Source organism: Grus americana, unplaced genomic scaffold, assembly GCF_028858705.1.
Source record: "Grus americana isolate bGruAme1 unplaced genomic scaffold, bGruAme1.mat scaffold_44, whole genome shotgun sequence".
In the NCBI taxonomy this organism is placed as follows: Eukaryota; Metazoa; Chordata; class Aves; order Gruiformes; family Gruidae; genus Grus; species Grus americana.
The window spans coordinates 139,947-211,778 of record NW_026561703.1 but is presented as its reverse complement, the minus strand read 5'-3'; the positions used below and the strand labels follow the sequence as shown (position 1 = coordinate 211,778).

The 71,832-nt window shown below is 49.7% G+C and overlaps 1 long non-coding RNA gene across 3 annotated transcripts; it reads right to left on the bottom strand.

Annotated features, from left to right (window-relative positions):
- Window positions 1-14,419: 14,419 nt before the first annotated feature.
- Window positions 14,420-48,965, bottom strand: LOC129200741 (uncharacterized). Of its 3 annotated transcripts, none has more exons than XR_008575078.1 (4): window positions 48,828-48,965; window positions 43,500-43,738; window positions 30,826-31,009; window positions 14,420-14,624 (listed from the first exon to the last, which is right to left on the bottom strand). It is a non-coding gene; the product is annotated as an uncharacterized LOC129200741 (long non-coding RNA). The 3 variants fall into 3 exon arrangements; XR_008575076.1 differs by having other exon boundaries at window positions 43,500-43,734; XR_008575077.1 differs by lacking the exon at window positions 30,826-31,009 and having other exon boundaries at window positions 43,500-43,734.
- Between the last annotated feature and the right edge of the window lie 22,867 nt (window positions 48,966-71,832).

Genomic DNA, 71,832 nt, shown 5'->3' with positions numbered 1-71,832 from the left:
AGCTTTTAGAATGGAGGTGTGTTTTGCTATTAGAATTAGATTATAATGAACAAAGTTCAATCAAAGGACATGATTTTGACAGAAAATAAAATATTACTTGCACCCACTGCCAACTACAAGCTTTACTCCATCGTTCACTTCAGGTTGGGGCTATACAATGGACATAATCAGCAGCCACAAATTGGTTAGCAACCTGTGTTGGGTTTGCATGGCAAGGTTTTGGTAGCCTGGGGGGGCGTGGGGGGCTACAGGGGTGGCTTCTGTGAGAAGGATGAGGGGGTGTAGAGATTCCACCTGCAGCCCATGGAGGACCCCACACCAGAGCAGGGGGAGGCACCTGAAGGAGGCTGTGGCCCCGTGGGAAGCCCACACTGGAGCAAGCTCCTGGCAGGAGCTGTGGACCCGTGGAGAGAGGAGCCCACACCAGAGCAGGTTTGCTGGCAGGACTTGTGACCCCGTGGGGGACCCACGCTGGAGCAGTCTGCTCCTGAAGGTCCGCACCCCGTGGGAGAGACTCACGTTGGAGAAGTTGGTGAAGGACTGTCTCCCGTGAGAGGGACTCCTCCATGCTGGAGCAGGGGAACGACGAGAGGAGTCCTCCCCCTGAGGAGGAAGAAGCGGCAGAAACAACGTGTGATGAACTGACCCTAACCCCCATTCCCCGTCCCCCTGTGCTGCTGAGGGGGGGCAGAGGTTGAAGCCAGGAGTGAAGTTGAGCCTGGGAAGATGGGAGGGGTGGGGGCAGGTGTTTTCAGATTTGATTTTATTTCTCATTCCTCTACTCTGTTTCGCTTAGTAACAAATGAGGTGAATTTCCTCTCTAAGTTCAGTCTGTTTTGCTCGTGACGATAACTAGCGAGTGATCTCTCCCTGTCCTTATCTCGACCCAGAAGCTTTTTGTTAGACTTTTTCTCTCTCCCCTGTCTGGTGAACAAGGGACATGATAGAGCAGCTCTGGTGGGCACCTGGCCCCCAGCCAGGGTCAACCCACCACAACCCTCCAAAACAGATGGGGATTCCCCAGCATTTCACAAGGCCCTGCACACAGGGAGGACCCTCCCTCAATCCCAGGAGTTATGCAAAGTCCATTCCCCTTACAAATGTCCTTCCATTCCCTCAGCTTGCCTCTTAGTTGCCTCAATTTCTTGCCTCACAGCCATGCTGCAGAGCTGGGCCCTGGCTCCCACACAGTCTCACTACCTCCCTCTTGGGTTTCCTGTACGTGCATTTTACCAAAGCCTCGCGCTTCCCAGCTTGAATGGTTTAAAATGCATTACAAGAAAGCTATGGAGTATTTGGAGACAAACTCCCTACTTCATTTATTCTCCAAAATCTCCAACATGAGGTTCCTTGCTCGGGGAAAACCTTCTCCCAGGCTGGGAAACAACCCAGTGCGAGGTGTAAGTGCCCATCAGCCGTGCCCGGGGGCTGCAAGCCAGGTCTGTCACACCAAACCCTGGGCAAAAAAACCCCCAAAACACCACCGCCAGCTGTTCCTGGTACGGTCCAGCCCCCATGAGATGAAGGGACAAGGTGCCACCGAGTGGGTGAGCCACCTCCGGGCGTGGGCAAGCTGCTGCCGGGTGCGATCACACCCACGATGCCGGGCCCCGGGTGTCCCGGAGTGGGGGAGACCGGAAGCAGGACCCGAGCATCCCCGGTGCCAGGGGTGGGGGGAGCCAGCCTTCCCCAGGCCCGGAGCCACTAGAGAGCAATAGCTGAATGTCCCACACCCACAGCAGCTGAAGGCCAGCCAGGGAGCAGCTGAGGGACCCCCAGGGATGCACAGGGACTGCTCAGGTGTCCATAGGGACACACCAGGGCATCTTTCCTGAAGATTAAAAAACAAAAAAAACCCAAGTCTTTTTGAACTTTTCTGCTCAGTGGGTAAGGGAGACACACCTTCAGCATCCAGGACATCCCAGATGCTCCCAGGCTATTGCAGCTCAGAGCCACCCCTCCAACACAAAGCAGAGAGAGACACAGCCCCAGGTGAGCTGCTTTTGATGCCCTGCTAATTAGGCTAATTTAGGGAAAACCTGTTCCTGCCCAAGATAGGCAGGTGTCAGCAGTTACTTTCCACCTGGCAAGAAATATTAGAGCCACTCTGGTGTGCCTCTGAGTTTTGTGGGGATGTGTTTCCTTGCTCCCACAATGCTCCCATCACCTCTCCATTGGGCATTCCCTTTGCCCCGGGCCTGGAAGCTGGTTGCTCCCCAGTATGACCCTTTGCTCTCTGTTACCCTGTGGGGAAGGGCCTGCTCTGCTGCTTCCCCTCCACCACACTGAAAGCGGCAAAATAGTTCACTCTCTAAGGCTTATTTGGAAGTTTTAGAAAGCAGGCATTCTTTATTGCAGCGCTGGGTGCACGGGGGATAACTCCACCTAAGGTGCACACCCAAAAGACAAAACTAGCAAGTATTTCTACTATGTTCATAGACATATTCAGTATCTTTCCCAGTAGTGCTTCTCACAGGCAGGGATCTTCCTTGGGAACTCGTTAGCATATGCTAAGGTCTTTCCCCCATGTTTGTTGACACCTCGGGGTGGCTGTCCTCAGAGGTCTTCAGAATCACTCCGGGTATCACATATACCTTATCCCTCAAGGCCGGTTTTGGGATCACCTTGTAACTCTCTTTTTTTGCACATCTGTTCTTCCAAGGCCCAGCTCTTTAAAATGAGATTGTTCCAGAGCTCCTTATCTTACAACTAATTGTTTCCTAAGTGACAATGGTTTCCCTTTTGTTTGGTTACATGGATTGAGCAATGGCTCTAATTGCTTGAATTGATCTTAAGATTTCCATAGTCACAGGTATCAACATCCTCATTGACAGGGAGGGGCTCACGGGAGAAGCACCCCAGCCCTGCCACCTTTGTGTTTGGCCAGTCCCCAGCTCCAGCCCCTGCTCTGGGCGCTTCCCCCGGCTGCCACCAGCCCCTCGTTTATCAGGCCGGGGTGGTGGGAGATAGGGAGGGAGGCCGATAAGCCCTCCAGTGGCAGCGTGCTGGAAACAGTCCCACTGGTGCTGTTAGATCAGAGCGCTGGGAAAATGCCTCCAGCTCCCCGGCCCACCAGCGCAGCGGGCTGGGGCTGGGGGGCTGCAGGGCTGTTGAAAAGCACAGAAGGAGGAGCCGTGTTGGAGCTGAAGTGTTTCGCTAGCAGGCTGCAGGGCTGGCTGCTGCCTCCCAGGGTACCGGGGCTTGTCAGGGCTCTGACCAGCAGCCCTAGGAAGGCTGCTTTGGCATCTGACCCTGCAGTCCGTCTCCATCCATAGGCTTCACTGCCTTTTTTCCCCAGCTGGTAAGAAAACTCACTTCTCCCTCCCTCCCTCGCTCCCCCAGGCCACCGGTGGCCAGAGGTCTCAGCTGGCTGGAAACATGCTGGTTGGGTGTTTGAGCTCCTTCGCAGGAGCTCTGGTATCCACACAGACCTCTCTAATAGGTATCTGCATGTTTTAGTTAAGATTTAGTTTTAACTCCCACCATATACTTTTCTTCAAAATGCTCTGTTTCCACAGACTGTTGCTTTTCTCAGTGTTTGCCCTCAAAAAGGGAAAAAAAAAAGAGAGACAAACTGCCAAGAACCATGAAAGGAAGCTTAGGAGCCCTGCTTATTTCTCCACTCCCAGAACCTCTCACCTCACTCATGCCGGTCCCCCTTGTTACCGCTCAAAGGGCAATAACAACTTTCCAAACAGAAATGCAGTTTAGAAAGCCAACATTGGTTTATTCAGCGCTGGGTGCATGGGGGATCTCTCCTCCTAACATGCACACCTAGCCTTTAAGCCCTTATACGTTTATACACTTAGGTTACAAAACCATTACAAAATTACATTTGCATCACATGGTTACCTTATTGTGATGGGTAGAAAGTTTTCTCGCTTCGATTTAAACCTATATGCTTAGAGAAATTCAAGGAGCATGCCCAGTGAGGGGTGCTCATACCTCAAAGGTGGGTAGCTTTTAGAATGGAGGTGTGTTTTGCTATTAGAATTAGATTATAATGAACAAAGTTCAATCAAAGGACATGATTTTGACAGAAAATAAAATATTACTTGCACCCACTGCCAACTACAAGCTTTACTCCATCGTTCACTTCAGGTTGGGGCTATACAATGGACATAATCAGCAGCCACAAATTGGTTAGCAACCTGTGTTGGGTTTGCATGGCAAGGTTTTGGTAGCCTGGGGGGGCGTGGGGGGCTACAGGGGTGGCTTCTGTGAGAAGGATGAGGGGGTGTAGAGATTCCACCTGCAGCCCATGGAGGACCCCACACCAGAGCAGGGGGAGGCACCTGAAGGAGGCTGTGGCCCCGTGGGAAGCCCACACTGGAGCAAGCTCCTGGCAGGAGCTGTGGACCCGTGGAGAGAGGAGCCCACGCCAGAGCAGGTTTGCTGGCAGGACTTGTGACCCCGTGGGGGACCCACGCTGGAGCAGTCTGCTCCTGAAGGTCTGCACCCCGTGGGAGAGACTCACGTTGGAGAAGTTGGTGAAGGACTGTCTCCCTTGAGAGGGACTCCTCCATGCTGGAGCAGGGGAACGACGAGAGGAGTCCTCCCCCTGAGGAGGAAGAAGCGGCAGAAACAACGTGTGATCAACTGACCCTAACCCCCATTCCCCGTCCCCCTGTGCCGCTGAGGGGGGGCAGAGGTTGAAGCCAGGAGTGAAGTTGAGCCTGGGAAGATGGGAGGGGTGGGGGCAGGTGTTTTCAGATTTGATTTTATTTCTCATTCCTCTACTCTGTTTCGCTTAGTAACAAATGAGGTGAATTTCCTCTCTAAGTTCAGTCTGTTTTGCTCGTGACGATAACTAGCGAGTGATCTCTCCCTGTCCTTATCTCGACCCAGAAGCTTTTTGCTATACTTTTTCTCTCTCCCCTGTCTGGTGAACAAGGGACATGATAGAGCAGCTCTGGTGGGCACCTGGCCCCCAGCCAGGGTCAACCCACCACAACCCTCCAAAACAGATGGGGATTCCCCTGCATTTCACAAGGCCCTGCACACAGGGAGGACCCTCCCTCAATCCCAGGAGTTATGCAAAGTCCATTCCCCTTACAAATGTCCTTCCATTCCCTCAGCTTGCCTCTTAGTTGCCTCAATTTCTTGCCTCACAGCCATGCTGCAGAGCTGGGCCCTGGCTCCCACACAGTCTCACTACCTCCCTCTTGGGTTTCCTGTACGTGCATTTTACCAAAGCCTCGCGCTTCCCAGCTTGAATGGTTTAAAATGCATTACAAGAAAGCTATGGAGTATTTGGAGACAAACTCCCTACTTCATTTATTCTCCAAAATCTCCAACATGAGGCTCCTTGCTCGGGGAAAACCTTCTCCCAGGCTGGGAAACAACCCAGTGCGAGGTGTAAGTGCCCATCAGCCGTGCCCGGGGGCTGCAAGCCAGGTCTGTCACACCAAACCCTGGGCAAAAAAACCCCCAAAACACCACCGCCAGCTGTTCCTGGTACGGTCCAGCCCCCATGAGATGAAGGGACAAGGTGCCACCGAGTGGGTGAGCCACCTCCGGGCGTGGGCAAGCTGCTGCCGGGTGCGATCACACCCACGATGCCGGGCCCGGGTGTCCCGGAGTGGGGGAGACCGGAAGCAGGACCCGAGCATCCCCGGTGCCAGGGGTGGGGGGAGCCAGCCTTCCCCAGGCCAGGAGCCACTAGAGAGCAATAGCTCTATGTCCCACACCCACAGCAGCTGAAGGCCAGCCAGGGAGCAGCTGAGGAACCCCCAGGGATGCACAGGGACTGCTCAGGTGTCCATAGGGACACACCAGGGCATCTTTCCTGAAGATTAAAAAACAAAAAAACAAGTCTTTTTGAACTTTTCTGCTCAGTGGGTAAGGGAGACACACCTTCAGCATCCAGGACATCCCAGATGCTCCCAGGCTATTGCAGCTCAGAGCCACCCCTCCAACACAAAGCAGAGAGGGACACAGCCCCAGGTGAGCTGCTTTTTATGCCCTGCTAATTAGGCTAATTTAGGGAAAACCTGTTCCTGCCCAAGATAGGCAGGTGTCAGCAGTTACTTTCCACCTGGCAAGAAATATTAGAGCCACTCTGGTGTGCCTCTGAGTTTTGTGGGGATGTGTTTCCTTGCTCCCACAATGCTCCCATCACCTCTCCATTGGGCATTCCCTTTGCCCCGGGCCTGGAAGCTGGTTGCTCCCCAGTATGACCCTTTGCTCTCTGTTACCCTGTGGGGAAGGGCCTGCTCTGCTGCTTCCCCTCCACCACACTGTTACTGGAAAGCGGCAAAATAGTTCACTCTCTAAGGCTTATTTGGAAGTTTTAGAAAGCAGGCATTCTTTATTGCAGCGCTGGGTGCACGGGGGATAACTCCACCTAAGGTGCACACCCAAAAGACAAAACTAGCAAGTATTTCTACTATGTTCATAGACATATTCAGTATCTTTCCCAGTAGTGCTTATCACAGGCAGGGATCTTCCTTGGGAACTCGTTAGCATATGCTAAGGTCTTTCCCCCATGTTTGTTGACACCTCGGGGTGGCTGTCCTCAGAGGTCTTCAGACTCACTCCTGGTATCACATATACCTTATCCCTCAAGGCCGGTTTTGGGATCACCTTGTAACTCTCTTATCTTTTTTTGCACATCTGTTCTTCCAAGGCCCAGCTCTTTAAAATGAGATTGTTCCAGAGCTCCTTAGCTTACAACTAATTGTTTCCTAAGTGACAATGGTTTCCCTTTTGTTTGGTTACATGGATTGAGCAATGGCTCTAATTGCTTGAATTGATCTTAAGATTTCCATAGTCACAGGTATCAACATCCTCATTGACAGGGAGGGGCTCACGGGAGAAGCACCCCAGCCCTGCCACCTTTGTGTTTGGCCAGTCCCCAGCTCCAGCCCCTGCTCTGGGCGCTTCCCCCGGCTGCCACCAGCCCCTCGTTTATCAGGCCGGGGTGGTGGGAGATAGGGAGGGAGGCCGATAAGCCCTCCAGTGGCAGCGTGCTGGAAACAGTCCCACTGGTGCTGTTAGATCAGAGCGCTGGGAAAATGCCTCCAGCTCCCCGGCCCACCAGCGCAGCGGGCTGGGGCTGGGGGGCTGCAGGGCTGTTGAAAAGCACAGAAGGAGGAGCCGTGTTGGAGCTGAAGTGTTTCGCTAGCAGGCTGCAGGGCTGGCTGCTGCCTCCCAGGGTACCGGGGCTTGTCAGGGGTCTGACCAGCAGCCCTAGGAAGGCTGCTTTGGCATCTGACCCTGCAGTCCGTCTCCATCCATAGGCTTCACTGCCTTTTTTCCCCAGCTGGTAAGAAAACTCACTTCTCCCACCCACCCACCCACGCTCCCCCAGGCCACCGGTGGCCAGAGGTCTCAGCTGGCTGGAAACATGCTGGTTGGGTATTTGAGCTCCTTCGCAGGAGCTCTGGTATCCACACAGACCTCTCTAATAGGTATCTGCATGTTTTAGTTAAGATTTAGTTTTAACTCCCACCATATACTTTTCTTCAAAATGCTCTGTTTCCACAGACTGTTGCTTTTCTCAGTGTTTGCCCTCAAAAAGGGAAAAAAAAAAGAGCTGTGGACAAGGGGAGAAAAAAAAAAAATAAGGCAACATTAATAAAGCAGGAGTTTTCTATTAAGTCTGAGGGACTGGACACTCTGGCTTTCTTGGATGCTGAAATCCTCTAGTGCGAGCTAAATCTCATACACTTCATTTTCCCAATCTCTCCTTCAATATATTTTAAGAGAACATTGCTAATAGCAGAGTAAATAGTGTCCTAACTGCAAACGTGGGGTCTGCAGGGTGGTGTGGGGTCAGCCTATGGGCTGTGGCATTCTCCACTGTGCTCTGCTTGTGGTCTCAGCCCTCACTCCGTAATCAGGGGGTTGAGCTTGAAGAGCTTTTAATTAGCACCATTTGGACGAGAGGCACAAATCCACTGGCAGTTCTGAGTAGCCAAAAAAGGACTATTTTGGACTATCTGCCCAGTTCACAGGCCACCTAGTTTGCAAACACATCCCAGCCCTCTCTACAAGATCAAGGTACGTAAGGCACGATACAAATGTAAATCTCGCTTTCAAAGCCACAGTGAGCGGCCCTGCTTTGTGACGTGCTGCCTTTGTCCTACGTAACACTCAGAAACCAAGGTGTAATCACGTTGTTTTGGATGCAAAGCTTAGAAAGACCGTCTTCTCCAGCTGAAGTTTCCTCTAGTGGAAAGATGCATGCAGGAACAGCGCTGGGATGGGCAGTTGTAGCTCTTGGATGGAGATGATGCATTCTAGGGCTGGAGCAGCGTGGATCCGATCTGTTCCTAGCAGTGCCAAAATCGCTCTGGGTTCTTGCTGTTCCCTGTCTGGCCAGGGCTGGGAGAGGCTGAGAACTGCGTCTGTAAGCAGTGCTCTGCACAAAGCACTGCGGGTTTGGGATGGATTGATAGCTGCTGTGATTTTAGATGTCATGTGGCTTCACACATAGTCGGTAAAGCTCCTCTTCATTTTCCCAGTAACCAGACGTGAATCACATCACAACAGGGCTCCATTGCCATCCACCCTGAGAAAGCAGCAATGGATTCTTCTACTAGGTTGGTAGAAGGATGGTAACAGCATCTTCATAGCACTCATCCTCCTTGCCATCTGCCCGACTTGATCCATCACAGGTCAAAGTCAGCGCTGCCACGATGAAACACGTGGCCTGCTCCTGTTGGGGAGAAGGGTCCAAGGATGATGCTGTGAACAATTCACATCCTTGGTAGATGAGGCGTGAAATGGGTCCCTGAACAGATAATGTAGCTTTAGCACTGGGAAAGCATCACAACACATCCGTGCAATGGCTCGCTCAGGTGGGGCCAAGAGCATGGAAGGAGGTTTCCTCTCTGCAGGCTGCGCTGCGGGAAGCCCTGCGAGGAGCCGGGTACAGGATCGCTCTGGCTCCATCCCCCCGCAGTGGTTTTACAGGCCCCGGCAGGACTCGTATTGAGTGGAAGCACGTGAATTGAGGGGAGGGGGCAGAGAGAGAGTAACTCCCTGCAAGTGGCCAAATGTCATAAACACACTCACTAACCACTTTTCAGAATACACACGTAATCATAGGTAGTATTTATATTTTTACCACCCCAGTGGGACTTTGGCAACTAAATCGGATTTTCCCACCCTGACCCAAATAAACGTTCAGGAGTGGAAAGAACAGATTGCCTTTGCCAGAAACAACCATGTGCTCATTCCAGGGGGATGGCAGCTGAGCGATTCTCATTTCTCTGGACCACTTAGACCTTGCAAAGCTCCCCCCTCTTCCCCCTGAGCTCTGGAGAACCCACTCACATTGGGCCTGATCCAAGCTCCACCAAAGTTGGTGGAAAGTCTCCATCTGGCTCACACAGATTTTTACCAATCCCTCGACCATTAAAATGGAGCCAGAAAGGTTGGGTGGGTAGAGTCCAAACATTTCCATCCCTCCTCAGAAAAATCTTTACCCACATTTCAGACCTGATCCCTGAAATGTCCCTCCATTAGGAATGGACACAGGGGAGCAATCCCCAGGAAAGGGCCGCCTTCCCCTACCCCCAGTAGGGTACCTTTAAGGCCACAGGCTCCCCAACTGCCAGGATAGCCCTTGATGGCTATTTGCATAGCCATCACAGTGGCCTCCTGATGTCACAAGCTACCTCACCACATTCTGTTCCGGACCCTATAAATACTGGCCCCCCAGCACTTGTCCCACATTCGCTGAGCTTTCGAGTCCTCAGACTCTCCACTAGTTGGAAGAATGAAGGCTCAACGATGCGAAGCGAGCGGGCGCTCACCTCTGTGTGGGCGCCCACAGGAGGAGCTGCAGGAGGCGCGGAGGAAGAGGCTGCGTCAGAGGGGAGGCACCATCAGCTACGCGGTCCTCTTCCACGTAGCTGATGGTGCAGAGCCAATGGAGGTGGATCCACCTGAAGACGAGGAGGAGCCGATGGAGGTGGATCCACCTCCAGGATGGCTCCCCTGGCACCACAACATCGTGCCAGGGCTCCCCTCCACGCCACCATCGACGCGGTGCCGTAGGGTCATCCGGCCAGTGCCCTACCGCCGGCCCTGCCTCCGCGCTCGGCGCTAGCCGGGAGGCTGACCCTCCGCGCCTGGCCGGCCTGCAGGCTTCCTTCCCGTCCCCCGTCCTCTGCCCTACCCCTCACCCCTTCTGAAGGGGTGTCATCTCTTCTGCACTGAGCCCCGAGAAAAGGGGACAAGACAACATGGCGTCACAGCTTCAGCCGCTGCGCCAGGAGAAGTCCCTCAGCGGGCCACCGAGGTCCCTGGGGCCTGGAGACGGGGTCTCTTCGGCCTGGAGACGAGAAGGCTGCCCGACGGGAGGCTGCAGAGGAAGCCAGACGCTCCACGGCGGCACACGAAGAACAGCAGTGTGTCAAGCAAAGACGTAAGAGACAGCCGCTCCTCTGGAGAGGCAGACCACCACAGGCCTGCCAGGAAGGAGTGCTGGCCTTCAGCATTAAGGCCCCTTCTAGCTGTCTCGTTCATTCTTTTCAAGGCTGGACAAGTAAAAAATAAATAACTAAATAAGTAACAGTGAAAATGCTTTCCCTCTCTCTTCTTTGGTACTTTGGTAACTGTGTCCGGGCTCCACTCGGCCCATGGAAGGGGACGTGCGAGTGCCCCCTGCATTGCAAAATCAGCCAGGGGTTCCTGACAGCCGTTTAACTCGGCTTTAAGGGATGCTCCTGTACCCTGTTCTGCTCTGAAGGGGCAGCACCTTCCAGGGGAGGAATGGAAACCCCATCCAGGACCCTGCAACATCTGAAGCTCTGATGGCTCTTTCTCTGCAGCCTGGAGGGCTCAGCGCAGTGGACACAGGGTCCTCTGTGCTGGCAGGGCTTCAGCAGATCTGTTGGCTAGTGGGCCAGTGACTTTGGGTCATCATGGCCACTGGGGTCTGTCCTGGGCCATAAAACTCTTCTAGGGGTCACACAGTGACTTAATGAAATCCTGTAGTCACCTGGGGACAGGTTCAGGTAATGGAGAAAGAAAAAAACAGGCGAGAACAATAATCCTTTGCAATGGCTTCTCTTCCTCTTGCTTTCTCTTAGTCTGTTGGGTTTTTTGTTGCTTTGGGGTTTTTTTCCCTGTTATTGTACTGGTTCCTGGTTTTTTCCTTCTGGTCTCCTGACTTTTCTGTAGCACTTTCTTTTCCCAGTATCTCTTTTTCTCCCCCCCTCCCCCTTTTCTGCACTTGTGGTTTTTTCTGTGCAAACCAGGGCCCACATTTCATTTACATCTTGCCTGGCACGCCTGCTGATGTTTGTGCACAGTGCCCTAGGCCGTGGTTTGCATGTGTTGATGTGCTCCCATTTAGTCTCTCCTTTTTTTTCTTTGGAGAAAAAAAAAGATATAGCTTTCCTTAGTGGTGCCTTCATATCAAAAAAAATCCCCCACACTTTAAGGTCTTCTCTAATGCCCTTTCTCTCCCCTTGATCAGGCACTGGGCACTGCAAAGGGACACACAGGGACCACAGTCCCAGTGCCTGGCAGTGCGGCACTGCTGCCCGTTCCTGTCCCAAGTAGACCAGCGCTGGAGGAAGAGCCCAAGATCTCAAACACCTCCAGACAGGTCTGGAGGTCTGGCCTGACAACACATTCCATCCTCTCCTGCAGCACCTTCTCCCCCTGCCCAGCACCAAGGAGGTCTCGGGCTGCCGGCAGACTCACGAAGCCTTCAGTTATGCTTCCATCATGGCTCCAGCCCTGGAAGAAATGTATTTATTTATCAATAAAAAATGAGACTGTGATCTCATGTCTGGGATGAAGCAGGTCCTGACAAATCATGCCAAACAGTTCCTGTTACTGCAGGGACCAGAATAGCAACATCCACGCCAGGGCTCTGCTAGCGGATGGATTATCTTCAGGAAGACACTTTGGGAACGTACCCTGGGAAGAGCAGGATAATTTTGGTTTCCAAAAGCTCCTTCTGCATTAAGATCCAGGGGGAGAGTGAAGAGGAAGGTGGGCAAAGTGTGCCAGGCACAGTTCTTCCAGCACCCTTGTGTTGGATTTGCATGGGAAGGTTTTGGTAGCTGGGGGGGGGGGGCGGGGGGGCGGTCTACAGGGGTGGCTTCTGTGAGAAGCTGCTAGAAGCTTCCCCTGTGTCTGACAGAGCCAATGCCAACCGGCTCCAAGATGGACCCACCACTGGCCAAGGCCAAGCCCATCAGCACCTCCGTGATAACATATTTAAAAAGGAAAAAAACAGTTAGAGAGGGAGCTTTTGCAGCCGGAAAGAGGAGTGAGAAGATGTAGAAACTCTGCAGACACCATGGTGAAGCAGGCTGTCCCCCTGCAGCCCATGGAGGAAGGATGAGGGGGTGTAGAGAGTCCACCTGCAGCCCATGGAGGACCCCACACCAGAGCAGGGGGAGGCACCTGAAGGAGGCTGTGGCCCCGTGGGAAGCCCACACTGGAGCAAGCTCCTGGCAGGAGCTGTGGACCCGTGGAGAGAGGAGCCCACGCCAGAGCAGGTTTGCTGGCAGGACTTGTGACCCCGTGGGGGACCCACGCTGGAGCAGTCTGCTCCTGAAGGTCTGCACCCCGTGGGAGAGACTCACGTTGGAGAAGTTGGTGAAGGACTGTCTCCCATGAGAGGGACTCCTCCATGCTGGAGCAGGGGAACGATGAGAGGAGTCCTCCCCCTGTGGAGGAAGAAGCGGCAGAAACAACGTGTGATGAACTGACCGTAACCCCCATTCCCTGTCCCCCTGTGCTGCTGAGGGGGGGCAGAGGTTGAAGCTGGGAGTGAAGTTGAGCCTGGGAAGATGGGAGGGGTGGGGGCAGGTGTTTTCAGATTTGATTTTATTTCTCATTCCTCTACTCTGTTTCGCTTAGTAACAAATGAGGTGAATTTCCTCTCTAAGTTCAGTCTGTTTTGCTCGTGACGATAACTAGCGAGTGATCTCTCCCTGTCCTTATCTCGACCCAGAAGCTTTTTGTTAGACTTTTTCTCCCCTGTTTGGTAAACCAGGGGAGTGATAGAGCAGCTCTGGTGGGCATCTGGCCCCCAGCCAGGGTCAACCCACCACACTGTTGCATAGGAAAAGCGTGAAGTCCAAGAAAATAGTTTTCTAGCACTGAAGTCAGTGGGTTGTCACCAGTTTCCAGGCTGCACTCTGGAAGTTCATGCTGAGCAGAACTGGTTAGAGTTTGTCCATGAAATAGATTCCTCAGAGCAAGCAGATTGACCAAAACCATGAACAGGTTAGAGGAAAGTGAATTTGACAAGTTTTGCCAGGAGAAAAGGGGGAAAAAATGGCAGCAGATGATCAAGAGGTGACAAGGCTTTCTTATTAGCCAGAGGTGAAAGGATGATCTTCTGTTCTGTGGATTACTTGTAGGTTATATTGGAAATCAGAGGAAATCTATTTTTACCTTTAGCTCTGCTCTCCCATCCCCATGAAACCCTCGGACGGTCACTTTCTCTCCTTACCTCTGGAATGGTAAATCAGGGCTGTAGACCCCCCAGCTCCAGTGGCCCTTCAGTTCGTGGTGGCAGATCCAGAGCAGAGAAAGAAGAGGGCGAGCAGCTCACTCGCAGGAAGGGACTCCAGTGGCGGCAGGAAGACAGCCAGGCTCTGTGCGTCGGGCGTTGTGCTTCAGGCTGCTTGCCCATGTGCTGTAGATTGCAAAGGACCTGCGAGAGACAGGGAATAGCCATGAGGCAGAATTTGGGGCAGGACTAGGGGCAGGAGTTACTGCCACTTCCCAGCCTTGCAGCGGTACCCGGCACAAGGCTGCCTGTCCATTCAGTGACACTTGGGGCCAAGGTGGCCCTGGATGCTGAGGCAGGGGTGAGACAAGTGTCATGAGATGCTCCTGGTGGCAAAACCTGACGCAGAACTCAGAGCAGTTGTTCCCAAGCTGTCATGCCTTACAGCTTGCTGCTGCTGCTGCTGCTGCTGCTCTAGACCTGGGAAAGGCCAAATATGCATCCAACAGCTGGTCTGTCTCACCCCTGTCATCAGCCTACCAAAAGTTACCACGTCACCTTCTGCCATGCAAAGGGGTGCTGTGGCCACATAGCACCTTTGAAACACCTGACACCAGCCAGCCCACCATTCCTGCAGACACCTCCCAACCAAAACCGGGCAGGGGCAGCAGTCTTCCCCCCGAGTGAGTTCCTTTGGTGTGTGTCACTAGCAAGCTATTTTGGTGCTCCTTCACAACATACCTTTCTGCAAAGGTTTTTGACGACCAGACTCCAGGCAGGCGCTGTTGTCTAGAAGCACCAAATCTCTCATGGTAATTGTTTCTTCTCCAGGAGGCCACCAGACTTGAGGTCCCCCAAGATTTAGGCCTTCTTTCCCAGCCCAGTGACTGGTTTGAATTAACTTCCTCTATTGTTTTCGTCGGTTTGTTTGGGTTTCTTTAAGGTCCAAGTCTCCCTGCAGCGCTTCCCCCACACTGCCTCCTGCTCTCACTCATTTAGTCGTTCCCACTCTCGTTCCCACTCGCGATCGCCACCGTATCCAAGAAGAGGCGAAGGGAAGAGTCGTAACAATCGTTGCAGGTCAAGGTCAGATGGTTATCACCGTTCAAGGGCAAGGGCAGCCCCATCCAGAAGATACCGTTCACGCTCAAGGTCTCCAGTACTTAGAGAACAGTCTTCCACTAAATGGACTCTACCTCAAGGGGAAGAAGAAAGGCAGCATTTTAGCAGATACAGAGAAATTCCACCTGAATTCATTTATGTTCTTAATTCATCTTCATATCACCTCTATCAAAAATTTCTGAACTTGTCCATGCTCTTTAAGTTGGAAAAAAGCACACAGCATCCATTAGCTTCTCTCAGTCTTTAGCTATAGTCTCTAACATTTTCAGAGCAGAGCTATGCTGTAAAACAGTAAAACAGTCCAATGAAATGGAAGCACCGACTGCAAATGTGACATTCATGTAGCTCAGTTGGGCTAATAGTGGGATGTTCAGATAAGCTTACTGTGCTGACTGGCAGAGCAGATGAGAAACTGCCTTACTGTAACTCAAGTCTTAAAGCGATTAAAAGAAAAAAAACCCCATCTCACATCTACACCCCCTCAACTCCCAAATGTCCCCCATACAATTTGTTCTTCCATTTTCCTGGGATGGGCCTGAAGGAGAGGGAAAATAAAAAGTTAATTCAATCTCAGTAACTGAGATGATTTTCTTTTACTTGAGTGTGCAAAATCATTTGGAAGGCAGTAAAAAAGTCTTCCAAATCTTTCTTCTCATGCCACAGACTTGTTTTGCACAGAACTGCATAAGCAGCGGTGGTTCCCATGGCTATCTCCTCCTGGAGATAACAGGAATGGAAACCAAAGCTCTCACCCTGCCTGAGCAACAGTGATATGCAAAAGAAGAGCTGTAACACGGTCCTCAAACTGCCACGTTCCTGCAGCACTGACTTGGGAGATCCTCTCAGCTTTGCATCACCCGGAAGCTACGCTGACGCTGCTACAGAGGGGCGTCCTTCCCCTTCCACCAAGCAGTTGCCCTTGGGAAAGACATGCTTGCTTCTTCTCTCCCTCTCCAAGCCCCCAAGCTGAATTCCCAGTGCTAGTGTCTTTTGAAAACAAATGGCAACCAAGCAGCCACCTGGAGCAAAACCAGATGGAAGAGGCTTGCTTTGAAGCCGACATCAGGAGCTTCCCTATCTCGCAGCTCAGTCCACGGGCCACGTGCTCAGTAGGGACGTACCCTCCAGATGACTGGGTTCTCTGTGGGTCACTTTTGGATTTCTCAAATCAACAAGGAATTCTTTCCTTGCCAATTACCAATCTCTCTTACACCAAGGTATGTGTGAGCAGAACAGCAGGGACGGAACGCTTTGTCCTAAGTTTCTGAAATTCTTGCTGCACAGGGTAGAAACTCCTGATGTGGCTCAGGCCAAGCTGGGTTGAGCACTGGAAACCCCCGAGCTTGGGCAGCACCGTGTCTACTAGGAAGCAGGTGAAGTTATGCAGAGGAGAACCCCACAACTATGCTGAGGTGGCTTCTTGGTACCAAGGCACTCGTGTGACTTTTTTACTCCCCGGCAATGGAAACACAGCCTCTGATTTTCAAAAAGGAATGAATTAGGGAAACTAATTAGCCTAGACCAATTTTAAAACACAACGTATAACTTGGCAACACTTGAGTCAGGCCCCACAAACTCAGGCTTCGCCTCTCTCATGCTCCAGTACGAAAGAAAACAATTAGTAAAAGAGTTGGAATGTAGAAACGGGATAAGAGAAGCCATAAATAGGGGAACAGTCCTTGGGTATGAACTAGAAAAAAGACACAAAGTTTGAGGAAACCTGATAAAGGGGGCCCAATATTGTGAGTAATTAGCTTAGATTAATAGTAGCATTGCCGTGTAAGTTTGGATGTCCTTTATTGCCGTGTTAAAAGACTAACTAAAAATCTGAATGGTGCAGCCCCTGAAGTAGAATTGTTGGTAAATGTGGGAACCAGAATATTGCCTTTTACAACCTGAAAAATAGTGTAAACCAATAATTATTTTTGAAAGTTTATGGTTTAAACAGAGATTGTGAATGCAATCTGGGACAGCCGTAGAGTGTGCTAAGTAAGTGTAAAGTGTGGACCCCTTGGGAAAAGAAGGAGCGTGCTACCGAAATAGTAAAGATTGTTCGTGGTTGGCAAGATAGACATTTAAACGAGTAAAATGAGAAGCGATCAGAGCGGATGAATCTTGAAGAAGAGTCCATTAGGATGCATACTGAGACACTGGCAAGAAACAGAAGGTTCACCGGGAGGTGTAACAGATAAGAGAACTCTGATAAAATATTATCATCACTGGTGACCGATGGATAAATTGGATGATCAGGAAAAATGGCCCAAGAATAAAAATTTGGAATAAAAGCACAATGTTACAATTGATGTTGTTTTGTAGAAGGGAGAAGAAATGGCATGAGGTACCTTATGTTGATGTGTTTTTTCACCCTGTGAAATCATCCTGAGTGGCTGAAGGACTGTGGGTTTACCCTGCAAGACCCCCTGGCATCAGCATTAGAAAAGCAGGAAAAGGCAGCGGGAGGCTGTGAAGGTGTTGCTCTGCTTGTAGTACGGGGCAACGGGGTTTGAAGTGCGGGCGTGAGGAGGAGGAGGATTTGGAATTACTGAGAGATGTCGGAGGTTGCATGGCTGGGTTTTGATAACAGGGAGCAAGAGCAGAAAGTTAGAGAAGAGCAAGGAGAAAACGAAGGAGAGCGGAGACAGGCACGGAGAGACAGGGAAAGAGAGGGTAACCTGAGAGCTGCACTGCAGGGAGCGTCAGCAAACAGCAACTTCAGGGGAGGACGGCAATACTATGGGGGGAGAGGCGAGGCCCCTCCAGCACAAAAAACCAGGGATACCTTAGGAGATCATCAGTGTGCCTATTGGAAAGAACTGGGACATTGGAAAGAGTAAGGACCGTTTTAGGGGTCCTATTCCTGTCAGTGCAGAGGTTCTGGAGGAGGCACCGTACGATCAAGAAGCAGCTCCCTTTCCACGTCAGTTCCCCTGAACTAAGTCCTGAAGGGGACCGGGGGAAACCTCCCCAGCAGAACCCCTGGCCACAGTAGAGCTGGGGAAATGGAAAATAGATTTTCTTGTAGATACTGGGGTGACTTATTCTGCTAAATACTTATCAAAGACAATTGAGCGATGATACAGTAAACGTTGTGAGTGCCACAGGGAAAGCGGAACAGCGTGCCTTTTCCCATCCTTTAAATGTTAAGCTCGGAAAACAATGGGTAACTCCCCAATTTTTATATATGCCTGAATGTCCTATACCACTCTTGGGACGGCACCTATGGAGTAAACTGGAAATGCAGATCACCTTTAAAGATGGGGAAGTTCAATTATTAATCCCTGAATCTCAAGCCATCGAGGCAAGAGTTTTGATGTGGCAGGAACAACCGAAGACTAACAAAGGAATTCCCGAGGAGGTGAAGAATGCAGCGACGCCTTTGGTATGGGCTAATGAGGTCCCAGGTAGATCCAGAAGAGCGGAACCCGTAAGAATTATCCTTAGACCTGGAACAAATCCGGTAAGACAAAAATAATACCCATTGAAAATAGAGGCCAAAAAGGATTAAAAAGGTTAATACTCAACTTTAGAGAATATGGGTTGCTCGTATAATGCGAATCAGAATTTAACACCCCAATCTTACTCGTTAAAAAGCCAGGGGGTGAGGAATATAGTGGTGTTGGTTACAGAGCTCGTTGATTTGCCTATTTTGTGACTCAGTGCACATCTCCATAACGTTAGCTCACCCACTTCCTTCCCCAGCCTCCAAGGAATTGCTTGTTATTTGTATTCGCGGCTAATTAAAACCTCTTCAAGCTCAACCCCCTGATTATGGAGTGAGGGCTGAGACCACAAGCAGAGCACAGTGGAGAATGCCACAGCCCATAGGCTGACCCCACACCACCCTGCAGACCCCACGTTTGCAGTTAGGGCATTATTTACTCTGCTACTAGCAATGTTCTCTTAAAATATATTGAAGGAGAGATTGGGAAAATGAAGTGTATGAGATTTAGCTCGCACTAGAGGATTTCAGCATCCAAGAAAGCCAGAGCATCCAGTCCCTCAGACTTAATAGAAACCTCCTGCTTTATTAATGTTGCCTTATTTTTTATTTTTTTTTTCCCCCTTGTCCACAGGTCCTGGGCAGAAAGTCAAAGCTGTATTTGAGGAGCTTTCCTGGAGGTTTTCATTAATAACAGGGCCAGGGAATCCACTGCAAATGTAAACATAATAGATTTGAGAGCCCTAAAAGGATGGAGATTTACTCACTGTGGAAATATTAGGGAGAAAGTAGGAGCGGGGCGTTCCCATGGCTCGGCGTTGCCTGCCTGTGAGCTTTGAAAGCTGCCCGAAGGCCAAGGAGATGCTGGGGAATGGGAGCAGGAAGGAAGGTTGCCTCTGAGCGGCACGGCAAGGCAGCTGCGGCGGCTCTGCTCAGCACTGATCTTCCACTGCTGGTGGACATGCCTAAACATAGGATCGTTTCAGGTCCTTCCCAGGCTAAAGAGAAAAAGGTTAGGTGGACAGAGAAGATCTGCTCCTTGTTCCCACCTTGGAGATGAAGGTGCAGGGTGGTGCTGATCCTCAGCAGGTCAGGAGGGACACGCAGAGATGTGGGCAGGAGAGAGGGATGCTGCTTGGTGCGAGAGAAGGACAACAGCATCCAGTTCTTGTGGGGCTGCTGAGACCATGTCCCTTGCTTCCAGCTGACTCTTGCCAACAGGACTGTAACCGTGGGATAGGGGCCGTGAAACAGAAACTATAGGATCAGGTTGAGATAATTAGTTTGCAACCAAGGTAATAGGTAATGAAGCTCACTGACCATGGCAAGGTACAATGCTGCTATGTTCCTTGTACAGTCCCTACCAAACTGAACAACAGGTTTGGAGATATTAATCTTATGAAGTAAGTCGTTATGGACAGGTGCATCCACAGCAAGGACACTGCGCATGCCTGCATGAAGGAGGTCATCCAGCGGACACAGGTGCAAGACCACTGACGACCACCAGAGACCCTTGAGGGCCACCGACTCAAATCACTGAGCATGTGTGACGGGGAGGAGAATATGGAAATGGATTCCAAGAAATGATTATCATAGGACTGCCCTTTCTGAGAAAAACGATGAATATGTATGTTTTGATGCTATATAACCTGTGTGTTGGTGATCACCTGGCATGCACGTTGGGTGGAGCTATCCCCCGTGCATCCAGCGCTGCAATAAAGAATGCCTGCCTTTTAACACTACATTGGTGTTACGAGGTTTATTCCCGGATTTTGGTGACAGTTTTGGCGACCCAGGTGGGACACTGCTTTTGAACCTCGACGGATCCGTGGGATCGCAGGACCTCCAGCCGGCACCGGGGAATTCTCGGGGAGAACCTCCGATCCCCGCACCGAAGAGCTTTGAGCAAGACCCCTGGGAGAGGTAAAGGCATTCTCATTTAATTGAAGTATGTGAAGGTACCTTATGTAAGGACCCCGTGGCTCCGGGACAGGCCCGTATCAGGACAGGCCCACATTGGGACAGGCCCACGCGAAGAGCACGGGAGGCCTGCTCGTAAGGCGCGGTGAAAGCTGCGCAGAGTTGGGCTGGAGAGACGTCTCAGGTAAAAGTCTCTGCTAGGCGAAAGCCTGTGGAGCAGGGCCCAGAGGGGAGGGGAAGCCTCCAAGGTTGGGATTTCTGGTGGCAGGAGAAATCCCTGGGATTTCCGGTGGCAGGGGAAATCCCTGAGGGAGCTCTAACACGGGTTGGGGTCCCTCTGACTGAGTGCTTGTCATAGTGCACAATCACAACCACTAAGTCCCTGGGAGATGGGCACTTTTCCGAGTAAGAAACCAAGCCCACGAAAAACACCACTGGGATGCATTTTGGAGCACTGGAAAGATCTGGGAAATGTTGATCCTTTGACTCGGAAACAGTTGATTGAATATTGTCATCATTGGTGGCCACTAGACACTTTAGAAAATGGGGAAAAGTGGCCGGAAAATGGGACATTGCAATATAACACCATTTTGCAATTAATGTTATTTTGTAAAAGGGAAGGTAAATGGAACGAAATGGCATATGTAGATCTGGTTTTCACATTGCGAAATCATCCGGAATGGCAAAGGCAATGTGAATTGTTTTCACCTGGTTCCGCGATAATGGCATTAAAGGGGCAGGAACCTGATAAAATTTGGAAAAAGATTGCTCAGCTTGTGATAATGGTAAACGGTGTCTTAAACGTGAATTTGAAGATGATGATGTTGAATTATTGGTTGAATATTGGATATTTTGTTGGAAGATACTGCAAAGAAAATGGTATTAAATACGGCCAGAAAACAAGTAGAAGGAGCTCATGCTAATGGGATTATACAAGGGACAGCGGACCAGAATTTTCCATCCACAAATCCTGAGTGGGACCCTAATCAACTGGGACCCAGAGGGATGCTGACTAGATCTCAGAAGTGGATTTTGTTTGGTGATAGATATGCAATGCCAAAAGCAATTAATCGGTCTAAACTTTATGAAGTGAGACAAGAATTAAATGAGTCCCCTTCAGCCTTTATGGAAAGACTGAAGGTGACTGCTAGAAAATACACTAATTTGGACCCAAAAAAACCCCAAACCAACCAAAACCAACACCAAACAAAAAAAAACAACCCACAAACAAAACCACAAACAAAAAACACCACGGAAGAAGCTATACAATTGGCCTCTATATTTATGGGACAATCAGCCCTAGAAAAAAAACTCCAGAAACTGGAAGGGGCTGAGTCCAGAGACTTAGGTAAAATGCTTGAAGTAGCCTGGACTGTGTATAACAACGGAGAAAAAGAAAAAGCAGTCAGACAAATGCAAAGGGATGGAAAAATTCTGGCAATCTTGACTGAGAATAATAAATGTGTAAAGTGAAACTCAGCCATAAATCAGCAGAGGGTGTTGGTGCGACGGGGCGAAAAGAGAACTGGCCTTTCTTGAAACCGTTAAAATTTAAGCTGGGAAAATAGTAGGTAAAACACATCAATTTTTGTACATGCCCAAATGTCCGTTGCCCTTATTGGGACAAGATTTATTAAGCAAATTAGATGCACAAATAATTTTTAAAGATGGAGAAATCAGATTACTAATACCAGAATCAAAAGCCATAGAGGCGAGAGTATTTATGTTACAGAATTCCTCCAAAGAAGAACAAATTCCAGAAGCGGTGGACAATGCAGTCACTCCCTTGGTATGGGCAAGTGAAGTTCCAGGATGATCCAAACTGGCAGAACCGGTAAAGGTGCCTTTAAAACCTGGAGCCAAGCCGGTAAGACAAAAACACTGTTTGTTCACGAGAGGCAACATCTGGCCCTTGGAGTGCTGGCGCAACGGCTGGGATCCTGGAAGCGACCAGTGGGATACTTCTCTAAACAACTTGACAACGTGAGTAAAGGATGGCCGGGATGTTTGCGTGCCGTGGCAGCGACAGTGCTGCTGATTCAGGAAGCCCGAAAATTAACCATGGGCCAAAAGATAGTGGTATATGTACCACACATGGTTATAACTGTCTTGGAACAAAAGGGGGGTCACTGGCTATCCCCTAGCAGAATGTTGAAATACCAGGTTGTCCTATTGGAACAAGATGATGTGGAATTAAAAGCCACAGCAATTGTAAATCCAGCAATGTTCCTGACAACAGAAAATCCTACTGAGAAATTGGAACACGATTGCTTGGTAACTATTGAACAAGTTTATTCCAGCAGACCGGACCTGAAGGACGAACCTTTGAAGGATCCTGATCTGGAACTGTTTACGGATGGAAGCAGCTTTGTGCAAGAGGGAAGGCGAATAGCCGGATATGCTGTTGTTACCACCGACAAGGTATTGGAGTCAGGGACACTACCTGCAAATCCATCAGCGCAGAAAGCAGAATTGGTGGCGCTGAAGCAGGCTTTACGGATGGCAGAAGGGAAAAGGGTAAACATTTGGACGGATTCTAAATAGGCATTTGGTGTGATCCACGCTCATGGAGCCATCTGGAAAGAAAGAGGACTGTTGTCAGCCCAGGGCTCACCTATAAAATATAAGGAGGAAGTTCTTCAACTTTTGCAAGATGTACAGAAACCAAAGGAAGTGGCTGTAATGCATTGCAAGGCTCATCAGTTTGGTCAAACTGCTATAAATATAGGCAATCGATTGGCGGATAAAGCTGCAAAGGAGGCTGCAGAACGAGGTATCCTTGCATGAGTACCAGTAAAACAGATAAAAATTCCAAATTTAAAAGCAAGATACAGTAAGCTAGACGAACAACTGGCAGAGAACTTAAAGGCATCCCAAAATGCGGAAGGATGGTGGGTAACACCAGAGAATCAGGTAATAGTGACCCCACAAGTTATGACAGAACTTGCAAAGGAAGAACATGAGCAGACACATTGGGGTGTGGATGCTATGGTTACAAATTTGAGAACATCTGTAGTGTGTGTAGGAATGACAGGAATAATTAAATCAATAATAGCTAAGTGTCCAATTTGTCTTAAAAATAATCCCTTAAACCAGAGGAAAGCACCTTTATGAGTAACAAAGCAGGGTAATTCCCCAGGAGATTGTTGGCAAGTCGATTTCTCTGAGTTACCTAGACAGAATGGGTATAGATATTTGTTGGTATTGATTGATACGTTTTCTGGATGGCCGGAGGCTTTTCCTTGCCGCACCAACAAAGCAAGAGAAGTGGTCAAAATATTACTAAAAGAAATAATACCGAGATTTGGGGTACCATTGGGCGTATCTTCTGACAGAGGACCACATTTTGTAGCGGAAATAGTCCAACAAGTAAGTAAAATCCTAGGGATAAATTGGGATTTGCATACTCCCTGGAGACCGCAATCAAGCGGGAAAATGGAAAGGATGAACCAGACCTTGAAAAGACAAATGAGTAAAATTTGCCAAGAAACATCTCTGAAAAGGCCACAGGCTTTGCCATTAGCTCTGTTAAGAATAAGAATCCAACCAAGGTCTAAAGACGGTGTAAGTCCATATGAAATATTATATGGCAAACCCTACCCAACTCCCTTAATCCCAGGGGACATGAGGGTAACGGGGGAAATAGATTTAAAAACATATCTGATTTCTTTAGGAAAGACCCTCGAAGCGCTTAGAAGATATATTGTGCTGACCAGGCTGCTTGCTCTTGATACGCCTGTACATCCATAGCAGCCGGCTGACTTTGTGTATATAAGGACATGGGGTTCTGAACCACTCCAGGAAAAGTGGAAGGGACCTTTCCAGGTACTGTTAACAACTTATACCGCGATCAAGGTAGAAGGAGTGGAGCCTTGGATTCACTACACTCGAGTAAAGAAGGCACCGCCAGATCAGTGGACATCTACGCAAGAGGGACCTTTGAAACTTAGACTGTGTAAAAATTCTAAGGACCAGTTTCTGTAGCCTGTTATCTATTGAATTATGAATATTATGAATTGTTTGATTAGACTGATAACACTTTTTGTGTTTCATCACTAATTTGTAGCCAAAGAAATACAGAATGGCCATGGTCCCAAGCTATTGTCCAATATACCTGGAGTGTGGGACCATATCCCAAAGACCGTTCCCCACATTTAGCCACTGTAGTAATGCATGAATCTGAAGTTTACCACCCACCTGAGTGGGAATGGGACAGAAAGGACTGGGTCCGTGTCTTAACTGGAACAATTGGAGAAAGAATTCAAGTAGGATGCAGAAAGATGGAAGGATCTCTTCATGAGAAAGCTTCCTCAATTACCATCTCCGGAAATCTATTAGACCCTACTTCTAATATTACAATGAGACTCTGTCCCACCACTGAATGGAAATGTAACAAACAAGATTCTCTCATTGCGTGTTGCCGCCAACAGAATGTTGGTAACTACTCCTTAGACCCTAGTACCAATAATGTTGAAATCACCAAATCCTGTATTAAGGAACAAGGAGATTGTTGGCATAATTTTACTTTAACTAAACCAGTTGATGTGGTGTGCGATTGGCGACCTAATCCATTGACAGGAGGACTATTAGGCCTTACATTTAAATTCCAAATAAATGCTGTAACTAAACCCCTAGTGATGCTTGTTGCAGTAGTCACGCACGCTGATACAGATACTCTCTTTACGTTAACTAGTAAAGGTGAAGTCACCCCCTCTTTTATGGTACCACAAGGAAATGACATCACAATAAGAGGCAGATTAATCACTGAATCTCGCATTGAACCTATAAACAGTTATGAAATTGGACCACATGGCCCGATTTTGTGTAAAAATCAAAATTTAGACTCTTGGTTAAATTTGACTGCTGTACAATACTCCCATAGAGTGATATGTGGTAAAAATAACACCAAATACTGGGGAGAACTTAAAATAGACGTCATAATACCTACTACCCAACCAATTGTTGCGCTTAATTCGAAAATCTTTGAAATTGGACCGTATGTGATTAGAAATACAGGCTTGCAACAAATGTTGTTTAACCCGGCATGGTCTCTCAAACAAGTGGAATTGTCAATGCAAAACAATGTTTCAGATATTCAACCAGCTTGTTCACCTTTCTTAAAAATTTCATATGAGGGATGGACCACCTGGCTGCAGAAACGAACTCTTACTATGAAAAGGACACGGAGAGACTTGACCGGTGTTTTGGGAACAGGATTGGGAGTTTTAAATAGCATTGATTCAGAAGTAATAATGAACAAACTGGCTGCCTCAATTAGTGATTTGGCTAAATTACAACAACCTTTACGATCTTCTTTATTGGCTTTAGGAACTAACCAGTGGCTGTTGTCAAATATATTACCAACATGGGAAAGAGTAAATGTAAGGGACCACGAATTAATTACAGACGCACTTGGGGTGATCCAAAATAACCTCTCTTTGGCTCTTAGTTGTATCCAGGCTCAATTATGGATGCAGTCGGTAGCCGCCTCAATTATAAGAGAAGGTGAAGGCGGCACTCTCCCCACTGAAATTAGGAAAATAGTTTGGGACAGTGCTACTGATTTTGAGAAAGAACTCCAGTCCTGGTGGAGCCTGGTAAACTTTACTTAGGATCCCGTTACAAACACAGCTACAACTTTTGTGCTCACTATATCTAATGCTACTATATACTCAATTTATCCCATTGGGGCATTAGGGTTGAACCACAACGGAACTATACTCTATCCTTCCGAGCATAGAGTATGGGCCCGAAAGATGAATGAAAAATGGCAAACTCTTAATTTGGAATCTTGCATCGTGCGAGAACAACAAGGATTTGTCTGTGAAGGTAGTGCAATTGAGGCACAAGATATTTGTCTGGATACTGAACAAAATATTTGCCATTTTGAGGTTCATCCTAACGAGAACCCTAAAACAGTTATTATATATATTGGTAAGGGCTGTGTATGTTTGAGGACTGTTTGTGATTTTTTATATGTAGATAAGGTAGTCGTAGAGATTAAAAATCATTCAAATTTTTGTGTTTGTAATTTTACTACGATTGATGGATGTGACTTTTCTTATTCGACCCCAGTCACATCTCACCAACTTTTGCAGTCTAACTACATGTTGATTCATGAATTGTTACCTATACCCATTGGAATGAATCTCACTTTAGTGAAACAGTTATTACAACGCAAGGATTTGATTGCAATTCTGGAAAAAAAATAAGGAAAATGGACAAAAAACCCCTAATAACTGTTCATCACAATGTGAAAGAAATACACCGAGTTTTTGAAAGAGCGCAGAGATATGCAGAACTTAGATGGTGGGACACACTTTTTGGATGGTCACCTACTGCTACAGGCATCCTAAACAAGTTGTGTCACCCCATCGTGATTCTCTTAATATTGGTTTTGATCAGTTTGACCTTGTCAGCAATATTGTATGCCATAGCCTGGAAAATGATGAATCGGTTAACATATCTGAAAAAGCAAATTACTCGTGAAGCTTCTTTCACTCATATGATCGTCCAAGCTGTTGCAGAACAGCAAAAGAGACAAGCAATCCCAGAGTTTCCTCCAACATAGAAAATGATTAGTATAGTGAAAGTATTGAAATAATTTTCAAAACTTTCAAAGGGGGGAAATGTCACATATATTTTGACAAAGCAATCAAAAGTTGATTATATAAAAGTTAGGATGATTTCATTATATTTGTAAGATTTTAACTTAATGTAGCTATAGAATCAGATTGGGAAAATTAGTTTGTAACCAAGGTAATAGGTAATGAAGCTAACTGACCATGGCAAGGTACAATGCTGCTATGTTCCTTGTACAGTCCCTACCAAACTGAACAATAGGTTTGGAGATATTAATCTTATGAAGTAAGTCGTTATGGACAGGTGCATCCACAGCAAGGATACTGCGCATGCCTGCAAGAAGAGGGTCATCCAGCGGACACAGGTGCAAGACCACTGACGACCACCAGAGACCCCTTGAGGACCACCAACTCAAATCACTGAGCATGCGTGACGGGGAGGAGAATATGGAAATGGATTCCAAGAAATGATTCTCATAGGACTGCCCTTTCTGAGAAAAACGATGAATATGTATGTTTTGATGCTATATAACCTGTGTGTTGGTGATCACCTGGCATGCACATTGGGTGGAGCTATCCCCCGTGCATCCAGCGCCGCAATAAAGAATGCCTGCCTTTTAACACTACATTGGTGTTACGACGTTTATTCCCGGATTTCGGTGACAATGCTAACCAGAAAGCTACTCAAGGCCTGGAAGGAAACTTCCAAAAAGGGGAAAATGTAATGGTGGCATAGAGGCCGTGAGACAGAAACTACAGAATGATTAGCTTGGAATAATTAGTTTGTAATCAAGGTAACAGGTAATGAAGCTAACTGACCATGGCAATGTACAATGCTCCTACGTTCCACGTACAGTCCCTACCCAACCAGACAATAGGCCCGGGAATATTAATCTTATGAAGTAAGTTGTTACGGACAGGTGCATCCACGGCGAGGATACTGCGCGTGCCTGCAAGAAGAGGGTCATCCAGCAAACACGGCTGCGCGACCACTGACGACCACCAGAGACCCCTTGAGGGCCACCGACTCAAATCACTGAGCATGCGTGACGGGGAGGAGACTACGTAAATGAATTCCAAGAAATGATTCTCATAGGGCTGCCTTTTTTTGAGAAAAATGGTGAATATGTATGTTTTGAGTCTATCTAACCTGTGCGTTGGTAATCACCTGCGTGCACGTTGGGCGGAGCTGATTCCCCCGTGCATCCAGCGCTGCAAGAAAGCAAACCTAGGGCAACTCACGTCTGGTCCATTTCTCATACCCTCTAACAGATGGCGACCCAGATGGGGACCCTAGGACGCAAGAGGAAGGAGCACCAGCTAATTCTCTGGACAAACCCGTGACCAACGCTCATTGCTGGCATAACAAAAATAGGTGCGTTCACCTAAGAGACTTGGACACGGGTGATTCCAGACAATACTGGGAGTACTCTTGTGTTTAAACTTGCTAAAGATTTGGTAAGAGGAAAAGAAATTTAAGAAACGGGAACTACACCCAGCATTGAAAGGGGGATGCCCCTTGCTGAGGTTTTAGAAAATTGGAGTAAGATTTATGGGGCACAGACTTTACAAAAGACAAGACTGATTGGGTTGTGTCAGGAGGAATGGCCATTCCTAACTCGAACTCGAGGGGGAGGACCTATGGATATTTGCACCCCCCCCCCCGCAAAGGAACTTTTAAGCCCCATAAGTTAACATTTCGAAGGATCATTTTCGAAGATACTGCAAGTCCAAGTATTGATTATTGGTATATTTGGTAGGATTGGTCTTATCAAAGACGTAAGCCATCTAAACTACGGGTAAGCTCGCTTCCCTCTGCCCCTGAGGCCGAGGAAACTGACCTTCCCCAAGCAGGGATGTTTCCCATGAAACTGCATTACATCCCAAATCCCAGAGCACGACCAGGAGCTCCTCCTGATGGCCCTGCAGTGACTGCTGTGATGCGCCACAAACCTTGGAAACAAGGTGACTTGATCATGTGGCAAAGTAAAATGCCAAGATTAAGAGACGATGCAGATGGATGTGCACAAATGCTAGCTGGAATAGTCACTGATTACACACCTAACTGGAGTGACATGAAAACTTTGCTGAGAGAACTATTCCAGATGGATGAGTGAGAGAAAATTCTTCAAAAGGACTGAGAAATTGCTCAGAGAGGTCAAGGATTAAATCCCTGGCCCACTGAGGACCCCAACTGGAATTTAGCCACAACTGACGGGAAAAAAGACTGATGGAAAGGGCTCCCTTTCCTCCTTTCCCTAACCAATCTAATCCTAACCTTTTAGAGTGTTTTTCCTGTGGGAAGATAGGACATGCCCAGCGGGAGTGCCCACTCCGCCCAGGAAGTGCTGGACGAGGATCAAATCCACCGTATCCACCGTGCCCTCACTCACAACAGAAAAATAATAAGCTGAACTCCATGCTTGCCGAAGGACTGCGAAGATGTCGAATGCAGGAGTGAAGGTAAACGAGTACGGACAAATTACCGCAAAGCTAAACAGACTTTTTGTTGAATTTTTAGTAGACACAGGAGCAACCTTGTCCCTTTTGAATGATGCACTCCCACAAACATGGATTTCTAAAGAAAAGGTACTTATAAGAGGGGTTGTTGGACAAGAAATAAAATCTATTTCGACGCCACTTCCAATGATCATTGCAGAAAAAATGGTATGGGGAAGATTTGTGGTACCTCCAGATTCACCTGTGTCTTTGCTAGGACGTGATCTTTTGCAGGAATTTGGTCGGCTTTTAAAATCCCAAAAGGACTTGAAGCACTTCCCCGGGAACTGTGGAGCAGCTCTGGTGATGAGATAGGATTATCGTTAGCCGCAGAACCGGTAATAATGAACACAAAAGGAGGGTCACCTCCATCAATGAAACAGTACCCGATTGCAGATGAGGCTATTCCGAGTACTCAAAAACGGATTGCAGTTTTCTTAGAAAAAGGAATACTCAAGGAATGCCAAAGTCCATCTAAGACTCCAATCTTGCCAGTAAGTAAACTTCGATTAGATAAGGATGGGGATCCGCAAGACAGATTTGTTCGAGATCTCCGCGCAGTAAATGAGCATGTAATTTCCCCACACCCTCTTGTCCCTGACCCCAGTTTCATTCTTACCCAAACACCTGTATCGTATGGGCACAATATGTTACTGGTTTGGATTTAACAGGAGCAGGTTTTAGCATAGCCATTGCTGAAGAAAGTCAATCCATTTTTGCTTTTACTTGGCAAGGGAAACAGTTGACTTGGACACACTTGCCACAAGGGTTCACTAGTTCACCAACTATTTTTTTCTCAAGTTCTCAGAAACCATCGAAGAGATTTAAAATTTCCTGGCGGTTCTGTCTTGATTCAGGATGTCGATGATCTGTTACTAGCAAGCCATAGGGCTGAAGATTGTACGCGGGATATTGAATATCTGTGCAGCCAACTTGCAAACAAGGGTCACCGTGCATCTCTATCCAAAGTGCAACTCTGTCAACACCAGGTAAAGAAGGATCTGGGGTTTATTCTTAAACCAGGGAGGGAGAGAAGTAGATCCAGAACGGGTAAGAGCTAGACAAGAAATTCCCAGACCAGTAACAAAGAAACAATTAAGGGGATTTTTAGGACAAGTGGGATTTTGTAGGCCGTGGATTCCTGGATTTAGTGAAATAGCGAAACCTCTTAATGAGGCAATGAAAAATGAGGAGGGGGAACCCATAGCTTGGGGTCCTGAACGAGAAAAAGCCTTTGTGCATTAAAGGGAGCATTAACGCGAGCTCCAGCTTTGGGGCTTCCAGACTATTCTAAGCCCTTTAAACTTTATTGCACAGTGTGTTGGATTTGCGTGGCAAGGTTTTGGGAGCGGGGGGGGCTACAGGGGTGGCTTCTGTGAGAAGCTGCCAGAAGCTTCCCCTGTGTCTCATAGAGCCAATGCCAGCCAGCTCCAAGACGGACCTGCCACTGGCCAAGGCCAAGCCAATCAGCGCCTCTGTGATACCATAGTTAAGAAGGAAAAAAACCAGTTAGAAAGGGAGCTTTTGCAGCCAGAGAGAGGAGGGAGAAGACTTAAGAAACTCCCTGTCCTTATCTCGACCCAGAAGCTTTTTGTTATACTTTTTTTCCCCTGTCTGGTGAACGAGGGGAGTAATAAAGCGGCTCTGGTGGGCACCTGGCCCCCAGCCAGGGTCAACCCACCACACCTGGCAACTCCATGTGGGACACGAAAGCTATTTGCACTACAGCGCAGTCTGCAGTAAAGAAAACTGGCCTTGCGCTTTGATTCCAACACCGCACCCTCAAACAAAACGAGGCTGTTCCCTTTGAGGAACAGGGATGGAAATCTCACCTGCCATCCCAAAGTTATGCTGTGCCATTGCTTCACTTTTGGCCCCTTTCCTCAGGCTTGGTAACTCTTTTGCAGAGCCTGCTTTTTCCTCTTTGTAACAGGCGATGTCTGGGGTTCCACAGGTTGCTTCGTTGTGGGGCACCACCTGCACCCCTGGATTTGCCTCCATCAATGCATCCTTGTACTAGGAAAGAAACGGAAAATTACCAGTCGTGCCGGTGATGACATGATACTATCCACAGGGCAACAGAGCGCGCTGCTTATAAGACGATTTAATACAGTAAATAATCCTTCCACACCTTGATTTTTTCACAGTTTCATCACGTGCTTTGAGTCGGACCAGGATATCCTTCATCGAGGTTGAAAGTTAATCCTGAATCTGCAGCTAAAAAGTTACAAATTGTTTTTCATAGTTCCACGGTTAAGAATGTTCCAGATAGTTTTTCACAGTTCAGGATGTCACAGAGAGTTTTGTAAATAGCGGCTAGGGACCCCTGAGGATGGCCATTGTCCAGTGCTACCATTATGTCAGTTCCTATTTACCCAGACAAGGTGTCAAGGAAGACGTGCTTGTCAAGAGGTAGAAGCATAACCCCGATACATCGTTAGTCTGATCAACAGACCCTGAAGAACCATTTGGGAGTGCCAGAAGTATTGAGAGACTAGGGGAAAGGTAATTTGGGCCAGGGTCTCCGCAACCACCGACCCATGAGCCCCCTACCCAAATTATGCCACCTACCCAAAGATAAAGGCCGAGAAAAGAACCGAGCATGCCTTCTAGTTTGCATACTACCAAAAGAAATATGAGCCAATCATTGTAACTGGGAGTGTCCTAATTTGGAAGGTTTGTGTATAAATATGACAGGGAACGGGCATCAGGTGTGCTTGATTTGTGGAAATCCACCCAGCACCCAGGCCTGAATAAAAAGCAATATATCTCCTACGTGTGTGAGAATTGGCTTAGTGTACACCGTGTAACGAATCCGCTGTTTGGACAACAAGCGGATGTCTGGGAAGTCGAAATCTGCCATCAGGACAAGGGCTGCTCGTCCAGAGATTTCTCCTCAGGGCCTATCAAATAACTCCGCAGTGCGGGCATCCCGGCTGGGCCATCGGTAGCAGACACCCGCTGCAACAGCTGCTTTGTTTTCCATGCCCCTCAGCCTCACCCAGAGGCTCTCCACCACATCCTTGCTGACTGGAAGGGCTCTACCATCCAACCTCTCCCTTCCACAGAGTGCGACCCCTCCACCTCGCCTGCCCTGCCTACCCCTCCTGAACAGCCTGCAGCCTCCATGCCAGCACTCCAGGCGTGGCACTCGTCCCACCAAGTCCCACCAATCCCAAGGACATGCCAGCTCTGGGAACGCAGCAAGGCCCCCCCTGAACCCTTTCCCTCCCCAGGCAGGAGGGGCTGGGGAGGCTGTTGGGGCGGGGCGGAACACGCGGACACCCCACATTCCCTCCTGGGAGACGCCAGAGAGTCCTTAGCAGCCAACAGCCAGAACGCAACATGGCGCCGCCACCACTGCAGCTCCCACCGCGCGGCCCCCGGGACCCCCCGGCACCCCGACTCCTCCAGACTTTTGCCCTTCCCCAAACCTTCTACCTCCAAGGTACAGACCCACCCTGACCCCTGCAGCCCGGGGACGCTCTTGGGGGCAAGAGCGGAGGTGACCATCGGCCATCGCTCCTGTCTCTCTTCCAGGCGCAGCCAACCTGTGCCCACTGCCCCGCCAGCAGCAGCCCTTCCCCGCAGCCTGGCCACCCTCACTGCACGTGGCACCCCAGGGCCCCCAGGCACTACCACCACCAGGTACGGCACCCCTGGCTGCTCTGCCACCCCGCCGCCTTCGCCATCCCCGGCCCCCGCGCACGCCCAGCATCCCCATCAGCCCTGTCCCCAGGGCACTTTTGGCACAGGGCTTCAGCAAGCCCAGGCAAGCGTCCCTGCTCTCGCCTGGCTGATGCGGGCCCAGGAAATCCAAGTCCCAGAGAATTTCCCCAATGCTTGGGGCCATCTCTCCCGCTTCACCTCCTAGAAGCCAGTCTCCTCCCTGCTTTGCAACCCTGTCCCACCAGCACAGCAGCTCACCCCGCGCGGAGCACCCTGGCCACAAGCTCCCCACGTGCCCAGCACAGAGCTGGGGGATGGCGGCCATCGGGGCCAGCTCGGTGGCTGTCCTTGGAGGGCCCCAACCCCCTGGCCCAGCACGGCTCCCTCTCACCCACACAGGTCTGCAGAGGGCTCCATGCGGCTGCTTCTTCGACCCCCGGGTCTTCCACATCGAGTGGACGGTCACCAACCTGCCTGCCCCGGCCAGCTCCACGCTCCGCCATGGCACCGCTTCTCTGCCGGCTGCTGCCCTGTGGGGGGGCCCCAGGGGCTGCAGGACCCTCCCGGCCTGGGCAGCCCCTCTGACCCCGCAGGGACAGCCGACACACCTCACACCCCAAAACTATCAGGGGAGAGCGGAGGCCCCAGCCCCCCCAGCACTGCCGACGTCCATCCCTGGCTACCGGCACATCCAGGCACAGCCTGCCCACATCAACAGCTCTGGCACGGCCACCCCTGTGCGGGCACACCCAGGCACCAACATCCCCCCGGGCCGTGACACTCCCCGCAGCCCCACTGCTGGCCCCCACCACCAAGCCCCTGGGGACCCGGATGGAGACTTGGAAGTCTCTGAGGAGGAGCTTCTCCAAGAGGCCCTCAGGCTCTTTGGTGTCTCCTTGGATGCGGTGGGGACCAGTCAGGATGTTCCTGGCAGCAGCCCCATGCCTGGGGACTCCTGTGGCACCCGTGCAGAGGGAAGAGTGGTGGCCCCAGCCCCCCTGGTGTTGCCGACGTCCAACCCTGGCTGCCAGCACATCGAGGGGCAGCCTGCCCAGACCAACACCTGCGGCACGGCACCTCCTGTGGGGGCACACCCGGACACCAACATCCCCCCGGGCAGCCATGACTCCCCCAGCCAGGCCCTGGAGGACCTGGCAGGAGACCTTGACGTGTCCGATGAGGAGCTTCTCAAAGAGGCCCTAAGCCTCTTGGGTTGCTCCCTGGACGGGGTGGAGGCCACCCAGGAGGATGCCGGCAGCAGCCCTATGCATGGGGACCATGGTGGCACAGGCGCAGAAGAGAACATGGTGGCCCTTGCCTCCCCTGTGTTACCAACAGCCAGCGCCACCTACCAGCACGTCGAGGAGCAGCCTGCCCAGCTCACTATCGACGGCACGGCCACCACTGCGGAGGCACAGCTGGGCAGCAACATCCCCCTGGGCAGCTACGACCCCTCCTGCCCTTCTGCTGCACCCAACAACCAAGCCCTTGGGGACCTGGCAGATGACCTCACCGTGTCCGAGGAGGTGCCACTCGAAGAGGCCCTAAGGCTCTTTGGTTGCTCCCTGGACACGGTGGGGGTCAGCCAGGATGCTTTCAGCAGCAGCCCTGGGCCTGGGGAGCTTGGTGGCACCGGCACAGCCACCCCCCACTGCCACTTTGCCTCGCTCTCCCTGCCCGAGGAGCTGCTCACCCCCGACTACAGCGTCCCCGAGATCACCGACGCCATCCTGAGCATGGAAGAGTTCTACACCACGGGGATGGAGCCCCAGGAGTCGTGGGGGGCTGCGGGGATGGCCCTGCCACCGTCCCAGGCTGCCGTCTGCGAGAAGCGGGGCAAGAAGCGGGGGCAGAGCGCCTTGCCAAAGCCGGCCAGCAAGCGCAGGGCTCTGGCAGGCAGCACGGGGGTGGCAGGGGGGGAAGTAGAGCCCGAGCAGGGATGAGGAGGAGGTGGGGGGAGTGGGGGATGGGGGAGGAGGGGTGGTGTATTTGGGGGGGGGGGAGTGAGGGGGGGAGGGGGGTTAGAGTAGCTTTGATGGGACCTTTTCTCTTGTGTTTTGTCAATTAAAAGCTGTTTCTCCAGAACGGCTCCGTGCCTGTGTGGGAGGGGGAGGGAGCACAGGGGGCACCGGGAAAATGGCACCCAAGAGGTGCAAAAGCCCCGCTGAGCCCCAGATCAGGGCTGGCGAGTCTCGAAGGGCACCGAGCCACCCCCAGGGTCGAGTCACCGCTGGTGGGGCAGGCAATGGTGGGGGGGAAGCTCCCCCATCCCCTTCCCCAGGGGAAGCAGCCCTTTGGCGAGGGAGCCACGACAGGAGGCCTCCCTGGAGGAGGAAGTGGAAATCTCCCATAAGGAGCCCTTTCCTGCAGAGCTGGACCACCACGATGCTCTCGCTGCCCAGGCAGCTTTGGGGGCTGATGTCCTCAAAGGCCCTGCAGGCACTCTCCAGGCTCCACCGTGATGCAACCACCATGATGCAACGTTATTAGCGCCTCTGGGACAACATCTTTAAGAAGGGCTAAAATCTGCTGGGTAAGAGCAGCTGGGAGAGATGGGTGAGAATACGCGAGAGAAACAACTCTGCAGACACCAAGCTGAGTGAAGAAGGAGGGGGAGGAGGGAGAGATTCCCCTGCAGCCCATGGTGCAGAACGTGGTGACACAGGTTTGTCCCCATGGAGGTCCCCAGTGCAGCACAGAGTCACCCTGCAGCCTGTGCAGGACCCCACGCCAGAGCAAGCGGATGTGCCCCAAAGGAGGCTGTGACCCCATGGAGAGCCCAGGCTGGAGCAGGCTCCTAGCACGACCTGTGGCCCCGTGGAGAGTTGCCCACACGGGAGCAGGTCTTCTGGCAGGATCCACACTAGAGCAGTGCGCTCCTGAAGGACTGCACCCTGTGGAAAGGACCCACGCTGGAGCAACTATTTGGATTCATATTCACTGGCATTGGCTTTCCATCCCCAAACAGCCAAAAAGTCACAGGCCAGCTCCAAAATCAGGCTCTTAAATTGTATGTAAACTCTGCTTTTCAACTCTCTGCTTTCCTACCCCTCAAAGCACTTCAGTTAGCACATTTCCCTAACCGTACAGGCAAGAAAGACTTTGCAAGAGAAGCTGTGATTCCTTCAGAATGATCAAACTCCAGGAATTGGCTTTTTATGGAAAAGAGTCTCCAACATGACAGAAATAGAAGAGAAGCTGACACGGGGGCTTAGAACCAGGCTCCAAGTGATGGGCGCAAGGACACATCTCCTACTCTCAAGCACAATACGGTGACGTCAAAGGAAGGGGAGAGGCTGCCAACTTGTAGGTCCCCTCTTTTGCCAGGACATCATTCCCTACCTCCTCCCAGCACCTGCTTCAGTAGTGTGGCAAAGACGAGGAGCACGGCAGCAGTAACAAGCCTTCTGCTCTCCAGCAATGGGTGCCCCAGTTCCCCACCTTCCCCAGAGCAAACTGGCTGACAGAAGAGTTGCTTCACCAAAGTGTCGGCTGTTTCTTCTGCCCCCAGGGCTGCACCCACAACCTCCTCAGCTCTCCCAGGCCCCACACAGCTCCTGCATGTCCTCTCCTCACAGCCGCCACCTAATCCACAGAACAACTGGTGCTTAAAAGGATGTCGCTGTCCCCGTTTTTCCCAGTTCAGCCAGCAGGTGCCAAGGAGAGGAAGATCCATGCTCGAGGAAGCGGGGACTTTCCCAGGTTTCATCTCCAAACAAAGAAGCTGGAAGCATTGGCCCAAGCACGGCGGCTGATGCGGTCACTGCAGGAGGGATTGCAGACAATTCCCTGGGCTTCTCCTGCCTCGATTCCAATTTTGTATCATCATAAAATGATTACTTAAAGAATTATTCACACATTTGGCTTTAATACAAACCTCCAAATTAGAGCCAGCATTTTTACGTGAGAAACATTGTCACAGGAGAGCTGCAAATGTTCCTGACCGGCACTGCCACTTCACTGCCACTTCCTCTCTGTGCTCAAGGCCAGAATTTGTGAGGCTTCAGAGAGAACCAGGCTGAGAAAAAGCTTTGGGTGAAAACGTAACCTTTTTTTCTTTTTACTCGGGGTTGATTTGACCCCACGCTGGTTCCTCAGTGCAATTAACTACCTGGCTTCAAAAGCATTTCTGCAGGCTCAATGCAAGCTACGAGAGAAAAGCACAAGTGGGTTGGGACAGGCAAAGGTGTTATTTCTTCTCTCTACAGAAACGCAGCTCAAGTTGATCAAACTGCCGCGTTGCCGAAAACGCCTCCCTTGAGCTCCAAACGTCCAACTGCCACACCATAGCTGCAAAGATCTGGAATCACGTCATCAAGTCCTTACTGGCCTCCGCCAAAGGAACCAGTACAATAAAAACCACCAAGCGAAACAAAACACAAAAGTAAGCCTAAATATTTCCTGTAGACAGCCCAAAGCACTTTCTGGCTGTACATAGGCAACGAACTTGCAGGGACCCTCAGCGTGGCATCCCATAAAACACTCTGTGCCTGTGTTTCTCCCATAGTTCCCTTAGGGGGGAGTAGCAAGCTTAGAAAACTTCCCCTTACTCATCTCAGGCCTGAAAAAGTAGTGTACGGGAACATTCCAGCTGCCGTTTACTCTCTGCAAGGAAATTGGCTATGAATGAAGATCTGAGGATTCCCTGAGAGATCTTTCGTTCAGCACAACTGCTTCCAAAGCCTTGACAAATCACCACAACTTGGATATGTGGCAACCCAGCTGCTACTGAGCGGACGTTAGATCGCTCCATCTGCTGCCAGCAGCGGTCACAAACCAAACTCTTGCACACTAGTTCTGTGTGCAGTGCTCTGCAGAAAGAGAAGTCCCATGGCTGTAACTACCTTGGAAGAAAATGCGAAAGCTCAGAAGTCTGCCTAGATGGCCACAGCCGTACCGTCCTCAGCTGCATTGACTAAACTCTCATTGCCCATAATCACCATTCACGAGTAGAAATAAGTGCTTTGCAGTTTGGTTTTTGTGTATCAGGCCACCTATGCAGAATGTTATAGAAGCTGGGTTAGGGTTAGGGTTGGGTTAGGGGTAAGGGTTAGGGTTAGGTTAGGATTAGGGTTCGGGTTAGAGTTAGGTTTAGGGTTAGGTTAGGATGATGGTTAGGGTTACGGTTAGGGTACGGCTTGGTTATGGTTAGGGTTACGGTTAGGGCCATTAGGGTTAAGGTTAGCGTTAGGGTTGTGTTAGAGTTAGAGTTATGGGTAGGGTTAGAGGTTACGGTTAGGATTAGGGGTTAGGTTTAGGGGTTAGAGTTGGGGTTTGGGTTAGAGTTAGGGTTAGTGGTTTGGGTTAGGGTTAGGGGTTAGCGTTAAGGTTAGGGTTAGAGTTAGAGTTAGGGTTAAGATTCGGGGTTAGAGTTAGTGATGCGGTTTGGGTTAGGGTTGGGGTTAGGGTTAGGGTTACGGTTAGCATTAGTGTTTTGGGTTAGGGTTAGGATTAGGATTAGCCTTATGGTAGGATTAGGGTAAGGGTTAGGCTTAGGGTTAGGGATAGGGTTAGGGTTAGGGCTAGGTTTATATTTAGGGTTCAGGTTTGGCTTATGGTTAGGTTTAGGGTTAGGGTTGGGTTTATGGTTAGGATCAAGCTTATGGTTATTAGGTTTAATGTTAGGTTCACGGTCAGGGTTAGGTTTAGTTTTAGGATTAGCATTATATTAGGGTTCAGGGAAGGGTTAGCTTCGGAATAGGGATAGGGATAGAGTTAGTGTTAGGGTTATGGTTAGGGTTCAGGTTCAGCTTATCGTTAGGGTTAGGGTTAGGCGTTTGGGGTTAGACTTAGGGTTATGGTTCAGCTCAGGGTTAGGTTTAGGCTTATTGTTATCTTTAGGGTGAGGATTAGGGGTAGGATTAGCATTATGATAGGGTTAGGGTTAGGGGTTAGGTAATGTAATACTCCAAATGCAGACCGGGAATCAGTCCATATATTCCTTCACTTTGTTCCAAGACTCTTGTTAGTGCAATCAATGCTGCTTTCTGGGCTGATGGTTTTGGTTGCAGAGCTTTTGCTTCTACAACAGTATCCACTGTGGTCACAGCATACACTGACATCCGGATCCCTTGTTTCACAAAGCTGCTCCCATCTGTATATAACTCCCAGTCGGGACCCACGCTGGAGCAGTCTGCTCCTGCAGGTCTGCACCCCGTGGGAGAGACTCACGTTGGAGCAGTTGGTGAAGGACTGTCTCCTGTGAGAGGGACTCCTCCATGCTGGAGCAGGGGAACAATGAGAGGAGTCCTCCCCCTGAGGAGGAAGAAGCGGCAGAAACAACGTGTGATCAACTGACCCTAACCCCCATTCCCCGTCCCCCTGTGCTGCTGAGGGGGGGCAGAGGTTGAAGCTGGGAGTGAAGTTGAGCCCGGGAAGATGGGAGGGCTGGGGGCAGGTGTTTTAAGGTTTGATTTTATTTCTCATTCCTCTACTCTGTTTCGCTTAGTAACAAATGAGTGAATTTCCTCTCTAAGTTCAGTCTGTTTTGCTCGTGACGATAACTAGTGAGTGATCTCTCCCTGTCCTTATCTCGACCCAGAAGCTTCTTGTTATACTTTTTCTCCCCTGCCTGGTGAACGAGGGGAGTGATAGAGCGGCTCTGGTGGGCATCTGGCCCCCAGCCAGGGTCAACCCACCACACACAGAAAACAAAGGAACAGCAAATGGAGACTTAGTTCAAACTTTAGGGCCACACGAAAGACCTATAGCCTATTATTCTTGCACATTAGATTCAGCAGCAAGAGGAACTCCGTTTTGCATAAGAGCTGTGGCTACCGCTGCTGAGGTAGTAGAAAAAAGCCGGAACATAGTCTTGGGACATCTCCTAGCACTCTGTGTGCCACGTGAAGTGGTAAGATTATTGTAACAATATGCCGAGAAAGCACTTTCTCCACAAAGAGCACATAAATATGAACTACTACTTTTGCTTGCTGACAATTTCAGATTGGAAAGATCTTGAAATACCTTGAATCCTGCCACCTTAATGCCACTGCCCACGGATGGAGAAGAAGATGAACACACCTGTGAACAGGTAATCCAAATGACAAGCAAACCGCGAGACGACTTGTGAGATCAACCTTTAGATAACCCAGATATGAACTTATTTACCGACGGCTCCTCCTATTGTGAAGAAGGATGGAAATGCACTGGGTTTGCTGTTACCGCAGAAACTAAGGTATCGTTAGCAGCACCTTTGCCTCCCACTTTAGGTGCTCGAGGCGCAGAGACCGTCGCCCTCACGAAAGCTGCACAATATGCGATCGGAATACGGGTTAATTCGTATACCGACTCTAAGCATGCGTTTGGAGTTTGCCATGCTACAGGTATGCTGTGGAAAGAAAGGGGATTTCTCACATCAGCAGGTAAAACAATCGCCCAGGGACAACAGATTAAAGAATTCCTGGAAGCACTTCAGTTACCATCCCAACTAGCAGCGATAGATATTAAAGCACACACCAACCAAGAGAATCAATTGGCAAAAGGGAATGCGCTCGCGCACCAGGCTGCAAAAGCAGCAGCCCGACAAGTCACCTGTGCAATGACACTGACCCATCACGGAGAACTCGACCTGGAATTACCAGACATGCAGAAACCGTACGAGGAACTTCCCGAGGAAGACAGCCAGCTCTGGGAGAAGCTGGCAGCCGAACGGCAGAATGGACAAGGGACTCTAGGGGGGAAACCATTACTCCCAAAAAGGTACTTAATACCGATGGCGCGATGGCACCATGAGAAAACCCATGGTGGACCTGAAACTGTAGCCTCGAGAGTACAGAGACTGTGGGCAGCACCGGGGATTTACACTGCTATTAGGAGAGTTTGCGAAGGCTGTCGACTGTGCAAAGAGTATGCCTCTTTGAAAATTAAGGCACCAGCAGGGAAGCAACCTCCAGCAACACGTCCTTACCAAAAACTACAAATTGACTACGCGGAGATGCCTAGGGCTATGGGATATGCTTATTTACTTGTGATTGTCGATCAGCTTTCGGGCTGGGTGGAGGCTTTCCCAACTCGAAAGAATGACTCAAAAGCAGTGGTTAAAGCTCTGTTGAAAGAGAGAATACCTAGGTACGGAGTTCCTGACATAATTGACTCGGACAGAGGAGCACATTTCTCTGCCGCAATTTTAGTGCAAATTTAGCATTCGTGAAACATCAAGATGCAATTGCACACACCTTATCACCCACAATCATCAGGGCAAGTAGAAAGGATGACTAGGACCATCAAAGCCAAATTAGTTCAAACCTGTAAACAAACTGGCTTGAAGTGGCCAGAAGCGCTAAATTTACTACTTTGGGACATTAGAAACACACCGAGGCAACCAGTGAGTGCATCTCCAGCAGAAGTTTTATTTGGGAGAGTTTTAGCGGTACCTGGAACTTATATTCCAGTGAAAACGAGCCTTCTGGATGGAGATGAACAGGGAACTCAGTATTCGTTGTGCCTGCAGAAATTTATTTTTTTTTTTAATGCAATTGCAAAATCATGCTTCTTGGTATCAAGGGATCGTATGTATAACAGTGATTTTTCAATGTTGTATAACCTGTCTTTCTAGTATAATAGCAAAATTGCAAGGAGCTTGGAGACATAAATAATTGCAGGGATGCAAAAAAAAAAAACCAAAAGGAGGGAACTGTAGAAAATATAGAAGCTTAGCTCTAAGAAAACTTATGCTAATGTGGTGGGTTGAGCCTGGCTAGAGGCCAGGTGCCCACCAGAGCCGCTCTCTCACTCCCCTCTTTCACTAAACAGGGGAGAAAAGGCATAATGAAATGCTTGCAGGTCGAGATAAGGACAGGGAGAGCTCACTCACTAGTTATCGTCACGAGCAAAACAGACCAAACTTAGAGAGGGAATTCATCTAATTTATTACTAGGCAAAACAGAGTAGAGGAATGAGAAAATAAAATCAACTCTTAAAACACTTCCCCCCACCCCTCCCATCTTCCCGGGCTCAACTTCACTCCCGGCTTCAACCTTCCCCCCCTCAGCGGCACAGGGGGATGGGGAATGGGGGTTACGGTCAGTTCATCTCACGGTGTTTCTGCCGCTTCTTCATCCTCAGGGGGAGGACTCCTCTCATCGTTCCCCTGCTCCAGCATGGAGGAGTCCCTCTCACGGGGTGCAGACCTTCAGGAGCAAACTGCTCCAGCGTGGGTCCCCCACGGGGTCACAAGTCCTGCCAGCAAACCTGCTCTGGCGTGGGCTCCCCTCTTCACGGGTCCACCAGTCCGGCCAGGAACTTGCTCCAGCGTGGGCTTCCCACGGGCCGCAGCCTCCTTCAGGTGCCTCCACCTGCTCCGGCGTGGGGTCCTCCACGGGCTGCAGGTGGAATCGCTACACCCCCTCATCCTTCCTCCATGGGCTGCAGGGGGACAGCCTGCTTCACCATGGCCTTCACCACGGGCTGCAGGGGGATCTCTGCTCCGGCGCCTGGAGCTCCTCCTCCCCCTCCATCTGCACTGACCTTGGTGTCTGCAGAGTTTCTTACATCTTCTCACTCCTCTCTCCGGCTGCAAAAGCTCTCTCTCTCTAAGTGTTTTTCTACTTCTTAAATATGTTATCACAGAGGCGCTGATTGGCTTGGCCTTGGCCAGCGGCGGGCCCGTCTTGGAGCCGGCTGGCATTGGCTCTGTCAGACACAGTGGGAGCTTCTAGCAGCTTCTCACAGAAGCCACCCCTGTAGCCCCCCCGCTACCAAAACCCTGCCACGCAAACCCAACACAGCTAACCAGAAAGCTACTCAAGGCCTGGAAGGAAACTTCCAAAAAGGGGAAAATGTAATGGTGGCATAGAGGCCGTGAGACAGAAACTACAGAATGATTAGCTTGGAATAATTAGTTTGTAATCAAGGTAACAGGTAATGAAGCTAACTGACCATGGCAATGTACAATGCTCCTACGTTCCACGTACAGTCCCTACCCAACCGGACACTAGGCCCGGGAATATTAATCTTATGAAGTAAGTTGTTACAGACAGGTGCATCCACGGCGAGGATACTGCGCGTGCCTGCAAGAAGAGGGTCATCCAGCAAACACGGCTGCGCGACCACTGACGACCACCAGAGACCCCTTGAGGGCCACCGACTCAAATCACTGAGCATGCGTGACGGGGAGGAGACTACGTAAATGAATTCCAAGAAATGATTCTCATAGGGCTGCCTTTTTTTGAGAAAAATGGTGAATATGTATGTTTTGAGTCTATATAACCTGTGCGTTGGTAATCACCTGCGTGCACATTGGGCGGAGCTGATTCCCCCGTGCATCCAGCGCTGCAAGAAAGCAAACCTAGGGCAACTCACGTCTGGTACATTTCTTTTACAGATGGAATCGCTCCCATGATCAAAGAGCTGCAGGAACAGGGGGTAAGTATTCAAACTCACCCCCCTGATAACTCTCCAGTGTGGCCAGTTTGCAAACCAAACGGGAAGTGGCGGCTAACCATCGATTATTGGCCCTTAAATGCAGGCACTGGTCCCCTGATTGCGGCCGTGCCTAATACAGCCCAACTGATTGTCACCATACAGGAACAGTCCCACAACATTTTAGACCCCACTGATATAACAGAGATGTTTTTCATGGCTCCTCCACAGGAAGGCGACCGAGATAGATTTGCATTCACACGGGAAGGTACACAATAGACCTTTACTCCTTTGCCACAAGGATATGGGCATTCGCCTACCTTGGCACATCACGCCCTGGCCCCAGCACTATCAGAAATCATCCCCGAGGGGAGAGTTAAAATGTACCAAGACATTGATGATATATTGGGGCGGGGGCAGGGGTGTGTCCGATGGCCCTGCAGTGGGACAAACCCAAAAGAAAAGAATTACTCACCTGGAAAGTTGAGAATTTCAGGTTCCGGCAGAAAAGGTACAACTCCCCTCCGCTGAGGTGAAGTTCTCAGGCAGATGGTGGAAAGGAGGAGCCGTGTGTATTCCCCCAAATCCTTGCATGAAGAAATCATGAGAATGTGTGACGGCAGGAAGAGAGCAAGTTGCGGCCCTCTTCCTGCAAAGTGCAGTGCACGAGATCCCTTAACTCCAGTGGGGTCCTGAGTAGGTTCACTCATCTGTCTCAAAGCAAAACGAGGATTCTGAATTAATTTGGTTCAATATTAAAAACCACTCTTAATGCATCTTCAAGTATCATTCACCATATTTCAAATAGCCTGCAGGAAAATGAAAGGCTAAGCTGATAATTTTGGCATCGGAAAGGTCATGCTCATAAGCATGACTTTTGTGATGTGGCAGATGCCACCGAACCACTGGTGGTCTTTTCCCTCATCTTAGGGCTTCTCAAGGCTTCCAGGTCAAACACTACTACCAAGTAATGCCATGCCAAAAAATATCAAACAGGAGCAATAGTGATGTTTCTTATCCTGTGCAACCTGCTCTAGGTGATCCTGCTCTCCCAGGGCAGGCTGGACCAGATGATCTCCAGAGATCCCTTTTAACCCCTACCGTTCTGTGACTCTGTGATTCCTCTGCTTTGAATTGTTCCATTCTTTTTGAATGGTTCCATTCCAGTGGTAGGACTTTCATGTGAGGCTTTACAAACCATGTTATTGGTTGCTTTATTTATGGGTTTTACGGTCTTGTTTTCCTAATTTCTGTATTTTTTCTAATTTTAATATACGCAACTAATCAATTTGTACTGAGTTACAAATGCAGAAGCTGGAGTGTACATCCTCCTCCCAAACTTGGGTTCACAGTCTGATGTTTACCGTGTGTGCGCGCTTCTCTCTTTCCCTCTCTCTCTACATTAGGGAGACAGGAATGGATATAGGCACACACTCTCCTAAACAAGATATTATTTTTTTTCTACAGAAATGGAGTTACATTTAATTTGATTGGTTTTGCCTGCCCTTTAGCTTAGCACAGTTGGAAGAAAAATCTGAGAAGAAATTCAACCTCCTCCCTCAATACAGTCCTGTTCCTTTTGACAGGAGAAATTCAGCTGTGCCAAGGAGAAAGAGAAAGGCTGGAGGCGCCTCATCTGAACAACCAAAATCCAAGAAAGGTGCATTACCATGTGCAGTACATGCTTGAGCAACAACAATGCTACGGCCACCTCAGGAATTTCTACTTTCTTCCTTTACTGCTGCATATGAAAAGCGTGAAGTCCAAGAAAATAGTTTTCTAGCACTGAAGTCAGTGGGTTGTCACCAGGTTCCAGGCTGCACTCTTGACTCCCGAGTTTCATGCTGAGCAGAACTGGTTAGAGTTTGTCCATGAAATAGATTCCTCAGAGCAAGCAGATTGACCAAAACCACAAACAGTTTAGAGGAAAGTGAAAAATGGCAGCAGATTTGCATAGCCATCACAGTGGCCTCCTGATGTCACAAGCTACCTCACCACATTCTGTTCCGGACCCTATAAATACTGGCCCCCCAGCACTTGTCCCACATTCGCTGAGCTTTCGAGTCCTCGAATTCTCCAGTGGTTGGAAGAATGAAGGCACAAAGACGCGAAGCGAGCGGGCGCTCACCTCTGTGTGGGCGCCCACAGGAGGAGCTGCAGGAGGCGCGGAGGAAGAGGCTGCGTCAGAGGGGAGGCACCATCAGCTACGCGGTCCTCTTCCACGTAGCTGATGGTGCAGAGCCAATGGAGGTGGATCCACCTGAAGACGAGGAGGAGCCGATGGAGGTGGATCCACCTCCAGGATGGCTCCCCTGGCACCACAACATCGTGCCAGGGCTCCCCTCCACACCACCATCGACGCGGTGCCGTAGGGTCATCCGGCCAGTGCCCTACCGCCGGCCCTGCCTCCGCGCTCGGCGCTAGCCGGGAGGCTGACCCTCCGCGCCTGGCCGGCCTGCAGGCTTCCTTCCCGTCCCCCGTCCTCTGCCCTACCCCTCACCCCTTCTGAAGGGGTGTCATCTCTTCTGCACTGAGCCCCGAGAAAAGGGGACAAGACAACATGGCGTCACAGCTTCAGCCGCTGCGCCAGGAGAAGTCCCTCAGCGGGCCACCGAGGTCCCTGGGGCCTGGAGACGGGGTCTCTTCGGCCTGGAGACGAGAAGGCTGCCCGACGGGAGGCTGCAGAGGAAGCCAGATGCTCCACGGCGGCACACGAAGAACAGCAGTGTGTCAAGCAAAGACGTAAGAGACAGCCGCTCCTCTGGAGAGGCAGACCACCACAGGCCTGCCAGGAAGGAGTGCTGGCCTTCAGCATTAAGGCCCCTTCTAGCTGTCTCGTTCGTTCTTTTCAAGGTTGGACAAGTAAAAAATAAATAACTAAATAAGTAACAGTGAAAATGCTTTCCCTCTCTCTTCTTTGGTACTTTGGTAACTGCGTCCGGGCTCCACTCGGCCCATGGAAGGGGACGCGCGAGTGCCCCCTGCATTGCAAAATCAGCCAGGGGCTCCTGACAGCCGTTTAACTCGGCTTTAAGGGATGCTCCTGTACCCTGTTCTGCTCTGAAGGGGCAGCACCTTCCAGGGGAGGAATGGAAACCCCATCCAGGACCCTGCAACATCTGAAGCTCTGATGGCTCTTGCTCTGCAGCCTGGAGGGCTCAGCGCAGTGGACACAGGGTCCCCTGTGCTGGCAGGGCTTCAGCAGATCTGTTGGCTAGTGGGCCAGTGACTTTGGGTCATCATGGCCACTGGGGTCTGTCCTGGGCCATAAAACTCTTCTAGGGGTCACACAGTGACTTAATGAAATCCTGTAGTCACCTGGGGACAGGTTCAGGTAATGGAGAAAGAAAAAAACAGGCGAGAACAATAATCCTTTGCAATGGCTTCTCTTCCTCTTGCTTTCTCTTAGTCTGTTGGGTTTTTTGTTGCTTTGGGGTTTTTTTCCCTGTTATTGTACTGGTTCCTGGTTTTTTCCTTCTGGTCTCCTGACTTTTCTGTAGCACTTTCTTTTCCCAGTATCTCTTTTTCTCCCCCCCTCCCCCTTTTCTGCACTTGTGGTTTTTTCTGTGCAAACCAGGGCCCACATTTCATTTACATCTTGCCTGGCACGCCTGCTGATGTTTGTGCACAGTGCCCTAGGCCGTGGTTTGCATGTGTTGATGTGCTCCCATTTAGTCTCTCCTTTTTTTTCTTTGGAGAAAAAAAAAGATATAGCTTTCCTTAGTGGTGCCTTCATATCAAAAAAAATCCCCCACACTTTAAAGTCTTCTCTAATGCCCTTTCTCTCCCCTTGATCAGGCACTGGGCACTGCAAAGGGACACACAGGGACCACAGTCCCAGTGCCTGGCAGTGCGGCACTGCTGCCCGTTCCTGTCCCAAGTAGACCAGCGCTGGAGGAAGAGCCCAAGATCTCAAACACCTCCAGACAGGTCTGGAGGTCTGGCCTGACAACACATTCCATCCTCTCCTGCAGCACCTTCTCCCCCTGCCCAGCACCAAGGAGGTCTCGGGCTGCCGGCAGACTCAGGAAGCCTTCGGTTATGCTTCCATCATGGCTCCAGCCCTGGAAGAAATGTATTTATTTATCAATAAAAAATGAGACTGTGATCTCATGTCTGGGATGAAGCAGGTCCTGACAAGTCATGCCAAACAGTTCCTGTTACTGCAGGGACCAGAATAGCAACATCCATGCCAGGGCTCTGCTAGCGGACGGATTATCTTCAGGAAGACACTTTGGGAACGTACCCTGGGAAGAGCAGGATAATTTTGGTTTCCAAAAGCTCCTTCTGCATTAAGATCCAGGGGGAGAGTGAAGAGGAAGGTGGGCAAAGTGTGCTGGGCACAGTTCTTCCAGCACCCTTGTGTTGGGTTTGCATGGGAAGGTTTTGGTAGCTGGGGAGGGGGGGCGGGGGGGCGGTCTACAGGGGTGGCTTCTGTGAGAAGCTGCTAGAAGCTTCCCCTGTGTCTGACAGAGCCAATGCCAACCGGCTCCAAGATGGACCCACCACTGGCCAAGGCCAAGCCCATCAGCACCTCCGTGATAACATATTTAAAAAGGAAAAAAACAGTTAGAGAGGGAGCTTTTGCAGCCGGAAAGAGGAGTGAGAAGATGTAGAAACTCTGCAGACACCATGGTGAAGCAGGCTGTCCCCCTGCAGCCCATGGAGGAAGGATGAGGGGGTGTAGAGATTCCACCTGCAGCCCATGGAGGACCCCACACCAGAGCAGGGGGAGGCACCTGAAGGAGGCTGTGGCCCCATGGGAACCCCACACTGGAGCAAGCTCCTGGCAGGAGCTGTGGACCCGTGGAGAGAGGAGCCCACGCCAGAGCAGGTTTGCTGGCAGGACTTGTGACCCCGTGGGGGACCCACACTGGAGCAGTCTGCTCCTGAAGGTCTGCACCCCGTGGGAGAGACTCACGTTGGAGAAGTTGGTGAAGGACTGTCTCCCGTGAAAGGGACTCCTCCATGCTGGAGCAGGGGAACGATGAGAGGAGTCCTCCCCCTGAGGAGGAAGAAGCGGCAGAAACAACGTGTGATCAACTGACCCTAACCCCCATTCCCCGTCCCCCTGTGCCGCTGAGGGGGGGCAGAGGTTGAAGCCGGGAGTGAAGTTGAGCCCGGGAAGATGGGAGGGCTGGGGGCAGGTGTTTTAAGATTTGATTTTATTTCTCATTCCTCTACTCTGTTTCCTTTAGTAATACATTAGATGAATTTCCTCTCTAAGTTCAGTCTCTTATGCTCATGATGATAATTAGTGAGTGATCTCTCCCTGTCCTTATCTCGACCCAGAAGCTTTTTGTTATACTTTTTCTCCCCTGTTTGGTAAACCAGGGGAGTGATAGAGCAGCTCTGGTGGGCACCTGGCCCCCAGCCAGGGTCAACCCACCACACTGTTGCATAGGAAAAGCGTGAAGTCCAAGAAAATAGTTCTCTAGCACTGAAGTCAGTGGGTTGTCACCAGTTTCCAGGCTGCGCTCTTGACTCCCGAGTTTCATGCTGAGCAGGACTGGTTAGAGTTTGTCCATGAAATAGATTCCTCAGAGCAAACAGATTGACCAAAACCATGAACAGTTTAGAGGAAAGTGAATTTGACAAGTTTTGCCAGGAGAAAAGGGGGAAAAAATGGCAGCAGATGATCAACAGGTGAGAAGGCTTTCTTATTAGCCAGAGGTGAAAGGATGATCTTCTGTTCTGTGGATTACTTGTAGGTTATATTGGAAATCAGAGGAAATCTATTTTTACCTTTAGCTCTGCTCTCCCATCCCCATGAAACCCTCGGACGGTCACTTTCTCTCCTTACCTCTGGAATGGTAAATCAGGGCTGTAGACCCCCCAGCTCCAGTGGCCCTTCAGTTCGTGGTGGCAGATCCAGAGCAGAGAAAGAAGAGGGCGAGCAGCTCACTCGCAGGAAGGGACTCCAGTGGCGGCAGGAAGACAGCCAGGCTCTGTGCGTCGGGCGTTGTGCTTCAGGCTGCTTGCCCATGTGCTGTAGATTGCAAAGGACCTGCGAGAGACAGGGAATAGCCATGAGGCAGAATTTGGGGCAGGACTAGGGGCAGGAGTTACTGCCACTTCCCAGCCTTGCAGCGGTACCCGGCACAAGGCTGCCTGTCCATTCAGTGACACTTGGGGCCAAGGTGGCCCTGGATGCTCAGGCAGGGGTGAGACAAGTGTCATGAGATGCTCCTGGTGGCAAAACCTGACGCAGAACTCAGAGCAGTCGTTCCCAAGCTGTCATGCCTTACAGCTTGCTGCTGCTGCTGCTGCTGCTGCTCTAGACCTGGGAAAGGCCAAATATGCATCCAACAGCTGGTCTGTCTCACCCCTGTCATCAGCCTACCAAAAGTTACCACCTCACCTTCTGCCATGCAAAGTGGTGCTGTGGCCACATAGCACCTTTGAAACACCTGACACCAGCCAGCCCACCATTCCTGCAGACACCTCCCAACCAAAACCGGGCAGGGGCAGCAGTCTTCCCCCCGAGTGAGTTCCTTTGGTGTGAGTCACTAGCAAGCTATTTTGCTGCTCCTTCACAACATACCTTTCTGCAAAGGTTTTTGACGACCAAACTCCAGGCAGGCGCTGCTCTCTAGAAGCACCAAATCTCTCACGGTAATTGTTTCTTCTCCAGGAGGCCACCAGACTTGAGGTCCCCCAAGATTTAGGCCTTCTTTCCCAGCCCAGGGACTGGTTTGAATTAACTTCCTCTATTGTTTTCCTCGGTTTGTTTGGGTTTCTTTAAGGTCCAAGTCTCCCTGCAGTGCTTCTCCCACACTGCCTCCTGCTCTCACTCATTTAGTCGTTCCCACTCTCGTTCCCACTCGCGATCGCCACCATATCCAAGAAGAGACGAAGGGAAGAGTCGTAACAATCGTTGCAGGTCAAGGTCAGATGGTTATCACCGTTCAAGGGCAAGGGCAGCCCCATCCAGAAGATACCGTTCACGCTCAAGGTCTCCAGTACTTAGAGAACAGTCTTCCACTAAATGGACTCTACCTCAAGGGGAAGAAGAAAGGCAGCATTTTAGCAGATACAGAGAAATTCCACCTGAATTCATTTATGTTCTTAATTCATCTTCATATCACCTCTATCAAAAATTTCTGAACTTGTCCATGCTCTTTAAGTTGGAAAAAAGCACACAGCATCCATTAGCTTCTCTCAGTCTTTAGCTATAGTCTCTAACATTTTCAGAGCAGAGCTATGCTGTAAAACAGTAAAACAGTCCAATGAAATGGAAGCACCGACTGCAAATGTGACATTCATGTAGCTCAGTTGGGCTAATAGTGGGATGTTCAGATAAGCTTACTGTGCTGACTGGCAGAGCAGATGAGAAACTGCCTTACTGTAACTCAAGTCTTAAAGCGATTAAAAGAAAAAAAACCCCATCTCACATCTACACCCCCTCAACTCCCAAATGTCCCCCATACAATTTGTTCTTCCATTTTCCTCAGATGGGCCTGAAGGAGAGGGAAAATAAAAAGTTAATTCAGTCTCAGTAACTGAGATGATTTTCTTTTACTTGAGTGTGCAAAATCATTTGGAAGGCAGTAAAAAAGTCTTCCAAATCTTTCTTCTCATGCCACAGACTTGTTTTGCACAGAACTGCATAAGCAGCGGTGGTTCCCATGGCCGTCTCCTCCTGGAGATAACAGGAATGGAAACCAAAGCTCTCACCCTGCCTGAGCAACAGTGATATGCAAAAGAAGAGCTGTAACACGGTCCTCAAACTGCCACGTTCCTGCAGCACTGACTTGGGAGATCCTCTCAGCTTTGCATCACCCGTAAGCTACGCTGACGCTGCTACAGAGGGGCGTCCTTCCCCTTCCACCAAGCAGTTGCCCTTGGGAAAGACATGCTTGCTTCTTCTCTCCCTCTCCAAGCCCCCAAGCTGAATTCCCAGTGCTAGTGTCTTTTGAAAACAAATGGCAACCAAGCAGCCACCTGGAGCAAAACCAGATGGAAGAGGCTTGCTTTGAAGCCGACATCAGGAGCTTCCCTATCTCGCAGCTCAGTCCACGGGCCACGTGCTCAGTAGGGACGTACCCTCCAGATGACTGGGTTCTCTGTGGGTCACTTGGAGATTTCTCAAATCAACAAGGAACTCTTTCCTTGCCAATTACCAATCTCTCTTACACCAAGGTATGTGTGAGCAGAACAGCAGGGACAGAACGCTTTGTCCTAAGTTTCTGAAATTCTTGCTGCACAGGGTAGAAACTCCTGATGTGGCTCAGGCCAAGCTGGGTTGAGCACTGGAAACCCCCGAGCTTGGGCAGCACCGTGTCTACTAGGAAGCAGGTGAAGTTATGCAGAGGAGAACCCCACAACTATGCTGAGGTGGCTTCTTGGTACCAAGGCACTCGTGTGACTTTTTTACTCCCCGGCAATGTAAACACAGCCTCTGATTTTCAAAAAGGAATGAATAAGGGAAACTAATTAGCCTAGACCAATTTTAAAACACAATGTATAACTTGGCAACACTTGAGTCAGGCCCCACAAACTCAGGCTTCGCCTCTCTCATGCTCCAGTACGAAAGAAAACAATTAGTAAAAGAGTTGGAATGTAGAAACGGGATAAGAGAAGCCATAAATAGGGGAACAGTCCTTGGGTAGGAACTAGAAAAAAGACACAAAGTTTGAGGAAACCTGATAAAGGGGGCCCAATATTGTGGGTAATTAGCTTAGATTAATAGTAGCATTGCCGTGTAAGTTTGGATGTCCTTTATTGCCGTGTTAAAAGACTAACTAAAAATCTGAATGGTGCAGCCCCTGAAGTAGAATTGTTGGTAAATGTGGGAACCAGAATATTGCCTTTTACAACCTGAAAAACAGTGTAAACCAATAATTCTTTTTGAATGTTTATGGTTTAAACAGAGATTGTGAATGCAATCTGGGACAGCCGTAGAGTGTGCTAAGTAAGTGTAAAGTGTGGACCCCTTGGGAAAAGAAGGAGCGTGCTACCGAAATAGTAAAGATTGTTCGTGGTTGGCAAGATAGACATTTAAACGAGTAAAATGAGAAGCGATCAGAGCGGATGAATCTTGAAGAAGAGTCCATTAGGATGCATACTGAGACACTGGCAAGAAACAGAAGGTTCACCGGGAGGTGTAACAGATAAGAGAACTCTGATAAAATATTATCATCACTGGTGACCGATGGATAAATTGGATGATCAGGAAAAATGGCCCAAGAATAAAAATTTGGAATAAAAGCACAATGTTACAATTGATGTTGTTTTGTAGAAGGGAGAAGAAATGGCATGAGGTACCTTATGTTGATGTGTTTTTTCACCCTGTGAAATCATCCTGAGTGGCTGAAGGACTGTGGGTTTACCCTGCAAGACCCCCTGGCATCAGCATTAGAAAAGCAGGAAAAGGCAGCGGGAGGCTGTGAAGGTGTTGCTCTGCTTGTAGTACGGGGCAACGGGGTTTGAAGTGCGGGGTTTGGAATTACTGAGAGATGTCGGAGGTTGCATGGCTGGGTTTTGATAACAGGGAGCAAGAGCAGAAAGTTAGAGAAGAGCAAGGAGAAAACGAAGGAGAGCGGAGACAGGCACGGAGAGACAGGGAAAGAGAGGGTAACCTGAGAGCTGCACTGCAGGGAGCGTCAGCAAACAGCAACTTCAGGGGAGGACGGCAATACTATGGGGGGAGAGGCGAGGCCCCTCCAGCACAAAAAACCAGGGATACCTTAGGAGATCATCAGTGTGCCTATTGGAAAGAACTGGGACATTGGAAAGAGTAAGGACCGTTTTAGGGGTCCTATTCCTGTCAGTGCAGAGGTTCTGGAGGAGGCACCATACGATCAAGAAGCAGCTCCCTTTCCACGTCAGTTCCCCTGAACTAAGTCCTGAAGGGGACCGGGGGAAACCTCCCCAGCAGAACCCCTGGCTACAGTAGAGCTGGGGAAATGGAAAATAGATTTTCTTGTAGATACTGGGGTGACTTATTCTGTTAAATACTTATCAAAGACAATTGAGCGATGATACAGAAAACGTTGTGAGTGCCACAGGGAAAGCGGAACAGCGTGCCTTTTCCCATCCTTTAAATGTTAAGCTCGGAAAACAATGGGTAACTCCCCAATTTTTATATATGCCTGAATGTCCTATACCACTCTTGGGACAGCACCTATGGAGTAAATTCGAAATGCAGATCACCTTTAAAGATGGGGAAGTTCAATTATTAATCCCTGAATCTCAAGCCATCGAGGCAAGAGTTTTGATGTTGCAGGAATAACCGAAGACTAACAAAGGAATTCCCGAGGAGGTGAAGAATGCAGCGACACCTTTGGTATGGGCTAATGAGGTCCCGGGTAGATCCAGAAGAGCGGAACCCGTAAGAATTATCCTTAGACCTGGAACAAATCCGGTAAGACAAAAACAATACCCATTGAAAATAGAGGCCAAAAAGGATTAAAAAGGTTAATACTCAACTTTAGAGAATATGGGTTGCTCGTATAATGCGAATCAGAATTTAACACCCCAATCTTACTCGTTAAAAAGCCAGGGGGTGAGGAATATAGTGGTGTTGGTTACAGAGCTCGTTGATTTGCCTATTTTGTGACTCAGTGCACATCTCCATAACGTTAGCTCACCCACTTCCTTCCCCAGCCTCCAAGGAATTGCTTGTTATTTGTATTCGCGGCTAATTAAAACCTCTTCAAGCTCAACCCCCTGATTACGGAGTGAGGGCTGAGACCACAAGCAGAGCACAGTGGAGAATGCCACAGCCCATAGGCTGACCCCACACCACCCTGCAGACCCCACGTTTGCAGTTAGGGCATTATTTACTCTGCTACTAGCAATGTTCTCTTAAAATATATTGAAGGAGAGATTGGGAAAATGAAGTGTATGAGATTTAGCTCGCACTAGAGGATTTCAGCATCCAAGAAAGCCAGAGCGTCCAGTCCCTCAGACTTAATAGAAACCTCCTGCTTTATTAATGTTGCCTTATTTTTTATTTTTTTTTACCCCCTTGTCCACAGGTCCTGGGCAGAAAGTCAAAGCTGTATTTGAGGAGCTTTCCTGGAGGTTTTCATTAATAACAGGGCCAGGGAATCCACTGCAAATGTAAAAATAATAGATTTGAGAGCCCTAAAAGGATGCAGATTTACTCACTGTGGAAATATTAGGGAGAAAGTAGGAGCGGGGCGTTCCCATGGCTCGGCGTTGCCTGCCTGTGAGCTTTGAAAGCTGCCCGAAGGCCAAGGAGATGCTGGGGAATGGGAGCAGGAAGGAAGGTTGCCTCTGAGCGGCACGGCAAGGCAGCTGCGGCGGCTCTGCTCAGCACTGATCTTCCACTGCTGGTGGACATGCCTAAACATAGGATCGTTTCAGGTCCTTCCCAGGCTAAAGAGAAAAAGGTTAGGTGGACAGAGAAGATCTGCTCCTTGTTCCCACCTTGGAGATGAAGGTGCAGGGTGGTGCTGATCCTCAGCAGGTCAGGAGGGACACGCAGAGATGTGGGCAGGAGAGAGGGATGCTGCTTGGTGCGAGAGAAGGACAACAGCATCCAGTTCTTGTGGGGCTGCTGAGACCATGTCCCTTGCTTCCAGCTGACTCTTGCCAACAGGACTGTAACCGTGGGATAGGGGCCGTGAAACAGAAACTATAGGATCAGGTTGAGATAATTAGTTTGTAACCAAGGTAATAGGTAATGAAGCTAACTGACCATGGCAAGGTACAATGCTGCTATGTCCCATGTACAGTCCCTACCAAACTGAACAATAGGTTTGGAGATATTAATCTTATGAAGTAAGTCGTTATGGACAGGTGCATCCACAGCAAGGACACTGCGCATGCCTGCAAGAAGAGGGTCATCCAGCGGACACAGGTGCAAGACCACTGACGACCACCAGAGACCCCTTGAGGACCACCGACTCAAATCACTGAGCATGTGTGACGGGGAGGAGAATATGGAAATGGATTCCAAGAAATGATTATCATAGGACTGCCCTTTCTGAGAAAAACAATGAATATGTATGTTTTGATGCTATATAACCTGTGTGTTGGTGATTACCTGGCATGCACGTTGGGTGGAGCTATCCCCCGTGCATCCAGCGCTGCAATAAAGAATGCCTGCCTTTTAACACTACATTGGTGTTACGAGGTTTATTCCCGGATTTCGGTGACAGTTTTGGCGACCCAGGTGGGACACTGCTTTTGAACCTCGACGGATCCGTGGGATCGCAGGACCTCCAGCCGGCACCGGGGAATTCTCGGGGAGAACCTCCGATCCCCGGACCGAAGAGCTTTGAGCAAGACCCCTGGGAGAGGTAAAGGCATTCTCATTTAATTGAAGTATGTGAAGGTACCTTATGTAAGGACCCCGTGGCTCCGGGACAGGCCCGCATTGGGACAGGCCCACATTGGGACAGGCCCACGCGAAGAACACGGGAGGCCTGCTCGTAAGGCGCGGTGAAAGCTGCGCAGAGTTGGGCTGGAGAGACGTCTCAGGGAAAAGTCTCTGCTAGGCGAAAGCCTGTGGAGCAGGGCCCAGAGGGGAGGGGAAGCCTCCAAGGTTGGGATTTCTGGTGGCAGGAGAAATCCCTGGGATTTCCGGTGGCAGGGGAATTCCCTGAGGGAGCTCTAACACGGGTTGGGGTCCCTCTGACTGAGTGCTTGTCATAGTGCACAATCACAACCACTAAGTCCCTGGGAGATGGGCACTTTTCCGAGTAAGAAACCAAGCCCACGAAAAACACCACTGGGATGCATTTTGGAGCACTGGAAAGATCTGGGAAATGTTGATCCTTTGACTCGGAAACAGTTGATTGAATATTGTCATCATTGGTGGCCACTAGACACTTTAGAAAATGGGGAAAAGTGGCCGGAAAATGGGACATTGCAATATAACACCATTTTGCAATTAATGTTATTTTGTAAAAGGGAAGGTAAATGGAACGAAATGGCATATGTAGATCTGGTTTTCACATTGCGAAATCATCCGGAATGGCAAAGGCAATGTGAATTGTTTTCACCTGGTTCCGCGATAATGGCATTAAAGGGGCAGGAACCTGATAAAATTTGGAAAAAGATTGCTCAGCTTGTGATAATGGTAAACGGTGTCTTAAACGTGAATTTGAAGATGATGATGTTGAATTATTGGTTGAATATTGGATATTTTGTTGGAAGATACTGCAAAGAAAATGGTATTAAATACGGCCAGAAAACAAGTAGAAGGAGCTCACGCTAATGGGATTATACAAGGGACAGCGGACCAGAATTTTCCATCCACAAATCCTGAGTGGGACCCTAATCAAGCGGGACCCAGAGGGATGCTGACTAGATCTCAGAAGTGGATTTTGTTTGGTGATAGATATGCAATGCCAAAAGCAATTGATCGGTCTAAACTTTATGAAGTGAGACAAGAATTAAATGAGTCCCCTTCAGCCTTTATGGAAAGACTGAAGGTGACTGCTAGAAAATACACTAATTTGGACCCCCCCCCCAAAAAAAAAAAAAACAAACCCAAAACCAACACCAAACAAAAAAAAAACAACCCACAAACAAAACCACAAACAAAAAACACCACGGAAGAAGCTACACAATTGGCCTCTATATTTATGGGACAATCAGCCCTAGAAAAAAAACTCCAGAAACTGGAAGAGGCTGAGTCCAGAGACTTAGGTAAAATGCTTGAAGTAGCCTGGACTGTGTATAACAACAGAGAAAAAGAAAAAGAAGTCAGACAAATGCAAAGGGATGGAAAAATTCTGGCAATCTTGACTGAGAATAATAAATGTGTAAAGTGAAACTCAGCCATAAATCAGCAGAGGGTGTTGGTGCGACGGGGCGAAAAGAGAACTGGCCTTTCTTGAAACCGTTAAAATTTAAGCTGGGAAAATAGTAGGTAAAACACATCAATTTTTGTACATGCCCAAATGTCCGTTGCCCTTATTGGGACAAGATTTATTAAGCAAATTAGATGCACAAATAATTTTTAAAGATGGAGAAATCAGATTACTAATACCAGAATCAAAAGCCATAGAGGCGAGAGTATTTATGTTACAGAATTCCTCCAAAGAAGAACAAATTCCAGAAGCGGTGGACAATGCAGTCACTCCCTTGGTATGGGCAAGTGAAGTTCCAGGATGATCCAAACTGGCAGAACCGGTAAAGGTGCCTTTAAAACCTGGAGCCAAGCCGGTAAGACAAAAACACTGTTTGTTCACGAGAGGCAACATCTGGCCCTTGGAGTGCTGGCGCAACGGCTGGGATCCTGGAAGCGACCAGTGGGATACTTCTCTAAACAACTTGACAACGTGAGTAAAGGATGGCCGGGATGTTTGCGTGCCGTGGCAGCGACAGTGCTGCTGATTCAGGAAGCCCGAAAATTAACCATGGGCCAAAAGATAGTGGTATATGTACCACACATGGTTATAACTGTCTTGGAACAAAAGGGGGGTCACTGGCTATCCCCTAGCAGAATGTTGAAATACCAGGTTGTCCTATTGGAACAAGATGATGTGGAATTAAAAGCCACAGCAATTGTAAATCCAGCAATGTTCCTGACAACAGAAAATCCTACTGAGAAATTGGAACACGATTGCTTGGTAACTATTGAACAAGTTTATTCCAGCAGACCGGACCTGAAGGACGAACCTTTGAAGGATCCTGATCTGGAACTGTTTACGGATGGAAGCAGCTTTGTGCAAGAGGGAAGGCGAATAGCCGGATATGCTGTTGTTACCACCGACAAGGTATTGGAGTCAGGGACACTACCTGCAAATCCATCAGCGCAGAAAGCAGAATTGGTGGCGCTGAAGCAGGCTTTACGGATGGCAGAAGGGAAAAGGGTAAACATTTGGACGGATTCTAAATAGGCATTTGGTGTGATCCACGCTCATGGAGCCATCTGGAAAGAAAGAGGACTGTTGTCAGCCCAGGGCTCACCTATAAAATATAAGGAGGAAGTTCTTCAACTTTTGCAAGATGTACAGAAACCAAAGGAAGTGGCTGTAATGCATTGCAAGGCTCATCAGTTTGGTCAAACTGCTATAAATATAGGCAATCGATTGGCGGATAAAGCTGCAAAGGAGGCTGCAGAACGAGGTATCCTTGCATGAGTACCAGTAAAACAGATAAAAATTCCAAATTTAAAAGCAAGATACAGTAAGCTAGACGAACAACTGGCAGAGAACTTAAAGGCATCCCGAAATGCAGAAGGATGGTGCGTAACACCAGAGAATCAGGTAATAGTGACCCCACAAGTTATGACAGAACTTGCAAAGGAAGAACATGAGCAGACACATTGGGGTGTGGACGCTACGGTTACAAATTTGAGAACATCTGTAGTATGTGTAGGAATGACAGGAATAATTAAATCAATAATAGCTAAGCGTCCAATTTGTCTTAAAAATAATCCCTTAAACCAGAGGAAAGCACCTTTAGGAGTAACAAAGCAGGGTAATTCCCCAGGAGATTATTGGCAAGTCGATTTCTCTGAGTTACCTAGACAGAATGGGTATAGATATTTGTTGGTATTGATTGATACGTTTTCTGGATGGCCGGAGGCTTTTCCTTGCCGCACCAACAAAGCAAGAGAAGTGGTCAAAATATTACTAAAAGAAATAATACCGAGATTTGGGGTACCATTGGGCGTATCTTCTGACAGAGGACCACATTTTGTAGCGGAAATAGTCCAACAAGTAAGTAAAATCCTAGGGATAAATTGGGATTTGCATACTCCCTGGAGACCGCAATCAAGCGGGAAAATGGAAAGGATGAACCAGACCTTGAAAAGACAAATGAGTAAAATTTGCCAAGAAACATCTCTGAAAAGGCCACAGGCTTTGCCATTAACTCTGTTAAGAATAAGAATCCAACCAAGGTCTAAAGACGGTGTAAGACCATATGAAATATTATATGGCAAACCCTACCCAACTCCCTTAATCCCAGGGGACATGAGGGTAACAGGGGAAATAGATTTAAAAACATATCTGATTTCTTTAGGAAAGACCCTCGAAGCGCTTAGAAGATATATTGTGCTGACCAGGCCGCTTGCTCTTGATACGCCTGTACATCCATAGCAGCCGGCTGACTTTGTGTATATAAGGACATGGGGTTCTGAACCACTCCAGGAAAAGTGGAAGGGACCTTTCCAGGTACTGTTAACAACTTATACCGCGATCAAGGTAGAAGGAGTGGAGCCTTGGATTCACTACACTCGAGTAAAGAAGGCACCGCCAGATCAGTGGACATCTACGCAAGAGGGACCTTTGAAACTTAGACTGTGTAAAAATTCTAAGGACCAGTTTCTTTAGCCTGTTATCTATTGAATTATGAATATTATGAATTGTTTGATTAGACTGATAACACTTTTTTGTATTTCATCACTAATTTGTAGCCAAAGAAATACAGAATGGCCATGGTCCCAAGCTATTGTCCAATATACCTGGAGTGTGGGACCATATCCCAAAGACCGTTCCCCACATTTAGCCACTGTAGTAATGCATGAATCTGAAGTTTACCACCCACCTGAGTGGGAACGGGACAGAAAGGACTGGGTCTGTGTCTTAACTGGAACAATTGGAGAAAGAATTCAAGTAGGATGCAGAAAGATGGAAGGATCTCTTCATGAGAAAGCTTCCTCAATTACCATCTCCGGAAATCTATTAGACCCTACTTCTAATATTACAATGAGACTCTGTCCCACCACTGAATGGAAATGTAACAAACAAGATTCTCTCATTGCGTGTTGCCGCCAACAGAATGTTGGTAACTACTCCTTAGGCCCTAGTACCAATAATGTTGAAATCACCAAATCCTGTATTAAGGAACAAGGAGATTGTTGGCATAATTTTCCTTTAACTAAACCAGTTGATGTGGTGTGCGATTGGCGACCTAATCCATTGACAGGAGGACTATTAGGCCTTACATTTAAATTCCAAATAAATGCTGTAACTAAACCCCTAGTGATGCTTGTTGCAGTAGTCACGCACGCTGATACAGATACTCTCTTTACGTTAACTAGTAAAGGTGAAGTCACCCCCTCTTTTATGGTACCACAAGGAAATGACATCACAATAAGAGGCAGATTAATCACTGAATCTCGCATTGAACCTATAAACAGTTATGAAATTGGACCACATGGCCCGATTTTGTGTAAAAATCAAAATTTAGACTCTTGGTTAAATTTGACTGCTGTACAATACTCCCATAGAGTGATATGTGGTAAAAATAACACCAAATACTGGGGAGAACTTAAAATAGACGTCATAATACCTACTACCCAACCAATTGTTGCGCTTAATTCGAAAATCTTTGAAATTGGACCGTATGTGATTAGAAATACAGGCTTGCAACAAATGTTGTTTAACCCGGCATGGTCTCTCAAACAAGTGGAATTGTCAATGCAAAACAATGTTTCAGATATTCAACCAGCTTGTTCACCTTTCTTAAAAATTTCATATGAGGGATGGACCACCTGGCTGCAGAAACGAACTCTTACTATGAAAAGGACACGGAGAGACTTGACCGGTGTTTTGGGAACAGGATTGGGAGTTTTAAATAGCATTGATTCAGAAGTAATAATGAACAAATTGGCTGCCTCAATTAGTGATTTGGCTAAATTACAACAACCTTTACGATCTTCTTTATTGGCTTTAGGAACTAACCAGTGGCTGTTGTCAAATATATTACCAACATGGGAAAGAGTAAATGTAAGGGACCACGAATTAATTACAGACGCACTTGGGGTGATCCAAAATAACCTCTCTTTGGCTCTTAGTTGTATCCAGGCTCAATTATGGATGCAGTCGGTAGCCGCCTCAATTATAAGAGAAGGTGAAGGCGGCACTCTCCCCACTGAAATTAGGAAAATAGTTTGGGACAGTGCTACTGATTTTGAGAAAGAACTCCAGTCCTGGTGGAGCCTGGTAAACTTTACTTAGGATCCCGTTACAAACACAGCTACAACTTTTGTGCTCACTATATCTAATGCTACTATATACTCAATTTATCCCATTGGGGCATTAGGGTTGAACCACAACGGAACTATACTCTAGCCTTCCGAGCATAGAGTATGGGCCCAAAAGATGAATGAAAAATGGCAAACTGTTAATTTGGAATCTTGCATCGTGCGAGAACAACAAGGATTTGTCTGTGAAGGTAATGCAATTGAGGCACAAGATATTTGTCTGGATACTGAACAAAATATTTGCCATTTTGAGGTTCATCCTAACGAGAACCCTAAAACAGTTATTATATATATTGGTAAGGGCTGTGTATGTTTGAGGACTGTTTGTGATTTTTTATATGTAGATAAGGTAGTCGTAGAGATTAAAAATCATTCAAATTTTTGTGTTTGTAATTTTACTACGATTGATGGATGTGACTTTTCTTATTCGACCCCAGTCACATCTCACCAACTTTTGCAGTCTAACTACATGTTGATTCATGAATTGTTACCTATACCCATTGGAATGAATCTCGCTTTAGTGAAACAGTTACTACAACGCAAGGATTTGATTGCAATTCTGGAAAAAAAATAAGGAAAATGGACAAAAAACCCCTAATAACTGTTCATCACAATGTGAAAGAAATACACCGAGTTTTTGAAAGAGCGCAGAGAGATGCAGAACTTAGATGGTGGGACACACTTTTTGGATGGTCACCTACTGCTACAGGCATCCTAAACAAGTTGTGTCACCCCATCGTGATTCTCTTAATATTGGTTTTGATCAGTTTGACCTTGTCAGCAATATTGTATGTCATAGCCTGGAAAATGATGAATCGGTTAACATATCTGAAAAAGCAAATTACTCGTGAAGCTTCTTTCACTCATATGATCGTCCAAGCTGTTGCAGAACAGCAAAAGAGACAAGCAATCCCAGAGTTTCCTCCAACATAGAAAATGATTAGTATAGTGAAAGTATTGAAATAATTTTCAAAACTTTCAAAGGGGGGAAATGTTACATCTATTTTGATAAAGCAATCAAAAGTTGATTATATAAAAGTTAGGATGATTTGATTCTATTTGTAAGATTTTAACTTAATGTAGCTATAGAATCAGATTGGGAAAATTAGTTTGTAACCAAGGCAATAAGTAATGAAGCTCACTGACCATGGCAAGGTACAATGCTGCTATGTTCCTTGTACAGTCCCTACCAAACTGAACAATAGGTTTGGAGATATTAATCTTATGAAGTAAGTCGTTATGGCCGGGTGCATCCACAGCAAGGACACTGCGCATGCCTGCAAGAAGAGGGTCATCCAGCGGACACAGGTGCAAGACCACTGACGACCACCAGAGACCCTTGAGGACCACCGACTCAAATCACTGAGCATGCGTGACGGGGAGGAGAATATGGAAATGGATTCCAAGAAATGATTATCATAGGACTGCCCTTTCTGAGAAAAACGATGAATATGTATGTTTTGATGCTACATAACCTGTGTGTTGGTGATCACCTGGCATGCACATTGGGTGGAGCTGTCCCCTGTGCATCCAGCGCCGCAATAAAGAATGCCTGCCTTTTAACACTACATTGGTGTTACGAGGTTTATTCCCGGATTTCGGTGACAATGCTAACCAGAAAGCTACTCAAGGCCTGGAAGGAAACTTCCAAAAAGGGGAAAATGTAATGGTGGCATAGAGGCCGTGAGACAGAAACTACAGAATGATTAGCTTGGAATAATTAGTTTGTAATCAAGGTAACAGGTAATGAAGCTAACTGACCATGGCAATGTACAATGCTCCTACGTTCCACGTACAGTCCCTACCCAACCGGACACTAGGCCCGGGAATATTAATCTTATGAAGTAAGCTGTTACGGACAGGTGCATCCACGGCGAGGATACTGCGCGTGCCTGCAAGAAGAGGGTCATCCAGCAAACACGGCTGCGCGACCACTGACGACCACCAGAGACCCCTTGAGGGCCACCGACTCAAATCACTGAGCATGCGTGACGGGGAGGAGACTACGTAAATGAATTCCAAGAAATGATTCTCATAGGGCTGCCTTTTTTTGAGAAAAATGGTGAATATGTATGTTTTGAGTCTATATAACCTGTGCGTTGGTAATCACCTGCGTGCACGTTGGGCGGAGCTGATTCCCCCGTGCATCCAGCGCTGCAAGAAAGCAAACCTAGGGCAACTCACGTCTGGTCCATTTCTCATACCCTCTAACAGATGGCGACCCAGATGGGGACCCTAGGACGCAAGAGGAAGGAGCACCAGCTAATTCTCTGGACAAACCCGTGACCAACGCTCATTGCTGGCATAACAAAAATAGGTGCGTTCACCTAAGAGACTTGGACACGGGTGATTCCAGACAATACTGGGAGTACTCTTGTGTTTAAACTTGCTAAAGATTTGGTAAGAGGAAAAGAAATTTAAGAAACGAGAACTACACCCAGCATTGAAAGGGGGACGCCCCTTGCTGAGGTTTTAGAAAATTGGAGTAAGATTTATGGGGCACAGACTTTACAAAAGACAAGACTGATTGGGTTGTGTCAGGAGGAATGGCCGTTCCTAACTCGAACTCGAGGGGGAGGACCTATGGATATTTGCCCCCCCCCCGGCAAAGGAACTTTTAAGCCCCATAAGTTAACATTTCGAAGGATCATTTTCGAAGATACTGCAAGTCCAAGTATTGATTATTGGTATATTTGGTAGGATTGGTCTTATCAAAGACGTAAGCCATCTAAACTACGGCTAAGCTCGCTTCCCTCTGCCCCTGAGGCCGAGGAAACTGACCTTCCCCAAGCAGGTCATGATGTTTGCCATGAAACTGCATTACATCCCAAATCCCAGAGCACGACCAGGAGCTCCTCCTGATGGCCCTGCAGTGACTGCTGTGATGCGCCACAAACCTTGGAAACAAGGTGACTTGATCATGTGGCAAAGTAAAATGCCAAGATTAAGAGACGATGCAGATGGATGTGCACAAATGCTAGCTGGAATAGTCACTGATTACACACCTAACTGGAGTGACATGAAAACTTTGCTGAGAGAACTATTCCAGATGGATGAGTGAGAGAAAATTCTTCAAAAGGACTGAGAAATTGCTCAGAGAGGTCAAGGATTAAATCCCTGGCCCACTGAGGACCCCAACTGGAATTTAGCCACAACTGACGGGAAAAAGACTGATGGAAAGGGCTCCCTTTCCTCCTTTCCCTAACCAATCTAATCCCAAGCTTTTAGAGTGTTTTTCTTGTGGGAAGATAGGACATGCCCAGCGGGAGTGCCCACTCCGCCCAGGAAGTGCTGGACGAGGATCAAATCCACCGTATCCACCGTGCCCTCTCTCACAACAGAAAAATAATAAGCTGAACTCCATGCTTGCCGAAGGACTGCGAAGATGTCGAATGCAGGAGTGAAGGTAAACGAGTACGGACAAATTACTGCAAAGCTAAACGGACCTTTTGTTGAATTTTTAGTAGACACAGGAGCAACCTTGTCCCTTTTGAATGATGCACTCCCACAAACATGGATTTCTAAAGAAAAGGTACTTATAAGAGGGGCTGTTGGACAAGAAATAAAATCTATTTCGACGCCACTTCCAATGATCATTGCAGAAAAAATGGTATGGGGAAGATTTGTGGTACCTCCAGATTCACCTGTGTCTTTGCTAGGACGTGATCTTTTGCAGGAATTTGGTCGGCTTTTAAAATCCCAAAAGGACTTGAAGCACTTCCCCGGGAACTGTGGAGCAGCTCTGGTGATGAGATAGGATTATCGTTAGCCGCAGAACCGGTAATAATGAACACAAAAGGAGGGTCACCTCCATCAATGAAACAGTACCCGATTGCAGATGAGGCTATTCCGAGTACTCAAAAACGGATTGCAGTTTTCTTAGAAAAAGGAATACTCAAGGAATGCCAAAGTCCATCTAAGACTCCAATCTTGCCAGTAAGTAAACTTCGATTAGATAAGGATGGGGATCCGCAAGACAGATTTGTTCGAGATCTCCGCGCAGTAAATGAGCATGTAATTTCCCCACACCCTCTTGTCCCTGACCCGAGTTTCATTCTTACCCAAACACCTGTATTGTATGGGCACAATATGTTACTGGTTTGGATTTAACAGGAGCAGGTTTTAGCATAGCCATTGCTGAAGAAAGTCAATCCATTTTTGCTTTTACTTGGCAAGGGAAACAGTTGACTTGGACACACTTGCCACAAGGGTTCACTAGTTCACCAACTATTTTTTTCTCAAGTTCTCAGAAACCATCGAAGAGATTTAAAATTTCCTGGCGGTTCTGTCTTGATTCAGGATGTCGATGATCTGTTACTAGCAAGCCATAGGGCTGAAGCTTGTACGCGGGATATTGAATATCTGTGCAGCCAACTTGCAAACAAGGGTCACCGTGCATCTCTATCCAAACTGCAACTCTGTCAACACCAGGTAAAGAAGGATCTGGGGTTTATTCTTAAACCAGGGAGGGAGAGAAGTAGATCCAGAACGGGTAAGAGCTAGACAAGAAATTCCCAGACCAGTAACAAAGAAACAATTAAGGGGATTTTTAGGACAAGTGGGATTTTGTAGGCCGTGGATTCCTGGATTTAGTGAAATAGCGAAACCTCTTAATGAGGCAATGAAAAATGAGGAGGGGGAACCCATAGCTTGGGGTCCTGAACGAGAAAAAGCCTTTGTGCATTAAAGGGAGCATTAACGCGAGCTCCAGCTTTGGGGCTTCCAGACTATTCTAAGCCCTTTAAACTTTATTGCACAGTGTGTTGGATTTGCGTGGCAAGGTTTTGGGAGCGGGGGGCCTACAGGGGTGGCTTCTGTGAGAAGCTGCCAGAAGCTTCCCCTGTGTCTCATAGAGCCAATGCCAGCCAGCTCCAAGACGGACCCGCCGCTGGCCAAGGCCAAGCCAATCAGCGCCTCTGTGATACCATAGTTAAGAAGGAAAAAAACCAGTTAGAAAGGGAGCTTTTGCAGCCAGAGAGAGGAGGGAGAAGACTTAAGAAACTCCCTGTCCTTATCTCGACCCAGAAGCTTTTTGTTATACTTTTTTTCCCCTGTCTGGTGAACGAGGGGAGTAATAAAGCGGCTCTGGTGGGCACCTGGCCCCCAGCCAGGGTCAACCCACCACACCTGGCAACTCCATGTGGGACACGAAAGGTATTTGCACTACAGCGCAGTCTGCAGTAAAGAAAACTGGCCTTGCGCTTTGATTCCAACACCGCATCCTCAAACAAAACGAGGCTGTTCCCTTTGAGGAACAGGGATGGAAATCTCACCTGCCATCCCAAAGTTATGCTGTGCCATTGCTTCACTTTTGGCCCCTTTCCTCAGGCTTGGTAACTCTTTTGCAGAGCCTGCTTTTTCCTCTTTGTAACAGGCGATGTCTGGGGTTCCACAGGTTGCTTCGTTGTGGGGCACCACCTGCACCCCTGGATTTGCCTCCATCAATGCATCCTTGTACTAGGAAAGAAACGGAAAATTACCAGTCGTGCCGGTGATGACATGATACTATCCACAGGGCAACAGAGCGCGCTGCTTATAAGACGATTTAATACAGTAAATAATCCTTCCACACCTTGATTTTTTCACAGTTTCATCACGTGCTTTGAGTCGGACCAGGATATCCTTCATCGAGGTTGAAAGTTAATCCTGAATCTGCAGCTAAAAAGTTACAAATTGTTTTTCATAGTTCCACGGTTAAGAATGTTCCAGATAGTTTTTCACAGTTCAGGATGTCACAGAGAGTTTTGTAAATAGCAGCTAGGGACCCCTGAGGATGGCCATTGTCCAGTGCTACCATTCTGTCAGTTCCTATTTACCCAGACAAGGTGTCAAGGAAGACGTGCTTGTCAAGAGGTAGAAGCATAACCCCGATACATCGTTAGTCTGATCAACAGACCCTGAAGAACCATCGGGGAGTGCCAGAAGTATTGAGAAACTAGGGGAAAGGTAATTTGGGCCAGGGTCTCCGCAACCACCGACCCATGAGCCCCCTACCCAAATTATGCCACCTACCCAAAGATAAAGGCCGAGAAAAGAACCGAGCATGCCTTCTAGTTTGCATACTACCAAAAGAAATATGAGCCAATCATTGTAACTGGGAGTGTCCTAATTTGGAAGGTTTGTGTATAAAGATGACAGGGAACGGGCATCAGGTGTGCTTGATTTGTGGAAATCCACCCAGCACCCAGGCCTGAATAAAAAGCAATATATCTCCTACGTGTGTGAGAATTGGCTTAGTGTACACCGTGTAACGAATCCGCTGTTTGGACAACAAGCGGATGTCTGGGAAGTCGAAATCTGCCATCAGGACAAGGGCTGCTCGTCCAGAGATTTCTCCTCAGGGCCTATCAAATAACTCCGCAGTGCGGGCATCCCGGCTGGGCCATCGGTAGCAGACACCCGCTGCAACAGCTGCTTTGTTTTCCATGCCCCTCAGCCTCACCCAGAGGCTCTCCACCACATCCTTGCTGACTGGAAGGGCTCTACCATCCAACCTCTCCCTTCCACAGAGTGCGACCCCTCCACCTCGCCTGCCCTGCCTACCCCTCCTGAACAGCCTGCAGCCTCCATGCCAGCACTCCAGGCGTGGCACTCGTCCCACCAAGTCCCACCAATCCCAAGGACATGCCAGCTCTGGGAACGCAGCAAGGCCCCCCCTGAACCCTTTCCCTCCCCAGGCAGGAGGGGCTGGGGAGGCTGTTGGGGCGGGGCGGAACACGCGGACACCCCACATTCCCTCCTGGGAGACGCCAGAGAGTCCTTAGCAGCCAACAGCCAGAACGCAACATGGCGCCGCCACCACTGCAGCTCCCACCACGCGGCCCCCGGGACCCCCCGGCACCCCGACTCCTCCAGACTTTTGCCCTTCCCCAAACCTTCTACCTCCAAGGTACAGACCCACCCTGACCCCTGCACCCCAGGGACACTCTTGGGGGCAAGAGCGGAGGTGACCATCGGCCATCGCTCCTGTCTCTCTTCCAGGCGCAGCCAACCTGTGCCCACTGCCCCGCCAGCAGCAGCCCTTCCCCGCAGCCTGGCCACCCTCACTGCACGTGGCACCCCAGGGCCCCCAGGCACTACCACCACCAGGTACAGCACCCCCGGCTGCTCTGCCACCCCGCCGCCTTCGCCATCCCCGGCCCCCGCGCACGCCCAGCATCCCCATCAGCCCTGTCCCCAGGGCACTTTTGGCACAGGGCTTCAGCAAGCCCAGGCAAGCGTCCCTGCTCTCGCCTGGCTGATGCGGGCCCAGGAAATCCAAGTCCCAGAGAATTTCCCCAATGCTTGGGGCCATCTCTCCCGCTTCACCTCCTAGAAGCCAGTCTCCTCCCTGCTTTGCAAGCCTGTCCCACCAGCACAGCAGCTCCCCCCGCGCGGAGCACCCTGGCCACAAGCTGCCCACGTGCCCAGCACAGAGCTGGGGGATGGCGGCCATCGGGGCCAGCTCGGTGGCTGTCCTTGGAGGGCCCCAACCCCCTGGCCCAGCACGGCTCCCTCTCACCCACACAGCTCTGCAGAGGGCTCCATGCGGCTGCTTCTTCGACCCCCGGGTCTTCCACATCGAGTGGACGGTCACCAACCTGCCTGCCCCGGCCAGCTCCACGCTCAGCCATGGCACCGCTTCTCTGCCGGCTGCTGCCCTGTGGGGGGGCCCCAGGGGCTGCAGGACCCTCCCAGCCTGGGCAGCCCCTCTGACCCCGCAGGGACAGCCGACACACCTCACACCCCAAAACTATCAGGGGAGAGCGGAGGCCCCAGCCCCCCCAGCACTGCCGACGTCCATCCCTGGCTACCGGCACATCCAGGCACAGCCTGCCCACGTCAACAGCTCTGGCACGGCCACCCCTGCGCGGGCACACCCGGGCACCAACATCCCCCCGGGCCGTGACACCCCCCGCAGCCCCACTGCTGGCCCCCACCACCAAGCCCCTGGGGACCCGGATGGAGACTTGGAAGTCTCTGAGGAGGAGCTTCTCCAAGAGGCCCTCAGGCTCTTTGGTTGCTCCTTGGATGCGGTGGGGACCAGTCAGGATGTTCCTGGCAGCAGCCCCATGCCTGGGGACTCCTGTGGCACCCGTGCAGAGGGAAGAGTGGTGGCCCCAGCCCCCCTGGCGTTGCCGACGTCCAACCCTGGCTGCCAGCACATCGAGGGGCAGCCTGCCCAGACCAACACCTGCGGCACGGCACCTCCTGTGGGGGCACACCCGGACACCAACATCCCCCCGGGCAGCCATGACTCCCCCAGCCAGGCCCTGGAGGACCTGGCAGGAGACCTTGACGTGTCCGATGAGGAGCTTCTCAAAGAGGCCCTAAGCCTCTTGGGTTGCTCCCTGGACGGGGTGGAGGCCACCCAGGAGGATGCCGGCAGCAGCCCTATGCATGGGGACCATGGTGGCACAGGCGCAGAAGAGAACATGGTGGCCCTTGCCTCCCCTGTGTTACCAACATCCAGCGCCACCTACCAGCACGTCGAGGAGCAGCCTGCCCAGCTCACTATCGACGGCACGGCCACCACTGCGGAGGCACAGCTGGGCAGCAACATCCCCCTGGGCAGCTACGACCCCTCCTGCCCTTCTGCTGCACCCAACAACCAAGCCCTTGGGGACCTGGCAGATGACCTCACCGTGTCCGAGGAGGTGCCACTCGAAGAGGCCCTAAGGCTCTTTGGTTGCTCCCTGGACACGGTGGGGGTCAGCCAGGATGCTTTCAGCAGCAGCCCTGGGCCTGGGGAGCTTGGTGGCACCGGCACAGCCACCCCCCACTGCCACTTTGCCTCGCTCTCCCTGCCCGAGGAGCTGCTCACCCCCGACTACAGCGTCCCCGAGATCACCGACGCCATCCTGAGCATGGAAGAGTTCTACACCATGGGGATGGAGCCCCAGGAGTCGTGGGGGGCTGCGGGGATGGCCCTGCCACCGTCCCAGGCTGCCGTCTGCGAGAAGCGGGGCAAGAAGCGGGGGCAGAGCGCCTTGCCAAAGCCGGCCAGCAAGCGCAGGGCTCTGGCAGGCAGCACGGGGGTGGCAGGGGGGGAAGTAGAGCCCGAGCAGGGATGAGGAGGAGGTGGGGGGAGTGGGGGATGGGGGAGGAGGGGTGGTGTATTTGGGGGGGGGGGAGGGGGGTAGAGTAGCTTTGATGGGACCTTTTCTCTTGTGTTTTGTCAATTAAAAGCTGTTTCTCCAGAACGGCTCCGTGCCTGTGTGGGAGGGGGAGGGAGCACAGGGGGCACCGGGAAAATGGCACCCAAGAGGTGCAAAAGCCCCGCTGAGCCCCAGATCAGGGCCGGCGAGTCTCGAAGGGCACCATGCCACCCCCAGGGTCGAGTCACCGCTGGTGGGGCAGGCAATGGTGGGGGGGAAGCTCCCCCATCCCCTTCCCCAGGGGAAGCAGCCCTTTGGCGGGGGAGCCAGGACAGGACGCGTCCCTGCAGGACACACCTTGCGGGCTGGCGGGCACACGGACGGACACACAAGATGACAAGGGCTGCAACGCCTTTGTCTTGAACACCACCAGCATCCCTTCCAGCGGGGACAGGGCTCGCTGCAAGGCCCTTCAAAGCCTCAAGACAATCACGCCCTTCCTCGGCTCCCAACCGATATTCCCAGGGCACTCTGCTATGTACCTCCCTGAAGGGCATAACCTTTGCGCTCCTGAACTCCAGGGTAGCAACTCTGCCGGCCTATTTTCTCATGACACTGACCCTTTTAAACTCAACCATTTCAGGATCACTCTGGCCAAGGCCATCCCGTCACCAACGAGCCCTTCCCCATTCACAACTAGCAAGTCTAGGAAGGCTCCATCTTTCCGAGTAGGCTCCCTGAGTACTTGGGACAAAAGAAGTTCCAGCCCACTAACTTCAGGAATTGCCAAGACCTGCTCGTCACAGCAGTATGGTCTTCCCAGGTGGTGTCTGGGAAATCTGCCATCAAGACAAGGGCTGCTCGTCCAGAGATTTCTCCTCAGGGCCTATCAAATAACTCCGCAGTGCGGGCATCCCGGCTGGGCCATCGGTAGCAGACACCCGCTGCAACAGCTGCTTTGTTTTCCATGCCCCTCAGCCTCACCCAGAGGCTCTCCACCACATCCTTGCTGACTGGAAGGGCTCTACCATCCAACCTCTCCCTTCCACAGAGTGCGACCCCTCCACCTCGCCTGCCCTGCCTACCCCTCCTGAACAGCCTGCAGCCTCCATGCCAGCACTCCAGGCGTGGCACTCGTCCCACCAAGTCCCACCAATCCCAAGGACATGCCAGCTCTGGGAACGCAGCAAGGCCCCCCCTGAACCCTTTCCCTCCCCAGGCAGGAGGGGCTGGGGAGGCTGTTGGGGCGGGGCGGAACACGCGGACACCCCACATTCCCTCCTGGGAGACGCCAGAGAGTCCTTAGCAGCCAACAGCCAGAACGCAACATGGCGCCGCCACCACTGCAGCTCCCACCACGCGGCCCCCGGGACCCCCCGGCACCCCGACTCCTGCAGACTTTTGCCCTTCCCCAAACCTTCTACCTCCAAGGTACAGACCCACCCTGACCCCTGCACCCCAGGGACACTCTTGGGGGCAAGAGCGGAGGTGACCATCGGCCATCGCTCCTGTCTCTCTTCCAGGCGCAGCCAACCTGTGCCCACTGCCCCGCCAGCAGCAGCCCTTCCCCGCAGCCTGGCCACCCTCACTGCACGTGGCACCCCAGGGCCCCCAGGCACTACCACCACCAGGTACGGCACCCCCGGCTGCTCTGCCACCCCGCCGCCTTCGCCATCCCCGGCCCCCGCGCACGCCCAGCATCCCCATCAGCCCTGTCCCCAGGGCACTTTTGGCACAGGGCTTCAGCAAGCCCAGGCAAGCGTCCCTGCTCTCGCCTGGCTGATGCGTGCCCAGGAAATCCAAGTCCCAGAGAA